At 43.7% G+C, this 72,089-nt stretch overlaps 1 protein-coding gene across 1 annotated transcript; it reads left to right on the top strand.

Moving 5' to 3' along the window:
• The first annotated feature begins 40,201 nt into the window (after positions 1-40,201).
• Positions 40,202-68,876, top strand: EREG (epiregulin). The gene is given in 6 exon segments (XM_060783163.2): positions 40,202-40,334; positions 40,337-40,417; positions 61,578-61,661; positions 64,173-64,296; positions 66,256-66,408; positions 68,405-68,876. Coding segments are annotated over 6 exon segments (669 nt in total). The 3' UTR covers positions 68,499-68,876.
• The last annotated feature ends 3,213 nt before the right edge of the window (positions 68,877-72,089 follow it).

The following is a 72,089-nucleotide window of genomic DNA, read 5'->3' as shown; positions in this document are numbered from 1 at the left end:
TCTTGTCTTCAATAAAACTAAACAAATGCTTCCAGGCTTTATGCAACTGGTGGCTTCCTAAACTTGCCCATGAAGGACAGGCAACTATCTTCAATAACATCTTTACTTTAAAGGAAAATCCCCTTTTTAACTTCTCCCAGGCTGGCTGTAATCTAACGCTTACTGATGTGGGCTCCGCTACCGGGTCGAATTGCGTCTCGAACGCCGAGTGGACCTACCAGTAAAGGCTTAGATATTCTCCAGCTGGAGTTCTTTGGTCTTTAGAGCTGTTTTCCTGGAAATCTTTGAAGACTCTTAAGACTGTATCCCCCCGGAAAGTCTTGGATGCTCTTAAGACTGTTTCCCCCCAGAAAGTCTTAAGGGTTGAAGCTTTTGTACAGGGGAAGCTTGCACACGTCCTGTACATTAGCTTTCCTTGCTGAGACTGACTAAAAATGGCTCCCTTCCCAATTGCCCTGAGCAAGGGGTGGAACCAAAACTTAACGATGATGGACAGGTGACTTGCCCTACGACTGCAACCAAAGGAAGCCACCTATCTGCAGAGTCCCTGAAACCTAGGATTGCAAACAAACATTTAATACAAAGCAAATAAAGTAGGAGCTCCTGGGACAGCCGTATCAGAACAGATACAGTTGTAATGTATTTTAAAAAGCACAAAGTTTAGAAACTTGGCATTATATTAAATGTCCTTTGACTAGTAGCTGGACATTTGGAGTGTCTATGGTGTTGCTATGGAGTGCTTCCATTGTGTATGTGGTTAGGGCTCAGGCTGCATTGTAATAGGTGGTCTGTGGTTTGCTATTCTCCACACTCACATGTCATGGACTCCACTTTGTGGCCTCCTTTCTTAAGTTTGACTCTGCATCTCATTGTGCCAGAGCACAGTCCATTCAGCACCTTCCAAGTCGCACAGTCTTCTGTGTGCCCAAGAGGGATTCTCTCATTTGGTATCAGCCATGGATTGAGGTTCTGGGTTTTAGTTTGCCACATTTGGACTCTCGCTTGCTGAGGAGTTCCAGTGAGTGTCGCTGTAGAGCTTAGAAAACTATTTCTTGATTTAAGGCGTTGGTGTGCTGGCTGATATCCGAACAAGAGATGAGCTGGAGATGTCATTGCCTTGGTCCTTTTATTATTTCATTATTGCATTAATAAAAGGTCCAAGACAAGGGCTGATGATAAAGCTTCAATGGAGACATCTTTTCTCCATGTGACGGCGCGAGTGGCGCTACCTATGTATAGAACTGTTAGTTGTTAGACTTAAACTATTGTATCATGCTTAATCCTGCCCCTTTTTACACTGCTTATGTATAATTGTATGGATTGGTTGCTTGTAGCTGTCAATCAGTACTGCTTGGCTCCACCTCTTCCAGCAAGAGGGGAGAACTTCCTTTCTCTTCATTCTGCCTTCAGAGATCATACCACATGGACGTGAGTAAAAGACTTCATTCTTAAGGACCCTGATTTAAGTTACCTCTTAGCACCAGTTCTGAGGTGTTTTTACCCTGGGGACTCATGCTTTATGTCCAGATCGTCCTGGATAACATTGAGGAGACCCCAGCGCCTTCATACCGGTTCTTTTGGCACCAGAGGAAGATTTTGAATCTTCAAGACATAGGCCATCTGAACTGGGGTTGTGGTTTGCTCCGGCATTCACAGCCATTGAGGAAAGAGGAAACTTGGTGAGGCTTCTCAGCTTCAAACCCCTTGGACCCAGGACTAATTGAGACTGTAAAGTATGTTTTTCTTCACCCCTCTAAAGTTTTCCAGCTTATTGCTTTGAAGAAATGACTTTGTGATAAATAAAACTTATTTTGAGCTATTTACAGCGTTTTGGGTTTTTGGGAGTTCCAGTTTCCTATAGGAGGGCAAGAAGCAATCCCCTGGGGGAAAGGTGCCACGTCCATCCCTCCTTTATTGAGCCCCCAAGCATGACCGCACACTCCAGGATAACTCTTTGAGCAGTGAATTTCCCTTCCTAGGGGTGGCTTTCTCTCACTTCCTGATTTTTCACTCCCGTTCTTAATTATGAATCATTTGTAAGTCAGATATTTGTAACTTAGGAACTACCTGTATATGATTTTTACCTTCCAAGAGGTGGCAGCCTTGTTATGTCAAGATACCAGCTTTTTACTTTCAAGAGATGGCAACCATGGAAACTCACTAAGTTCTACAATTCTAGAGACTAGCTTTGTTTTTGGATTTCACTTCCCAGATTCCCACAGATACCATGGCTGGGGAGTTATGAGAACAATAATCCAAAAGTTTTCTAAACTTTGGGCAATTCAACTAGTAGATGGACATGGGCACAATAAAGACACCAGCAGACATAGTGGGAAGCATTTCACTAAAAATAGCTTTAAAGCATGCCAATGTGGTGTAGTGATCTGAATGCTAGACTACATAGAGTCCTAGGATTCAACTCCCTGCTTAACCAAGTTACAGACTTAGGACCTCATCACACTGAGCGTTCCAATTTGCCGGCCTCTATGGGGAATTTGGGAGCCCCCGGTGGCGCAGTGGGTTAGAGCACTGAGCTGCTGAGCTTGTTGACCGAAAGGTCGCAGGTTCGATTCCGGGGAGCGGCGTGAGCTTCCGCTGTCAGCTCTAGCTTCTGCCAACCTAGCAGTTCGAAAACATGCAAATGTGAGTAGATCAATAGGTACCGCTCAGGCGGGAAGGTAATGGCGCTCCATGAAGTCATGCCGGCCACATGACCTTGGAGGTGTCTATGGACAACGCCAGCTCTTTGGTTTAGAAATGGAGATGAGCACCATACCCCAGAGTCAAACATCAGGGGATAACCTTTACCTTTTAATGGGGAATTGGGGAACAGTGGGGCAATCCCAGCACCCTGCACACTGCCAGCTGATGCTTCCCCATCAGACATGGAGAAGTGTTGCTACATGGCTCCCCTGCCCCAACTAGTCCCATTGTTCCAAATGGAACACGGGAGGCTCCTGTCTTGTCAACAAAGCTTCCTACAACGCTTCTGTCCCAGTTGACCTATGGAGCCCTACCAAAAGTAAGGCTAGGATGTGTGATGGGCAGCATGGGGCTCCGTGGGTCAACTGGGGCAGAACTTTCCTAGGACACTGAATTTCAGCCATTGCACTGTGGAGTCCCGCAGGGCTCAATACTGTCCCCTATGTTGTTTAACATATACATGAAGCCGTTGGGAGAGATCATCCGGAGTTCTGGGGTACGATGTCATCTTTTGGGGTACGCAGATGATGTCCAACTCTATCACTCTTTTCCACCTACACTAAGGAGGCTGTTCAGGTCATGAACCGGTGCTTGGCCGCTGTTTCGGACTGGATGAGGGACAACAGATTGAAACTAAATCCAGACAAGACAGAAGTACTCCTGGTCAGTCGTAAGACCGAACAGGGTACGGGGTTACAGCCTGTGCTAGACGGGGTCACACTCCCCCTAAAAGCTCAGGTACGCAGTCTGGGAGTTCTCCTGGATTCATCGCTGAGCCTGGAACCCCAGGTCTCAGCGGTCGTCAGGGGAGCTTTCGCACAATTAAAACTTGTGCGCCAGCTGCGTCCGTACCTTGGGAGGGCTGACTTGGCCACGGTAGTACACGCTTTGTTTACATCCCACTTAGATTACTGCAACGCTCTCTACGTGGGGTTGCCTTTGAAGACTGCCCGGAACCTGCAGCAAGTCCAACGCGCGGCAGCCAGATTACTAACGGGGGCTGGATACAGGGAGCACACCACTCCGCTGTTACGCCAGCTCCACTGGCTGCCAATTAGCTTCCGAGCACAATTCAAAGTGCTGGTGTTGACTTATAAAGCCCTAAATGACTCCGGCCCTGTTTACCTCTCCGAACGTATTCTCCCCTACGAACCATCAAGATTACTAAGATCATCTGGAGAGGCCCTGCTCTCGGTCCCACCGGCCTCGCAAGCGCGCCTGGTGGGGACAGGGCCTTCTCGGTGGTGGCCCGCGACTCTGGAACTCTCTCCCTCTGGAGGCCAGAACCGCCCCATCCATCCTAACATTTAGGAAACGGGTGAAGACGTGGCTGTGGAGTCAGGCCTTCGAAGAATGAGAGAACACCATAGGACCCTGGATGGAAGTTGATGTGGATCCATCTTAATAGGACGACTGACCACAGTAGTTTTAGACATAGTGTTATTTTAAAGTTTTTGTAATTGTGATATATGATATTTTAATGAATGTATATGTTTTTATGGCTGTAAACCGGGCTGAGTCCCTCAACGAGGTTGAGAAGCTTGGTATACAAAACTGTGAAATAAATAAATAAATAAATTTCCATCATGTGATGAGATTCTTAGAGGAGACTGATGGAAGAACTTTTTTGAATGAATCTCGCCAAGAAAACCCTATGGCAGAATTGCCATAGGTTGATGTCAAGATACATAACATAAACATTTAAAGTATCATAAGTGGGGGGAAAAGTTCTTGCAAGAGTTCAGAAGTATTATGGAGACGGTCTGGAGGTAAACAGGATGGAGAAAAACCTGAAATAGTAAAGAAAGGGGAAATGTTCATTACTGGAATAAACAGCAATCATTCTAAAAATACACATCAGGGTCACTGACTTCAGAGTTTACAAGTTCACATACAAGCTTATATGACTTCCCCAAGCATCAATGTGACCCTTAGTAAAAAAAAAAAAAAAAAAGATCAGAGAATGTTTTATTGTCACTCCTGGGGTTAATCACCTGTAGGTTTAAATAGTTTTGGCCTCTCCCTGTCTTTATTTGTGGAGGCAACTATTTTGTCATCATGCCGCTGCACTTCTGAATCTTGGCATAGGAGAGGAAAAATCAAACAAGATTTCTCTGCCTCTTGGCTTCCTGTCAGTAAAATTACATCAGAGGCCTCCTTCTCTCCTGCTGTCCCTCCCTCCCCTCTCTTTCAGATGAATTCTTTCCATTGTAAATGTTGCAAGAATCAGATTGCCAAGACTGGTAGCACAACAGTGCAGTTCTCTGCCTGGTTTGACTAGTTCAAGTTCTGGGATTCCATCACACAACCAAGAACTCATGACTGTTGGCAAGGAGGGTGAGACAGTGTTGAGTTAAAAGCCAGCCTTTTATCAAAATACCTTCAAATAAGAGCCTCTACATTAGGAACAATTCATCCCAAATTAATTTCCGTATTTTGAAATTTAGTTGCAACAACCCTGATTTAAACTTATGTGGGTTGGTGAACCCGAAGAGCATTTAGTTTGGGCATGGGCTAAGGATTTTCTCTCTCTCTCTTTAAAACAGTGTTTCTCAACCTCGACACAGTGAATTGCAGTGCTCTCTGGACCAGCACTGTGGCTCCTACATGATGACATGATGGCAACAGTCTTGGACAGCAATGGCTCCCAAAGTGACCCATTTAAGGTGGAATCAGGTGTCACACAGGGATGTGTTATTGCCCCAACTTTATTCTCCATCTTCATCGCTATGATACTTCACCTTGTTGATGGAAAGCTTCCCACCGGAGTGGAAGTCATCTATCAGACAGATGGCAAACTATTTAACCTCAGCAGACTGAAAGCTAAAACCAAGGTTACAACAACATCTGTTATAGAACTCCAGTATGCTGATGTCATCTGTGTGCATTCAGAAGAAGACCTACAAGCTACTCTAAACACCTTTGCAGAAGCATACGAGAAGCTCGGCCTGTCATTAAACTTAGAGAAAACCAAAGTCACCAGCCAATCCCTCTCCAATGCCAGAAATACAACTTAATGGTGTAACATTAGAAAATGTTGACCATTTCTGCTGCCTTGGCAGCCACCTCTCCACAAAAGTCAACATTGACACTGAAATTCAACACCGCCTGAGCTCTGCAAGTGCAACATTTTTCTGAATGAAGCAGAGAGTGTTTGAGGACCGGGATATCCACAGGGATACCTTGTTTATAAAGCGATTGTCCTTCCAACCCTGCTATACGCCTGCGAAATGTGGACTATCTACAGACGTCACATGCAACTCCTGGAACGATTCCATCAGCGCTGCCTTCGGAAAATCCTGCAAATCTCTTGGGAAGACAAGTGGACAAATGTCAGCATGGTAGAAGAAGCAAAGACCACCAGCATGAAGCGATGGTCCTCTGCCATCAACTCCATGTTGTCCGAATGCCCAACGCCCATCTCCCAAAGCAGTTGCTCTATTCTGAACTCAAGAACAGAAAATGGAATGTTGGAGGACAGGAAAAGAGATTTCAAGATGGGCTCAAAGCCAACTTTAAAAACTCTGGCATAGACACTGAGAACTGGGAAGCCCTGGCCCTTGAGTGCTCCAGTTGGAGGTCAGCTGTCACCAGCAGTGCTGTAGAATTTGAAGAGGCACAGATGGAGGGCAAAAGAGAGAAATGTGCCAAGAGAAAGGCACATCAAGCCAACCCCAACCGGGACAGCCTTCCATCTGGAAACCGATGCCCTCACTGTGGGAGAAGATGTAGATCAAGAATAGGGCTCCACAGTCACCTACGGACCCACTGCTGGAACACTACACTTGGAGGACCATCATCCTCAGATTACGAGGGATCGCCTAAGTATGTGACATGGGATGTTGGCTACTTGCTGGCATCATGACAACTTCTATTGCACAGTCATTGGTATCCTGTACCTTTGACACCTTAGCAGTGCAAAGGAGCGCTTCTGGGTTGGTGATATAACCCTGTCCTCCTGCTAGACTGCTTCACCTTCTTTGAGGTTTTTAATTTTAATTTTCCTTAAAGGCACTCGACAATTGCAAAGTGTTGGGAAAACTTTTTTGAAGGAATTTATGATGGGAGAGAACATGATGCCATCACTATATAAGGCAGATCCCAGACCTATGGTGCCATCAAGGGCTATTGACAGACTTTGCCTATCAGTAACCCCTGATCGCTTCATTGCAGCTAGGTAATGGGCCAGCACAGATAATACAGGTGTTGGTTTCTACCTCCATGTGATATAGTCCATAATTCTGCAGTGTAGATACAGCCATTATTGCTTGCAATAACCCAACCGTATTATCTTCATACTTAGAGATGTGATGCTTGGTATCCAGTTAACAACTTTGGGAAACGTAATTATCATACTATAAATGTCTTGATTTGACAGATAGTCCTGGTTAATCTCTCTGCCCTCTCCCTTTTTCCATTTTCTCCCTTCACACATTCACCCTTCATTCTGATCTTACTTCTGTGAACAGAGTTCAAAGTGCAAAAGTTGCACTCAGTTGCCTCCGAAAGGGAGGGAAGAGGTGGACTCTTACCCTTTTCCGTAGGCGTGTTTTACTATGTATTGCTTAGCTGGACTAAGGTGCTGCTGTTTGAGTAAGTAGGTGTGAATTTCCTCTTAAATGTTATCATTGGTTTTTAAAAATCTCTTTGATCCTCAGTGCCTCACCCGATCAATGTAACAATATAAGTTATGAATAAATCGCTGTTGTTATGACAGATAAACACACAGGTATAAACACATTTTACATGGAATTGTGCATAGTTCTTCCTAGATACTCTTGCCCACATCCAGTGGTTTGCCTGGTGGCTTCTGTGTCAGTGGGACAGCAGGACAGTGTAGTATCTCCCAGTTTAAATGAACTCTCCATGGTCCTGAAGTCCATCCCCCAAAACTGGTTGAGTCCCTAATACAGCTCCTTGAATAACTGCCTGCTCTTGGAAATAAAGCCTGGAGTAGATTAACCACATTACCAACGTAAGAGCCATGAATTGTCACTGCCCATTCCCTTACTTACTTACTTAATTACTTACTTAGGTGATCCCTCATTGTCCGAGTAGGATAGTCTTCCAAGATCAGTGTACTGGTGGATTCGTAGGTGACTGTGGAGCCCTATTCTTGATCTGCATTCCCAGGGCCAACCCTTTGTAGAAGTAGAAGGGCTAGTGGGTCTCAACCTGGGGTCCCCAGATGTTTTGGGTCTACAACTCCCAGAAATCCCAGCCAGTTTACCAGCTGTTAGGATTTCTGGGAGTTGCAGGCAGGGGCGGCTCGTCCATTACGCGAAGTAAGCGGTCGCAGAACACTTTTTTGGCCGGGGGCGCAGAGGCGCCTCTGTAAATGTCCCTCGACCGCCACTTGAGGAGCACCCCCTCAGCTCACAACAGCCCTAGCAGTCCGGGGGGGAGCCTCAGCTTTCTCGCCTCGCTGCCGGGCGATCCTCTTCCCAAAGGGGCCGGGCCCTTGAGCCTCGCCTCGCCCCTCTCGTTCCTGCTCCACCCAGCCACCGGGTGCGCGAGCAGAGACGGCGATCAATTGTTCTCCGCATTCGATCCCTTCCCCATGACCGGCTCCCTTTCCTGATCCCCCGGCGCTCCACCCGCCTCCTCTCCTCTCCCCAATCCGCAGGTGGGCCAAGGGGCGGAGCCGTCGCGCCTGGCCCGCTTCGGGTCCGGAGGCGTGTCTGAAGACCCCAGCGTGTGCACCAAAAGTCGCCTCTTCTCCTGACTTTCTCTTTAGCCATTGGGACCGAGAGAGAGAGAGAGAGAGAGAGAGAGAGCCCCTCCGGCTGGAGGTATCTCCCACCTCTGCTCCCTCCTTTGTTTTTGTGCCTACCTTCAGGAAAGGTGGGCATCTCCACCTCTGTCTGTCTCTGTCTCTCTCTCTCTCTCTTGGTCCCAATGGCTGAGGAGAAAGTCAGGAGAAGAGGTGACTTTTGGTGCACACGCCGGGATCTTCAGGCACGCCTCTGGACCCAAAGCAGGCCAGGCAAGGGAGCAAGTGCGGCAAGTGTAGTTACTGGGATGTATAGTTCACCTACAATCAAAGAGCATTCTGAACTCCACCAATCATGGAATTGAACCAAATATGGCACACAGAACTCCCACAATGAACAGAAAATATATATCAATGATTGGTTGGGGGGGGGGGCGCCAAAATACTGTTTGCTTACCGTTGAAAATTACCCAGGGCCGCCTCTGGTTGTAGGCCAAAAACATCTAGGGACCCCAGGTTGAGAACCACTGGGCTAGATGCAAAAGGTTAAAAACTGTATTAAACATGGCAGCTAGAACTATAGCATATAGATGGGCATCACGAGATGAACTGCCACTCCTAGTATTCTTCTCCATTGGCTATGTTGGAAAGCTGCTGGGAGTTGCAGCCGCTGTCAATCTACATCTGTGGGGCTGCATTATTTCCACTCCTATTGCAAAAAATAACACCATAAACATTGATATGGCTGTTCACGTGATTTTCACTACATTAAAATAAGCAGAACTTGGAAGTCATACATTACATAATGACTTTTAGTGATTTTTCAGTAGGTGAATGAGGACATAACAAGATCCCATTTCAAAAATAAGGTGAGTGAAAATATTCCACTGATAAATTGGCCCTCCATATCCACAGTGGAGCCCCCGGTGGCACAGTGGATTAAAGCACTGAGCTGCTAAACTTGTTGACCAAAAGGTCGCAGGTTCGAATCCGGGGAGCGGCATAAGCTTCCGCTGTCAGCCCCAGCTTCTGCCAACCTAGCAGTTCGAAAACATGCAAATGTGAGTAGATCAATAGGTACTGCTCCGGTGGGAAGGTAATGGCACTCCATGCAGTCATGCTGGCCACATGACCTTGGAGGTGTCTACGGACAACACTGGATCTTCGGCTTAGAAATGGAGATGAGCACCACACCCCAGAGTTGGACACGACTGGACTTAATGTCAGGGGAAAACCTTTACCTTTACTATCCACAGTCTCCTCGTCCATGGATTCAACCACCCATTATTTGAATATATTTTTAATCATTTGAAAAGAAAACTATGATTTTGCCATTTTATACAAGGGGCATCAATTTACTAGGACAATATATATCACTAGCTATACCCGCCACATGTTGCTGTGGCCAACCTTCCCTCCCTCTTTCTCTCCTTCTTTCTCTCCTGCCTTCCCTCCCTCTTTCCTTCCTTCCTTCCTTCCTTCCTTCCTTCCTTCCTTCCTTCCTTCCTTCCCTTCCTTCCCCTCCCTTTTTCTTTCTCTTCTTCCTTCCTTCTCTACCTATTCTTGAACTGCAGCTCCCAGCAGTCCTCCTAATTAATCCATCTACCTACTATCTATCTCTATCTAATCTATATATCTTATCTATCTGGAGGATTGCTGGGAGTTGCAGTCCAGGAATAGGAAATAGGAAATATGTACAGATTGGGATGCTCTCAAAGAAATCCAAGAAGAAGCAAGCTTGCAGCTTGGAATCAGTGCATTTGGGGCAACCTCCTCCATTAAAGGGTCTGGTCTAGGGACAGGGGTGGCTTAAGCCATTACGCAAAGTAAGCATTTGCAGTATAGTTGATTTTGCCCAGGGGCGTTCTTGAGGTGATCTTGGGGGAAAATAGACCTTGACATATGCGAGTTGGAGTTACTGGGATGTATAGTTCACCTACAATCAAAGAGCATTCTGAACTCTACCAATGATGGAATTGAACCAAATATGGCACACAGAACTCCCACGACGAACAGAAAATATATATCAGTGATTGGTTTTGGGGGGGGGGGGGGGGTGCCAAAATACTGATTGCTTACCATTGAAAATTACCTAGGGCCGCCCTTGTCTAGGGAATGCTGGGAGCCGTCGTTTTCGTTCATGCGCTGTATTGTCATTTAGCTTTTGGTGGGTTTTAAGTCCTTTCCACTGTTTTTTGAGAGGAATTTGTGAGTGATGGTCACTCGTTGGTCTGTTAGGGGTGTCCACATTTTGTGTCAATTCGTCCAGTGGTTTTTGAGTTATGTTAATCCCACAAACAAACATTGCATTTTTATTTATATAGATGGGACTTGAGCATTCACAGATTTTGGTATCCACAAAGGTCTTAAATTCAAACCTTAGCAGATATTGAAGGCCAACTGAATAAAAAATATTATTATTTATTTATTTACCATATTTATATACCGCTCCTCTCAGCCCAGAGGTGACTCAGAGCGGTTTACAAATGGCAACGATTTGATGCTTTAACAGTCATAACAATTAAGAAAATATTAAAAACATTAACATACAGTAAAAAATATAAAACCGTACAAGTCTTAAAACTCTGTTATGCGCGTCTCCATATCAAGTCATTATTCAAATTGTGTCTAGGTTCTTGTGGGTTTTTTCGGGCTAGGGGCCATGTTCTAGAGGCATTTCTCCTGACGTTTTGCCTGCATCTATGGCAAGCATCCGCAGAGGTAGTGAGGTCTGTTGGAATTAGGACAATGGGTTTATATATCTGTGGAATGGCTGGGGTGGGGCAAAGAGCTCTTCTCTGCTGGAGCTAGGTGTGAATGTTTCAACTGACCACCTTCATTAGCATTTGAAGGCCTGGCTGAGCCTGGGGGAATCTTTTGTTGAGAGGTGTTAAGATGTGCCTGGTTGTTTCCTCTCTGCTGTTTTGCTGTTGTAATTTTAGAGTTTTTTAATTAATTCGTATAACTATGCTGTATTTGGGAAGGCCTGCTTTAGAAAAATCACATTTCCAACTCAGTTACTTTCTAAGATATCTTAGAGGCAATCAGGCTTAAGGTTTTCTAGAGGCCATTCCAGATAGGCACCATATCCCAGGACCTGATCCCAGGTTTTCTGCTTTAAACTGGATTCTATGAGTCCACACTGCCAGATAATCTTGGATAAATAATGCCCCTACCTTGGGAAGTCAGATCTGGCCACGGTGGTCCACGCTCTTGTTACATCCCGGATAGATTACTGCAACGCACTCTATGTGGGGTTCCCTTTGAAGACTGTTCGGAAACTTCAATTAGTCCAGCGGGAGGCAGCCAGATTGCTCACTGGAGCATCATACAGGGAGCATACCACCCCCCTGTTGTGTTAGCTCCACTGGCTGCCGATCCAGTTCTGAGCACAATTCAAAGTGCTGGTTTTGACCTACAAAACCCTATATGGTTCCGGCCCAGCGTATCTGTTTGAACGCATCTCCCTCTACGTCCCACCTCGGAGTTTGAGATCCTCTGGGGAGGCCCTGCTCTCGGCCCCGCCTCTGTCACAAGTGAGATTGGGGGGGGGGGGACGAGGAGCAGGGCCTTCTCAGTGGTGGCCCCTCACCTATGGAATTCACTCCCCAGGGAAATTAGATCAGCGACATCCCTCCTTTCCTACAGAAAGAAATTAAAAACATGGATGTGGGACCAGGCGTTTGGGCAATCTGGCAGATAAATAAAGGACTGCGATGACGAATAGGAATAGACAATATGGAACGAAGTATGGACTCTGAGTTGGCGAACGCTGTGCTTGAGATTGGCTATTGACTGTGATATATATTGTTGTTTTAATTGTTTAACGATTACAGGAATGGAAATATGGACGACGAATTTGGATCACGACTCTAGTTATGAGATGCATTGTGTTGTTATTGTTGTGTCAATATTGTATATTGTGCTCTAATGGTTTTAAATTGTATATCGTTGATTGATCTTATCCTTGTTGTAAACCGCGTTGAGTCGCCTGTTAGGCTGAGAAAATGCGGTATACAAGTAAAGTAAATAAATAAATAAATAAATAAACCGTTTAACTGCTGTTTTTATACGTTTATTGTATTATTGTGTAGGCATCGAATTGTGCCATTTTGTAAGCCACCCTGAGTCTCCCCTCGGGGGTTGCGAAGGGTGGGGTAGAAGCATACGAAATAAATAAATAAAATACATAAATAAATACAAAACCTGGGATCAGATCCTGGGATGTATGACCTGTCTGGAAGGGTCCTAAGTTTTATTCCATTTCTTATCGTTCTTCTATTTTTTTAAAGGGAAGGCAAGGGACAGTGAGTTAATGTGTAATAGAAATGAATTATTTTGAAGAAGGAATTTTCCATGCTCTGAAAACACACATGAGGAAATTTCAGTGAATTGCTTCGATCGTGTTAGCATTCAATGAATACCAGTCCAGGGCAGTAATCAGACGTTTCTCTAGTGATCATAAACAATATGTGAGTCTAGGAGGGAACTTAATTATAGGTTAAGATGGCTTTGCAAGTGCTTGGGTTACCCTGCCCTTCAGGAAGGGTGAAAATCCCCATGTGAATAATTTCTACGGTAATAATTCCATCTCTTATTTTACACAATATGATGACACAGGCAAAAAAACCCCAACAACCTGCAGTTAGAACAATGTGAAAAGAATTAACTCTTTAGAATATATTTTAAACAATCAGGACAGATACTTGGAATCCAGATGTTTTCGGGACAACAATTCCCCAAGTCCCCTACCAGCAGGGCTGCTTTTTAGGCTTGGGTATCCACGGAAAAATTTGGTTCTAGACTCGTTTCGTTTTTAGGGGGCCCTTGTGTTTCGTTTTTTTAAAGAATTCCGAAATTTTACTTTAAAAATTTTTGAAATATTCGAAATTTCGTAAAATTACGAATCGATTCGTTAATGGCGGACGCGATTGCGCAATATGCTAAAAAAAACTCCAAACGGGACGGGGGAACTTCTGAAACTTCCCTCTCCCTCTGTTGTTGACTGTTGGTGTGATAAAACAAACAACAACTATATTATATTATATTATATTATATTATATTATATTATATTATATTATATTATATTATTATTATATGATTATATTTATTTATTTATTTATTTATTTACTTTGCTTATATACCGCTGTATCTCAAGCCCGAAGGCGACTCACAGCGGTTCACAAACAGTAAAAACAGTAGAAACAGCAGTGGTTCCATACAACATATAACAATTGACTTAACACATTATCCATAAATTACCGATAAGCAATTACAATGCACAATTATTACAAAAAACAACCGTACCCAATCTTCTCATCATCCAAGCGTAGTCCAGGTTCGTCGTCCATTGTTCCATTCCTATGTTCCATTACCAGATTGCACTAAATTACTCAAACGCCTGCACAAACATCCAGGTCTTCACCTTTTTGCGGAATACCATTAGAGATGGTGCCAGTCTAATGTCCGCAGGAAGGGCGTTCCACAGCCGAGGAGCCACCACCGAGAAGGCCCTATCTCTCGTCCCCGCCAGCCGAGCTTGAGAAGCAGGCGGGATCGAGAGCAGGGTCTCCCCGGAAGATCTCAAAGTCCTGGTGGTTTCATAGGCAGAGATGCGGTCAGATAGGTAGCTTGATTATATTATATTGTTGTATATTATATTATAATATTATTATATTATATTATTGTATATTATATTATATATTATTATATTATATTATAATTGTATATTATATTATATATATATTACATTATATTATAATATATTACATATATTATATTATAATATATAATAATAATAATATAATAATATAGTAATATAATATATAATATAATAATATAATATACAATACTATAATATAATAGTATTATAATAATATTATGTAATATAATATAATATATAATTTATATTATATTATTATTATATTATTATATTATATATTATATTATAATTGTATATTATAAAATATAATTGAGAAATTACGAAAATAATTACGAAAATTGGAAAAATTGTTTCGATTCTTAATTACTCCTCACACTATTCCTGCATGGCTCGATATTGGATCGTAAGCTAATTTAAATACGAATTAATAATGAATTACGAAATTAACGAACTGGATCGTCCAAGTGTACTGCTTTTAACAGAAGTCCTACCCTTTTATGGTAGTAAAGAAAGACACTATTCCCATAGAATCCAGAAATGACCCTAAGATTGTCAAAGACATGAACTGACAAGTGGGCTTCCGGTCGTCTAAGCCCATCATTGGAGTTACGATGCTTATCGTCTAACTTTCCCTAATATTCAAGAAAATTGTCAGCAAACAGTCCCCAGTGATATCACCAGAGCATGTAGAAACACACACCGCATTTTGTCCAGCACTATCCCAGTTGACCTTTCTTAACCTGCAGAGAAGCTGAATGAATCACCAGCAGGCAAGCTTCACTTTGTTGTTCTAGGTGTTTTGCACCAGAGTTACTAGGACATCATTCCATTTGCTTGTAAGTGACGTTACTTTAAAAAAAAAAAAAAAGACCCAGTGGCTTTTTAGAAAAATGGCATCCTAGAAAGAACCAATTAATCTAACCTCCTTCCACGCAGAATACGTGACCCGTAGCCAGGATTTTGATTCGGGGGAGGGGAGGGGGCTGAGTTTGATTCGGGGGGGGGGGGGGCTGAGTCTGAGTGAAAGAGGGTCTACCCTAGCAAACTTTTTGTATCATTACCCCAATACCCCCATGCATATGGGATATATTGAGCATGGTGATCAGATCATGATATGAATAAACATAATAGTTGAAATAATGTACCAGTAAGGCCTTCTCGTGGACCACCATGAGAATTTCGGGGGGGGGGGGTCTGAAGCCCCTCAAGCCACCCCACCCCCCACCCCACCCACCCCCCACCCCCCCGGCTACATGCCTGACTCCTGAGAAATGTTTTAAATTGATTTTAATGTTTATGTTGTGTTAATAGTTTATGCCTATGTTTTTGTTTTACGAGGGGTATTTTTTAAGTAAGGTCCGTTTTGTTGTAGACACTAGTAGTTCACGCGCATACCACAATGAGCGCGTGCGTCGTGTACCGGCATGCCTCGGGAACAACTGTGCTCAGTTTCCGCTCTGTAGCTAACCTGTACAGTTCTGTTCTGTGCTTTAAAAATGTTTAAGACTATCAACTCACCCTCCGCATGTGAGGTTCGCTCAGTGATACGGTTTTTGTCAGCAAAGAACATGCCTGCTGCAGAAATTCATCGACAGATTTGTGAAGTGAACGGTTATACTATTATGAGTGAAAGCAAAGTGCGTAAGTGGGTACGACAATTCAAAGATGGCCGTGACAACGTCCATGATGAGGACCGCTCCGGTCGCCCTTCTTTGATTACAGATGATTTGGTGGCTTCAGTTGAAGAGAGGATTCGTGAGAACAGGTGCTTCACAATAACAGGTTTCTCAAACGAATTTCCTGACGTGTCGAGATCAGTGCTTTACAACATTGTTTCTGAACACTTAAAGTTTAGGAAACTGTGCTCCCTTTGGGTCCCGAAACTCCTAACAGAGGACCAAAAAAAAAACCCAAAGATTTGAGTGTGCATCCAAATGGTCATCCAAATGTGGTTTAATATGTCTTCCTACTATCTACTAAGGAAATTCCTGAACTACTGTTCCCAGAACAACTTAAATATCAACTATGCAAAATCTAAAGTTCTGGTATTTGAAAAAAGATTTTCCCCCTGCCGCTGGTCTCTTGATGGGCATAACCTAGAACAGGTCAATATCTGGGGCATTTTTTTTTCACCACCAACTGTACTGGTCTACTCATATTGCTTCCATTACCCTCAAGGCTCAAGTAAGTAGTTCTGCCATTCTGCATTTTACTGCTACTAAAGGGGAGCAGTTCATACCTTCAGCAACTAAAGTCTTTAACACTAAGATAGCTTCACAGCTGCTGTATGCTTCCAGCATCTGGATTGGGGGGCTAACATCAAAAGCAAACACAGTTCTTGAGGGCCATTTTCCAGCTCCCCAGATGTGTACCATCCTGTGTCATACTACTTGAATCTGGTGAACACAGCCTGGTGGTGGGTACTTAAATATTGGATCATTGTCAGAGGGCATTTCAGGATTAATTTAGTTATGTATGTGTTTTAAATGTGCTTCTGTGTATTGCAAATATGGATGCCATTGTGAATTAGAAATGCTGTGCAGAATGTTCATACCATGAGGCTGTGATTATGTGACCTTGAGAAAAGTAAGATAAGGTTTGCTCTTGCTGGGAACAGAAGGGAGTAGCCAGTCTCAGCAAGAGAAGATAAGCAGATGTGAAGAGGCTTTCGTTTTGACTAGTTCCTGAATTGTAGCTCGCTGTAGTAAGACGTGTTTGTTGAATGTGCTTAGTAAACTTAGTTTCTTTTGTAACTCGAATCCTGCAGACTCCTTATTTTGCAACTCAGTGTCTGCTGATCTAGCATTCCTTTCGCTGGGCATCGTCTGACTCTGACAGATCAGAGTTTTTAGATTAGGGTCTGCTTTGATGCACCACTTAGCTTAGGATGAGTACATAAGCAGTTGGTTTAAGATCAATTCTAAGAAAGCTTCCTCCATTGGCCTTTCCACATCCCTCCTAACTCATCTGGGTTTTGACATGGCTCTCAAATCAATAAAACAGAGACTGTGGACATTGCCTTTTATGAGTTGCACTTTCGCTCTTATGTATCTTGCTCTCCTAGTGCCCTGTCCATACATTATGTTGTGCCTTTTCATGCAGCAAACTATCTAAAGAACTTGAAATCGCTGCCTATTTTTCAAAGCAAGGTGCAATGTGCTCCCGTCTGAATTGCTGCGTGGGAGATTTGCAGGTATTCCATACAATGAAAGCCTCTGCCCATGTAACAAACAGGAAGTAGACTGCATCTACCCCATCCTACTATCATGCAGTTTCTATGAACAGACCCAAGCAGACATAATCAACCCCTATTAAGGGATTTACCAGCAAGTTCAGTGAAACTATATGTGAAGTTTCTACTTAGTGACAATCTTCCCCACGTGACCTTGGCGGTTGCCAACCTTCTTTCTGAGGCAGCCAGGATTAGACAATTCCCAATTTTAGACACAGGCTAAAAGTTTTTTTCCTATGTTTTTAGCCAACTTGTGTTTTAAGCAATTTTTAACAGTTATTAATTTTACCCATCTGTGTGCCCAAGCAACTGGTTGTTCTTAATTGTCATTGCCTGTATATCTTGAGGCTGAAACACACAGGCACCTCTTGTAGCTTTTTACTCTTGTTTTTAGCCAACATGTATTTTAAGCAGCTTTTACTGTTTGCAAATTTTATCCACTAGATGTTCTTAATCTCATTACCTGTATAACTTGTATGCTACAGGGTAATAAGGGTCTCTGGACCATAATAAAATTTATCTATCTAATATGTCTTCTAGTCTCTGGAGAAGCAGAAAACAAGACTATATTTGCTGAATCATCCCTTCATGTCATCTATCCATTTTATCTTCTCCAAGCTCAAGAGACCAAGTTTTTGAATGGACATAACAGCAGCAATAAGTACAAAAATGGCTTTAATGTGCTAAAAATGCAACACACCACATATATTCTAATACTCAACTTCCCTATTTTGCACAGGGATTGTGCTTTCTTGTCTCTCCCTTTGCCTAAACAGTTGTCGTAGGTTATATGGTGTTGACATTTCATTGAAGTTCTGTTGTCTATGTGTTGCGGTCAAAGATTAAGGAGGGAAAGTGTGCATGTCAAACAACGAAAGAATGTTCCTGCCCATACTTGGAATTTATTCGATAATCTTTCATTCCTGACCAGGAGTAGCAACAAAGGGGAACCATTTTGACTGTCTTCTGAATTTCTGTCTCCTAGGCAGGCCCATAGCCAGGATTTTGATTCGGCGGGTGCTGTGTTTGATTTGGGGGAGGGGGGGGGGCTGAGGATCTACCCTAGCAAACCTTTTGTATCATTATCCCAATACCCACATGCATATGGGATATATTGAGCATGGTGATCAGATCATGATATGAATAGACATAACAGTTTAAATAATGTACCAATAAGGCCTTCTTGCGGACCACCATGAGAATTTCGGGGGGGGGGGCTGAAGCCCCTCAAGCCCCTGCTCCCCCGGCTACATGTATGTTCCTGGGTAATGCAGGTGCCACCAGTAATTCTTTCTAAAGTGAAATATCTCAAATTCCAAAAACAACTTTCCCTCGCTCTGTGTGGGGTACAAAAGGTGGTGCAAGTTTGTATTTTGGAATGCATTTCCTTCTGTTTTGAGCAGATATGCTACGTTGATAGGAAGATTAGAAATGCCTGTCTGACCACAGCATGTGGATAGCTGGGTATGTGGATAGCTGAGATTAGGCATTGCCAATCTGGCAACCATCCCCACATTCTTTTCAGAATATGCTCAATATGACAGAAAAGTCTGGGGAGGACACATGGAAGTTGGAGACGGATAGAAAACCCTCTGCAATTGGGCCTTATGATGTGACCTTCCACGCCCTGTGGGTAAATTTAGCCCACATAAAAAAGGAAGCCCTTTGCCCAGTTAACTATCAGCCAGATCTGTGATTGATGGACCGGTGAAACACTTCCTCCAAACGGCTGGTTGGTTTTACAACCAACAACAATGTTTAGAATTACTCTTAGTCAAGTAAGGGCAATGAAGATCCGATACTAGGCAACACATTTCTACTTCCAGTAGAAGAACTGTAAGGCCTAGTAAGGGATATGAGTATCACAATCATCCCCTAGATGAAGACTCTCATTGTGGAACTATTACTGAGTGAGTCATTGAACATTGAAAAAACCAAGGTTCTGTTCCAGCAGACACCAGCCAACCCCTCTCCAATGCCAGTGATACAGCTTAATGGTGTAACGTTAGAAAATGTTGATCATTTCCGCTACCTTGGCAGCCACCTCTCCACCAAAGTCAACATCGACACCGAAATACAACACCACCTGAGCTCTGCGAGTGCAGCATTTTTCCGAATGAAGCAGAGAGTGTTTGAGGGACATCCGTAGGGATACCAAGGTGCTTGTTTATAGAGCTATTGTCCTCCCAACCCTGCTATATGCCTGTGAGACGTGGACTGTCTACAGACATCACATGCAACTCCTGGAATGATTCCATCAGCACTGCCTCTGGAAAATCCTGCAAATCTCTTGGGAAGACAGGCAGACAAATGTCAGCATGCTGGAAGAAGCAAAGACCATCAGCATTGAAGCAATGGTGCTCCGCCATCAACTCCGCTGGACCGGCCACATTGTCCGGATGCCCGACCACCATCTCCCAAAGCAGTTGCTCTACTCCGAACTCAAGAACGGAATGTTGGTGGACAGGAAAAGATATTTAAAGATGGGCTCAAAGTCAACCTTAAAAACTCCAGCATAGACACTGAGAACTGGGAAGCCCTGGCCCTTGACCATTCCAGCTGGAGGTCAGCTGTGACCAGCAGTGCTGCAGAATTTGAAGAGGCATGAATGGAGGGCGAAAGGGAGAAGCATGCCAAGAGGAAGGCGCATCAAGCCAACCCCAACCGAGACTGCCTTCCACCTGGAAACCAATACCCTCACTGCGGAAGAAGATGCAGAGCAAGAATAGGGCTCCACAGCCACATACGGACCCACAAGAACACTGGAAGACAATCCTCCTTGAAAAACGAGGGATCACCTAAGTAAGTAAAGTAAGTACTGAGTTTGGCCCCTTCTACACTGCCATATAAAATCCAGATTATCTGCTATGAGCTAAATTATATGGCAGTGTATATAATTCATATAATTCAGTTCAAAGCAGATCATGTGGATTATTTGCTTTGATAATCTGGATTATATGGCAGTGTAGAAGGGGCCTTAGTTAGTTACTTTAAGGCCCCTTCCAAACAGCTGAATAAAATCCCATATTATCTGCTTTGATCCAGAATATATGGCAGTGTGGAATCAGATAAGGCAATCCAAAGCAGATATTGTGGAATATTCTGCCTTGATATTCTGGGTTATATGGCTGCATGCAAAAGAATGAGGAAGTACTCCATCAGTCACAAGTGGATGGTGAACTGACAGCTCCCCCGGTGGCCGGAATTAAAAAAAGCATACCCTCATGAAGCTAGAAAGTTAAATAGCCTCTGTGTGTCTGTCTATATATGTTGTGTGTCTATGGCATTGAAAGTTTGCCATGTATATGTGCATTGTGATCCACCCTGAGTCCCCTGCAGGGTGAGGAGGGTGGAATATAAATATTGTAAATAAATAAATAAATAAATGGCTGTATGAAAGGGCCCTAACTTATCCTAAATACAGTTGTGACATGTGCTTGGTTAAGCTATAATTCCAGAACACCAGACTGGGCCACAGCAATGCTAGTACTAAATGAAACAACATGGCTGCTTTAGCTCACCTGCAATATGCTTTGTGTGTGGAGGCCATTGGCGGAAAATAAGTCACCCTTCAAAGCATTTTCTACTGTGTTCTTTGGGTCACTTTTGATTAATCTTCATAACAGCCAAGCTCAGTAATAATAAATAAATAAATAAATAAATAAATAAGAGGAAACAACCAGGCACACCTCTCAACAAAAGATTCCCCCAGGCTCAGCCAGGCCTTCAAATGCTAATGAAGGTGGTCAGTTGAAACATTCACACCTAACTCCAGCAGAGATGAGCTCTTTGCCCCACCCCAGTCATTCCACAGATATATAAACCCATTTTCCTAACTCCAAAAGACCTCACTACCTCTGAGGATGCTTGCCATAGATGCAGGCAAAACATCAGGAGAAAATGCCTCTAAAACATGGCCATATCGCCCGAAAAACCCCACAAGAACCTAGTGATTCCAGCCATGAAAGCCTTCGACAATAAATAAGATTCCAGTTTTAACTGCAACAATTTCATAGCTCCTTCAAAACCAATCTGGGAATGGTTATTTGGTATGAATATTGAAATCTTAAACTACTTTTTCTAAAATCCTTTCTCTGTGCTAATTGGGAGCAGAAAATTAGTTGCGAATCAATATATGGTGTATATATCCTCATAATTTAACTTCCTTCCCCTTTCTATGCCTATTTCCATTGTAATGCTAAACAAATAACATCAAATTGTCTAATACGAAGAGCTGGGGGCATCCTAGCAATGAACATGAGTTTGTTTGTGGGTATAGAAGAGTGAATGCATTTCTGATTTTCCAGAGTTCTTTGCCTCTTTGCCTCGGTCTTCTCACAAAAAGAGAGTCTTCAACCTCAGCAAGATGGAGTGGATGAGGGATTGGAGGACATCCAACCCCAAATTGGGAAAGAAGTCGTCCAGGAATACCTGGCCGCTCTTAATGAGTTCAAGTCCCCAGGGCCAGATCAACTACACCCAAGAGTACTGAAGGAACTAGCGGAAGTCATTTCGGAACCATTGGCAACCATCTTTGAGAGTTCTTGGAGAACGGGAGAAGTTCCAGCAGATTGGAGGAGGGCCAATGTGGTCCCAATCTTCAAGAAGGGAAAAAAGGACGACCCAAACAACTACCGTCCGGTCAGCCTCACGTCGATACCGGGCAAGATTCTGGAAAAGATTGTTAAGGAAGCGGTCTGCAAACACTTAGAAACAAATGCAGTCATCGCTAATAGTCAACATGGATTTATCAAAAACAAGTCATGCCAGACTAATCTGATCTCTTTCTTCGATAGAGCTACAAGCTGGGTAGATGCGGGGAATGCCGTGGATGTAGCGTACCTGGATTTCAGTAAGGCCTTCGACAAGGTCCTCCATGACCTTCTGGCAAGGAAACTAGTCCAATGTGGGCTAGGCAAAACTACGGTGAGGTGGATCTGTAATTGGTTAAGTGGACGAACACAGAGAGTGCTCACTAATGCTTCCTCTTCATCTTGGAAAGAAGTGACGAGCGGAGTGCCGCAGGGTTCCTTCCTGGGCCCGGTCCTGTTCAACATCTTTATTAATGACTTAGATGAAGGGCTAGAAGGCATGATCATCAAGTTTGCAGATGACACCAAATTGGGAGGGATAGCCAATAGTCCAGAGGACAGGAGCAGAATTCAAAACGATCTTGACAGATTAGAGAGATGGGCCAAAACTAACAAAATGAAGTTCAACAGTGACAAATGCAAGATACTCCACTTTGGCAGAAAAAATGAAATGCAAAGATACAGAATGGGTGACGCCTGGCTCGAGAGCAGTACGTGTGAAAAAGATCTTGGAGTCCTCGTGGACAACAAGTTAAACATGAGCCAACAATGTGATGTGGCGGCAAAAAAAGCCAATGGGATTTTGGCCTGCATCAATAGGAGCATAGTGTTTAGATCTAAGGAAGTAATGCTACCCCTCTATTCTGCTTTGGTTAGACCACATCTGGAATATTGTGTCCAATTCTGGGCACCACAATTCAAGAGAGATATTGACAAGCTGGAATGTGTCCAGAGGAGAGCGACTAAAATGATCAAGGGTCTGGAGAACAAGCCCTATGAGGAGCGGCTTAGGGAACTGGGCATGTTTAGCCTGAAGAAGAGAAGGCTGAGAGGAGATATGATAGCCATGTATAAATATGTGAGAGGAAGCCACAGGGAGGAGGGAGCAAGCTTGTTTTCTGCTTCCTTGGAGACTAGGACGCGGAACAATGGCTTCAAACTACAAGAGAGGAGATTCCATCTGAACATTAGGAAGAACTTCCTGACTGTGAGAGCCGTTCAGCAGTGGAATTCTCTGCCCCGGAGTGTGGTGGAGGCTCCTTCTTTGGAAGCTTTTAAACAGAGGCTGGATGGCCATCTGTCAGGGGTGATTTGAATGCAATAATCTGGCTTCTTGGCAGGGGGTTGGACTGGATGGCCCATGAGGTCTCTTCCAAAAAAATTTTTTAAAAAAATAAAAAAAAATATCGATGTGAGTCTTGGAATGGATCTGCTACAGATAATTATTTATTTATTTCCAGCATTTCTACCCCTTCCTTCTCAACCCCCGAAGGGGGACTCAGGACGGCTTACATTTGGCACAATTTGATGCCATTAAATATAAAAAAGCAATATAATAACAATTAAAATAATAAATAGAACATTAATTAAAACAATAAAAACAGTATTAACCACCGTATCACCATTCCAGTCAAATTCCATATCCAAAGTGCTATTTATGCCTGCTGTCCAAAAGCCTGGTCCCAGAACCATGACTTCAATTTCTTTCTAAAAAACAAGAGGGATGAAGCCAATCTTACCTCGTTGGGAAGCAAGTTCCACAGGTGGGGGGCTACAGCCGAGAAGGCTCTGTCTCCTGTCCTCGCCAGACGTATTTGCGACACTGGATGATCTTAAACTGCAAGGTAGGATGTAGAGGGAGATGCGTTCAGACAAGTAAGCTGAGCCAGAACCGTATAGAGCAGTGGTTCTCAACCTGTGGGTCCCCAGATGTTTTGGCCTTCAACTCCCAGAAATCCTAACAGCTGGGAAACTGGCTGGGATTTCTGGGAGTTGTAGGCCAAAACACCTGGAGACCCACAGGTTGAGAACCACTGGTATAGAGCCTTATAAGTCAAAACCAGCACTTTGAATTGAGTTTGGAAGTGGATCTGCAGCCAGTGGAGGGCCGTAGCCAGAAATTTTTTTTGGGGAGGGTTGAAATTGGGGGGGGGGAGTTGAAAATGTCAGGGGGGGTTGAAACCTGCCTCTTAGCTCACTCTGAAGCAAAGAGCACAGCAGGGGGCAGAGCAGCCTTCAATAGCCTGCAGCTCCGCCCCTGTCAACCACCTCCACCAAGTCTGGCCTCCTTAATGAGAGCATTCAACACACACACCCCAACTTGGTTGCTTCGCTACATTGGCTATTGCTGCAAGTAATGACAGTGTGAATAAATTGTCAATATTTGCTTGAAATAGTGCTTGCAGTTCTGGAGGGACTTTTATTTTTTTGCGTCTTATAGACTTAGAATGGGGATTTGGTTAACCAGTAGGGCTGGGCAACCACGGAAAAATTTGTTTCTAAACTCGATTTGTTTTTAGGGGGTTTTTGCGTTTCGATTTTTAAATTAATTCCGAAATTTTCCTTAAAAAAATTCGATATTTATGAAATTTCGTAAATTATGAATCGATTTCGAAACAATTACGAATCGATTCGTTAATGGCGGGCGCGATCGCGCAATACGCTAAAAAAACCTCCAAATGGGACAGGAAGCTTCCCTCTCCCTCTGTTGTTGACTGTTGGTGTGATAATTTATTTATTTTTTCACTGAGAAAACAAACAACGACTATAAAACTTGCACCAGACATGCGGAAATAATAACAAAACGATTTCGAATCAATTACGAATCGATTTCGAAACAATTACGAAACAATTACGAAACGAATTGAAAAAATTCGTTTCGTTTTTTAGTTGCTCCTGAATGGTTCAATATCGCTTCGTTATAAAAAAAATTAATGAATTAATAACGAATTACGAAATTAACAAACGAAACCGCCCAGCCCTATTAACCAGTTAAAATTCATGAGTAAACCAGGTTTTTTTTTAACCTGAAAAATTTCGGGTGGGGGGGTTTGAACCCCTAACACCCCCCCCCCCCCACACACACACACACACACTACAGGCCTGAGTGGAGCTGACACAACAAGGGGGTGTATGTCGCTTGAGTTTGTAATCTGGCTGCAGCTCGTTGGACTAATTGAAGTTTCCCATGTAGAGTCCGTTGCAGTAATCTATTTGGGATGTAGCAAGAGTGTGGACTACTGTTGCCAGATCAGACTTCCCAAGGTACAGGCACAGCTGGTGCACAAGCTTTAACTGTGCAAAAGCTCCCCTGACCACCGCCAAAACCTGGGGTTCCAGGCTCAGCAATGAATCCAGGATCACTCCCAAGCTGCGAACCTGCGTCTTCAGGGGGAGTGTAACCCTGTCCAACACAGGCTGTAACCCTGTGCCCTGTTCAGCCTTGATATGGTTGTACTGTACTTGAAGTCCTGGGCAGGGAGTGGGACTCTGATATTTACTTTAACAATGATGCTAGGAGGATGGAATATTTTTTAAAAAATGCTTTCCTTAAACAGTGGGAGATGAAATTATGTTATTATGGATGTGGGGAAGCAGCTGGATGAAGGAGCATGATGTAGGATCCCAGCCATAATTTCAGCTGCAGACTTGCTTCTGGAACCTATATAAATAAAAATGTAATGTTCGTTTGTGGGATTAATAGAACTCAAAAACCCCTGGACGAATTGATGCCAAATTTGGACACAAGACACCTACTAACCCAAAGAGGGACCATCACTAAAAAAATTTGATTTTTTTTCATTTGAGAGTTGTAGTTGCTGGGATTTATAGTTTACCTACAATCAAAGAGAGTTCCGAACTCCACCAATCATGGAATTGAATCAATCTTGGTCTCTCAGAACTCCAATGACAAACAGAAAATACTAGAAGGGTTTGGTGGGCATGCCCATACTTTAGAGGAACTGCTCACACTACTGGAACGTAAGTTTGGGAGTTGTAGTTCACCTGCATTCAGAGAGCACTGTGGTCTCAAACAATGATGGATCTGGACCAAACTTGGCACAAATACTCCATATGGCCAAATATGAAAACAGTGTTTGGGGGAAACAGACCTTGACATTTGGGAGTTGTAGTTACTGGGATTTATCGTTCACCTACAATCAAAGAGCATTCTGAACCCCACCAACGAAAGAATTGGGGCAAACTTCCCACACAGAATCCCCATGACCAACAGAAAATATTTAAGGCCATCCAGTCCAACTCCCTTCACCAGGGCAAGAAAACGTAATCAAAGCCCTCCTGACAAAGAGCCATCCAGCCGAAGATATAGATAGATATGATTCACACACAGAGAGATATAGTATCATAGATTTGAAAGGGAACCTAAAGAAGGACAATTATACGTTGCATGTCCCAAAATATGCAAACCAGACAATCACCACATCAACACTGACAAAGAAACAAGAAATACTGTTTACCCACAAGCATAAAGAAATTACATATATATAGAAACCAACACTTTCCCATTACTTTATTTTCCAGATCACCAGACTGGGCCACAGCTATGCATGGCAGGGGATGGCTAGTATGGTATAAAAATGTGGACTATCTTCATGCAATAGCAAAGTGATAGTTTGCATGGCAAGAGGTTGGATTGAAGGCCCTTATCATCTCTTCCAATTCTATTATTCTATCTCAAGAAAGTCAGGAAAAGAAGGTGTTTTATTATTTTTAAAATACAGGATTTGAGTAAGAACAAGCGCAAACTCTTACTATCTTGTTTTTTTGATGGCAGACATACTACTGCCAGCTCACAGCTCTACTCAAATCCTGGATTTTTAGATTTTTAAAATTTGAGTTATTTATTTTATGATTAATAAAATTTCTTAGGAAGGGAATACCCAAAATGACTTTTACATGAACCAGGAAGCTTTTTTTCCAGGTAATGAGTATATCAACCATGGCTTATGACTTCATTTCTTGGCTAGTTGGGGCAAGTTGCTTGCAAATGATAGAGTGGGATAGTGGCTGCATATTTTGCCTAATATTTGGCATCTAATAAGACCAAAGGCAGACTTAAAAAAAATAAAATTGGGAATCTGGGATTTTCCAGAAGTTAACTGCACTCCATTCCAGAAGTTAAATGCTCATAGTTCTTCTGCCCACGCATAGATTAGAATAACTTTAATGTAGATTGTACAACTAAATTAAATTAGGAAGTCTGCTTGAATCACCCAGGAGCTTTTAGGCATACCATGCTCTCTTATCCTGTTATTTCATCTAGAGTATGTGGGTAATGATGCTGATCTATTTTACAACCATCTACTGTAAAAGTTCAACTAGGAAATGTGTGCCAAGTAGCATCTAATGCATCCCATGCATTAGATGCATGATCTTGGAGTCCTCATGGAAAACAAGTTAAACATGAGCCAACAATGTGATGTGGCGGCAAAAAAAGCCAATGGGATTTTGGCCTGCATCAATACGAGCATAGTGTCTAGATCTAAGGAAGTAATGCTACCCCTCTATTCTGCTTTGGTTAGACCACATCTGGAATATTGTGTCCAATTCTGGGCACCACAATTCAAGAGAGATATTGACAAGCTGGAATGTGTCCAGAGGAGGGCGACTAAAATGATCAAGGGTCTGGAGAACAAACCCTATGAGGAGCGGCTTAGGGAACTGGGCATGTTTAGCCTGAAGAAGAGAAGGCTGAGAGGAGATATGATAGCCATGTATAAATATGTGAGAGGAAGTCACAGGGAGGAGGGAGCAAGCTTGTTTTCTGCTTCCTTGGAGACTAGGACACGGAACAATGGCTTCAAACTGCAAGAGAGGAGATTCCATCTGAACATGAGGAAGAACTTCCTGACTGTGAGAGCTGTTCAGCAGTGGAACTCTCTGCCCCGGAGTGTGGTGGAGGCTCCTTCTTTGGAAGCTTTTAAGCAGAGGCTGGATGGCCATCTGTCAGGGGTGATTTGAATGCAATATTCCTGCTTCTTGGCAGGGGGTTGGACTGGATGGCCCATGAGGTCTCTTCCAACTCTTTGATTCTATGATTCTATGATTCTACCATGTCAACGTGGCATGAACCCATTCCAGATTTTAGTCCATAATTTAAAGCAGGGGTCTTCAAACTATGGCCCAGGGGCCGGATACGGCCCTCCAAGGTCATTTACCCATCCCTCGCTCAGGGTCAACCTAAGTCTGAAACAACTTGAAAGCATACAACAACAACAACAAAAACAACAACAACAACAACAACAGTTCTCTCTCATCAGCCAAAAGCAGGCCCATACTTCCCATTGAAATACTAATAAGTTTATATTTGTTAAAATTGTACTTCATTTAAGTGTGTGTGTGTGTGTTTTTTTTTTTTTTGCACTACAAATAAGATATGTGCAGTGCGCATAGGAATTCATTCATGCTTTTTTCAAATTATAATCCAGCCCTCCAACAGTTTGAGGGACCATGACCTGACCCTCCGTTTAAAAGGTTTGTGGATCCCTGCTTTAAAGGAACTGCTCACACTACTGGAACTTTTGGAGGGATGGGATTTGGTACCTTGGATAGCACTTTTAAAGTTCAGACTAAAGTTCAGACACCGCCCCACCAATACAGACATTACCAGCCATTACTGTGCATTGTAATGTATCATATATTTCAAATAAATGCTTTCAGTACAATTTATGATCATATGACTCAGGTTTTGAAAATTCACTTTTTCATTTGGAACCATAACCTGGGAAAAGGTGTTTGATAGAATGTATGATGAGGCTGAGAAATGGGTTAGATCTATGCAGAAGTGCATATCTCCACTCTTTCTTCCTCCTGGCCCTTTCAATCTCCTGGAAATGCTAGACAGATAGCATGCCAATGGATACTCCACCTCAGACATCAGAAGAGCTGCAAGACCGAGAATAAGCCATGAGAATAAAGACGAAGATCCACCCAGAGGAAAAGTGTTCTTGCCATACATCAAGGGAACCACTGACCACATAGGGAAGCAGGTGAGGAAACACAACATACAAACTATCTACAGAGCCACCAAAAAAAATCCAACAAATGCTACGTTCAGCAAAGGACAAGAGGCATCCTCTCACTTCTGCAGGAGTCTACCGTGTACAATGCAGCTGTGGACAAGTCTACATAGGGACCACCAAACGCAGCATTGCCCAAACACAAATCAAGGAACATGAAAGGCACTGCAGACTACTCCAACCAGAGAAATTAGCCATAGCAGAGCACCTGATGAACCAACCTGGACACAGCATTTTATTTGAGAACACAGAAATGCTGGACCACTCTCACAACCACCATGTCAGACTACACAGAGAAGCTTTTGAAACACACAAGCATGTGGACAATTTCAACAGAAAGGAGGAAACCATGAAAATGAACAAAATCTGGCTACCAGTATTAAAAAAAACTCTAAAATTACAACAGCACAACAACAGAGAGGAAACAAACAAGGACATCTAATCACCCCTCAACAAAAGTTTGCTCTAGGCACTGTCAGGCCATCAAATACTAACCAAGGTGGTCAGTTGAAACATTCACACCTAGCTCCAGCAGACAAGAGTCCTTTGTCTCACCCTGGTCATTCCACAGATATATAAACCCTTTTTCCTAGTTCCAACAGACCTCACTACCTCCGAGGATGCAGGCGAAACATCAGGAGAAAATGCCTCTAGAACATGGCCCGGACCACCCTGGCCAGATCAGCCTTTACGAGGTATGGTCACAGTTGGCGCACAAGTCTCAATTGTGCAAAAGCCCTCCTGGCCACCGCTGACGCCTGAGCCTCAAGCGTAAGTGATGAATCCAAGAGGACACCCAAACTGCAGACCTGTGACTTCAGGGGGAGTGTAACCCTGTCCAGCACAGGTTGCCACCCTATACCCCGATCCGGTTTGCGATCGACCAGGACCTCTGTCTTGTCGGGATTGACTTAGATGAAGGTTTAGAAGGCATGAACATCAAGTTTACTGACAATGTCAAATTGGGAGGGATAGCCAATACTCCAGAAGACAGGAGCAGAATTCAAAAGGATCTTATCAGATTAGAGAGATGGACCAAAACTAACAAAATGAAGTTCAACAGGGACAAATGCAAGATACTCCACTTAGACAGAAAAAAGGAAATGACAGATACAGAAGGTGGGACGCATGGTTTGAAAGCAGCATGTGTGAAAAAGGCATGGCTCGACTCACCGAGCCTGGGAAGTTGCGGTGCGGGGCGTCCCCTGCCGCCATTCCCGCCTGAGGGGGCTTCTTCCTCCCAGAAGCCCCCTTGTTCGGCGGGAAGGTTTCCCACCGTCAAACAGGGTGGCCCAATCAGCGGCTAGCCATGCCTCCAGGCGAGAGAGGCTAGAGCTGACCTCCCTCCCTCCTGGGCAGCCTACTTAAGGCTGCCCCATACTCTCTAGCAGGCACTGGGCTTGCAACAGCTGATCCACCCCACCCACCCTGCATGCTGTTCAAGTATTTGTTTACGGTTAGCTTGTTTTGTTAAGTTGTTACAGTTACCTGTTCTTGCTTGTTTTTGATGCTTCCTGTCACAACTCCTGGTTGGCGTGGGGCATGGGCCCTGGATCTGGTCTGGTATCCCCCCTAGCGGTAAGGGGAAACGCCTGGTGGTCGCAGGGGTGCCGAGTTTTCATTGGGCCCGATATTGTGCCGGTGGCACCCTGGCGTGTCTCGCGGCATCGGACAGCAGTGGGCTGCCCGATCCTGATCCAGGACCCATGCATGGCTGCCAACCCTTGTTCCTGTTATCAATAAATGAGTTGTGGCCATTGTTTATCCCAACACCCTTGTGTGAGTGGTTTTTCTCGGGCCAGCGGAGGAAGGTGTATCGCCCGTGCACACGCAAAAGATCTTGGAGTCCTTGTGGACAAGTTAAACGTGAGCCAACAATGTCATGCAGCTGATAAAAAAGCTGATGGGATTTTGACCTGCATAAAGAGGAGTATAGTGTCTAGATCCAGGGAAGTCACGCTATTCCTCTATTCTGCCTTGGTCAGACCACACCTGGAATACTGTGTCCAATTCTGGGCACCACAATTTAAAGGAGATGTTTACAGGTGAGAATGTGTCCAGAGAAGAGCAACTAAAATGATCACAGGTCTGGAGAACATGCCCTATAAGGAGTGGCTTAAAGAACTGTGCATGTTTAACCTATTGAAGAGAAGGAGAGGAGACATGATGGCCATGTACAAGCCCATATCCAGGATTTTGTTTCGAGGGGGGCTGAGTTTGGTTCGGGGGGGGGGGGGGCTGAGTCTGAGTGAAAGAGGGTCTACCCTAGCAAACCTTTTGTATCATTACCCCAATACCCCCATGCATATGGGATATATTGAGCATGGTGATCAGATCATGATATGAATAAACATAACAGTTTAAATAATGTACCAGTAAGGGCTTCTCGCGGACCACCATGAGAATTTCGGGGGCTCATGCCTGGCCATGTATAAATATGTGAGGGGAAGTCATAGGGAGGAGGGAGCAAGCTTGTTTTCTACTGCCCTGGAGACTAGGATGCGGAGCAATGGCTTCAAATTACAGGAAAGGGGATTCCACCTGAACATTAGGAAAACTTCCTGACTGTGAAAGCTGTTCAGCAGTGGAACTCTCTGCCCTGGAGTATGGTGGAGGCTCCTTCTCTGGAGACTTTTAAACAGAGGCTGGATGGCCATCTGTTGGGGGGTGCTTTGAAAGCGTTTTCCTGCTTCTTGGCAGGGGGTTGGACTGGATGGCCCACCGCTTCCAACTCTATGATTCTATTAGTCTAAACCACACTATTATTAGACAAAAACATCTCCAGGACCGAGGACTGCAATATCATAAATTAATCTTGCCTTGATTTTCATTGCTGTCAGATCAAAAACAAACACTTTTTGACACCTTGTGAGTAACCACAGGATTAGTGTCAGCCAAGAGAGAGAAAAACATTTCCAGAACCGTGTTGGATTGCAGAAGATAGGCCCCAGGATTTTAGTTCTTGGCTCAGAATACAAAGAGCAGGAAAACAAATAATGGGACGAATCCTCAGTTTCCGGAAGTATTGTATTGCTCCACTCTAAAGATTGAATGAAAAAGCCACAATGATTATCAGATCTGCAGAACAGCTTTTTGTGTGTTCTTTTCTTACATGAACTAAATGCCAGTGTTCCCCACCAATAGCAATTAAAACCATGTTCATGGGTATTTGAAAAACTACTTGATTATTTGTGGATTTACCAAGGTTTCATACTATATGATCTTTATGCCTTTCTTTTGCTGGTCAACTGCAAAATCATAAAAGAGAAAGAACCTCACCTTTCCTAAATTCATTCCTGCTGTTGTTGTATGTTTGTAAACCTGAAAAAGTATCTAATAATTTTTTTTATACTAAAAAAGAAAGAGAAAGATGGTAAATCCGTTAGGTAACTTCCTGTAGGAGAATTACCTGTAAAACTGGTCCTCTGTGTGTGCCAGACTGTGGTTTCTGTGTGGTGAAAAGAACTGTTCACTGCTTAGACTAAGAAAAAACCATATTATTATTATTTATTTATTTCCCACCTTTCCTTGCAGCTTGAGACAGTGTACAACATAGTTAAAACAGTGAATTTTGTAAAGCAGTATTAAAATATATATAACAAATACAAGTAAAATGCAGATTAATTTTTACAATTAAAATTCACAACTTAAAACTGACTGTAGGCTGATCTAGTTGACCTAGTTGGCAGGTCATTCCACAATCTTGGGGCGGAATATGAAAAGGTATGAATGTAAGATTATGGCAACAAGAATGATTGACAACTGGAAAATAGAGGGAGAAACAGTGGAGGCCGTGACAGACTTTGTATTTCTAGGTGCAAAGATTACTGAAGATGCAGACTGTAGCCAGGAAATCAGAAGACGCTTACTTCTTGGGAGGAGAGCAATGTCCAATCTCGATAAAATAGTAAAGAGTAGAGACATCAGACTGGCAACAAAGATCCGCCTAGTCAAAGCCATGGTATTCCCTGTAGTAACCTACGGATGTGAGAGCTGGACCTTAGGGAAGGCTGAGCGAAGGAAGATCGATGCTTTTGAGCTGTGGTGCTGGAGGAAAGTTCTGAGAGTGCCTTGGACTGCGAGAAGATCCAACCAGTCCATCCTCCAGGAAATAAAGCCCGACTGCTCACTGGAGGGAAAGATACTAGAGACAAAGCTGAAGTACTTTGGCCACATCATGAGGAGACAGGAAAGCCTAGAGAAGACAATTATGCTGGGGAAAGTGGAAGGCAAAAGGAAGAGGGGCCGACCAAGGGCAAGATGGATGGATGGCATCCTTGAAGTGACCGGACTGACCTTGAGGGAGCTGGGGGTGGTAACGGCCGACAGGGAGCTCTGGCGTGGGCTGGTCCATGAGGTCACGAAGAGTCGGAGACGACTGAACGAATGAACAACAAATGAATGTAAGCCAGTTGCTAATCGGCTTACATTCAAAGCATTTCAATTCAATTCAAAATCTGCAAATATACAAACATTATGTGGTTTTTAGTTCTGATTGGATGGAGTAGACACCCCCCCCCACCCACCCACCCCCCACCCCAAGGACCTGAGTGACATAAGGAGCCATGGATTGAGTGGGAGAAGATGATCTTGTAGATAATCTAGACTCGCACCACGTTGGGCTTTAAAGATTAAAACCAACACTTTGTACTTTGCCCAGAAACTAATTGGCAGCTAGTGTATTGGTTATATTATAGTAGTAATATACTCATTCCTGGATGTTCCCATAACTAGCCTGGCTGTCATGTTTTGAACTAATTGGAGTTGCCAAACTTGGTACAAACGTAGCTGAACATAAAGCACATTATAGAACTACAGGGTGCAGCAGCATAATTTCCTTTTTTCAAAACTTAATAAAACTCATTGTATGAATCAGAAAAACAATTATAATGTAGACACATACCTAAAGTTTTGTTTTACGTAATTTTGAAGATCAAATTAGGTAGGTGACGTCCCCCATTCTCCATACACTGAGTAAACTGATTTCTGGCGTTTGTCATGACTCTTGCCAGCATAGCAGGCATTATGTTGGCAATTTCTTCCTGGATGTTGGTCTTCAAATCTTGTAGGGTCCTTGGACGGTTCACTTAAACACAGGATTTCAAAAAACCCCATAGAAAAAAATCACAAGGGGCCAAATCTGGAGAGCAGGCTAGCCACTCCAAATCCCCCCTAATTGAGATGAGGTGATCTGGGAAGTGTTCCCTCAAAACAGCCATCGATGCTCTTGAAGTGTGTGCAGTTGCACCATCTTGTTGGAACCAAATATCCCCTAAGTCCAACCCATCTAGCCTTGGGAAAAGAAATTCCTGTAACATGTTTACATACCGGTCCGAATTCACTGTCACTGCAACTTCATTTTCCTCAAAGAACCAGGGACCAATAATTCCAGCTGAGGAAATTGCACACCACACTGTGATTTTAGGTGAATGTAAAGGCCTTTGATGCAATTCTCGAGGATTGTTGTCAGCCCAGTAGCACATGTTTTGTTTGTTGACGCATCCACACAAATGAAAATGGGCTTCATCACTAAAAGAAAAATAGCCGTCCTCAGGAACGACTTCAAGAAGAACCTCACACGTGTTCCTCTAAGAATTGAAAGTTCCTGCACAATCAGAAAGTTCAGAAAGTTCCTGCACAATCGCCATCTTGTAAGGATGGAAATGAAGATCATCATGAAGAATTCTCCTCACAGAATGATCAGAAAGTCCAAGGGCAGACGCATGTTTGCACTCAGAACGCCGTGGTGATTGCAGCATTGAAGCTCTCACTGCCTCAATGTTCTCAAGTGATCTAATGGGCCGAGGGACTCCAATTCTTCGTCTTGTCGCACTTGCAGTTTGTCTGAATGTAGTGACCCACGTCACAATTGATTTCCGGTCCAGGACAGGGGCCAATGGGGCTAAATTAAAGCGATTCCGAAAGGCACGCTGGGTTGCGATCACAGAACATCTGCTCGAAAAGTAGGCCTCAACAGCAATAGCACACTCCTCACTGTTCCAACGCATGATGGCAACTGAACTGTGTCAGGACAAAACTTTATACTCCCGCCTCTTGAATGAGACCACTAGCGCTCCGCTACGATTTCAACCGACTGAATGGTGCGCATTTTAAAAAAGGAAGTTATGCTTCCGCACCCTGTACAACCTTGAGGTTAGATTTTCCAATTCTAGGAATGGACGTAACTGATGTATCAGCCAAAGCTTAAAGTAAGCATTGGTAGATATCCGTTATTTTCAAGACATGGAGCTTTAAGCAGCAGCATTTGGTAGTTGCCATGTCAGCAGGGTAGTGGAGCCACAACAATCTGAAATTGAAATGAGCTGTCCAAGGTCCTGAACCCCAAATAGGCCCAACCCTTGGGTCTTATTTAGATTGCAAACATGTCAAATGAATAATTTGTAATATGCTTTGTGACCGAAGAGCAGTGTATAAATTTTCTAAGAAATAAATGCTCCTTTAAAATTCAGACTAAAATACAGAGTGTATTTACTGCCCTCTTGACATGAAAGGGAGCAAAGCATTCACAGGGAGCAAAGCATTTAATACATTTTCTGGGGCTGAACCATATCTGAAAACACCATATCTGACCAAATGCCAGCTGAGATCTTTTGGCACGGCACCCAGTGTGCCAATGACCACTGGGATCACCTGTACTGGTTTATGCCAGAGCCTTTGCAGTTCGATTTTAAGGTCTTGATAGTGGCTGAGTTTTTCCTGTTGCTTTTCCTCAATGTGACTGTCACCTGGTATGGCGACATCAATAATCCAGACTTTTTAATCCAATAAACATCGACAAAATCACAATCTGTCAACTGCAAAAAGTCACCTTACTTGGATCTGCGCACATCATTCGAAAATACATCACACAGTCCTAGACGCTTGGGAAGTGCTCGACTTGTGATTTTGTGATACGAAATCCAGCATATAGATCTCGTTTGTTGTGACATGCTGTGCTTTTGTGTCAGTAAAATAATAATAATAATAATTGCCTGGATGTGGTTGAGACCGTTTGGCCCCTTTTCTCAGGCCTGAAAAAAAAGGTGAATTTTTTCGTCCATCATTTTTCAGCTGGATAATAATAAAGCCGCAAGGCTGAACAGGATATAGGGTTACAGCCTGTGCTGGATGGGGTTACACTCCCCTTGAAAGCACAGGTTTGGACTCATCGCTGAGCCTGGAATCTCAGCTTGCAGCAGTGGCTAGGGGGGCTTTTGCACAATTAAAACTTGTGCGCCAGTTGCACCCATACCTTGGAAAGTCAGACTTGGCCACAGTGGTTCATGTTCTCGTTACATCTAGGATAGACTACTGCAACTCACTCTATGTGGAGTTGCCTTTGAAGACTACTTGGAAGCTTCAAATATTCCAGCAAGAGGCAACTAGGTTAATAACTGGAGCGGCGTACAGGGAGCATACAACTCCCATGTTACGCCAGCTCCACTGGCTGCCAGTTTGCTACTGAGCACAATTCAAAGTGCTGGCTTTAGCCTATAAAGCCCTAAACGGCCGTAGCCCAATTTACCTGTCTGAATGCATCTCCTCCTATGAACCACCATGGAAATTAAGATCTTCTGGGGAGGCCCTGGTCTCAGTCCCACCACCATCACAGGCGCGTTTGGCAGGAATGAGAGACAGGGCCTTCTCAGTGATGGTCCCTTGTCTATGTAACTCCCTTCCTAATGAGATCAGGTCAGCCCTCTCCCTCTTGTCCTTTAGAAGGATGATAAAAACGTGGCTGTGAGACCGAGCCTTTGGGACTGTGCAATGAGGCAGCGATAGGAACCCTTAGTATGCCAACCAAATTCAATATGGTTGTTGAGACAATTTTAACTAGTGGATTTTAACGTCAAGATAAGTGATTTTAATGCTTTTGTATGTGTATGTTCTAATATGTTTTGGCATTGAATGTTTGCCGTTTATATGTTGTGCTCCACCCTGAGTCCCCTTCGGGGTGAGAAGGGCAGAATATAAATACTTTAAATAAATAAATAAATAAATAAATCTATATAAATAAAAATGTAATGTTTGTTTGTGGGATAAACATAATTCAAAAACTACTGGATGAATTGCCGCCAAATTTGGCAACAAGACACCTACTAACCCAAGGAGCGACCATCACTCAAAAAACTGATTTTGTCATTTGGGAATTGTAGTTGTTGGGATTTTTAGTTAACCCCCAATCAAAGAGCATTCCGAACTCCACCAATGATGGATGTTGTTGTTGTTCATTCGTTCAGTCGCCTCTGACTCTTCGTGACCTCATGGACCAGCCCACACCAGAGCTCCCTGTCGGCCGTCACCACCCCCAGCTCCTTCAAGGTCAGTCCAGTCACTTCAAGGATGCCATCCATCCATCTTGCCCTTGGTCGGCCCCTCTTCCTTTTGCCTTCCACTTTCCCCAGCATAATTGTCTTCTCCAGGCTTTGCTGTCTCCTCATGATGTGGCCAAAGTACTTCAACTTTGTCTCTAGTATCCTTCCCTTCAATGAGCAGTCGGGCTTTATTTCCTGGAGGATGGACTGGTTGGATCTTCTCGCAGTCCAAGGCACTCTCAGAACTTTTCCCCAACACCACAGCTCAAAAGCATCGATCTTCCTTCGCTCAGCCTTCCCTAAGGTCCAGCTCTCACATCCGTAGGTTACTACAGGGAATATCATGGCTTTGACTAGGCGGATCTTTGTTGCCAGTCTGATGTCTCTACTCTTTATTATTTTATCGAGACTGGACATTGCTCTCCTCCCAAGAAGTAAGCGTCTTCTTATTTCCTGGCCACAGTCTGGTCTGCAGTAATCTTTGCGCCTAGAAATACAAAGTCTGTCACGGCCTTCACGTTTTCTCCCTCTATTTCCCAGTTGTCAATCATTCTTGTTGCCATAATCTTGGTTTTTTTGACATTTAGCTGCAACCCAGCTTTTGCGCTTTCTTCTTTCACCTTGATTAGAAGGCTCCTCAGCTCCTCCTCGCTTTCGGCCATCAGAGTGGTGTCATCTGCATATCTGAGGTTGTTGATGTTTCTTCCAGCAATTTTCACCCCAGCTTTGCATTCCTCAAGCCCCGCACATCGCATGATGTGTTCTGCATACAAGTTAAAAAGGTTGGGTGAGAGTATGCAGTCTTGCCGTACGCCTTTCCCAATCTTGAACCAGTCTGTTGTTCCGTGGTCAGTTCTGACTGTTGCGACTTGGTCCTTGTACAGATTCCTCAGGAGAGAGACAAGGTGGCTTGGGATGCCCATCCCACCAAGAACTTGCCACAATTTATTATGATCCACACAGTCAAAGGCTTTAGAATAGTCAATGAAGCAGAAATAGATGTTTTTCTGAAACTCCCTGCCTTTCTCCATTATCCAGCGGAAGATGGTAGCAGGGTACAAATAAAGTGTAGCAAGCTTGTTTTCTGCTTCCCTGGACCCTTGGACGCGGAACAATGGCTTCAAACTAGAAGAAAGGAGATTACATCTGAACATGAGGAAGAACTTCCTGACTGTGAGAGCTGTTCAGCAGTGGAACACTCTGCCCCGGAGTGTGGTGGAAGCTCCTTCTTTGGAGGTTTTTAAGCAGAGGCTAGATGGCCATCTGTCAGGGGCACTTTGAATGCAATATTCCTGCTTCTTGGCAGGGGGTTGGACTGGATGGCCCATGAGGTTTCTTCCAACTCTATGATTCTATGTGTGTGCCACGTTGAGCCCAGATCCTAACTGTGTAGGAGCCTTTGTGGGACAAAAGCACAAGCCAAAAAGCATGCTTTGACTCTGAGGAGTGGTTACAGTAGTGTCTCAGTGCATTCCTCCTACAGTGGAGCTGTACCCCTCTCTCCTGCTTCTTGGCAGGAGGTTGGACTGGATGGCCCATGAGGTCTCTTCCAATTCTAGGATTCTATGATTCTATGTGTGTGCCACGTTGAGTCCAGATCCTAATTGTGTAGGAGCCTTTGTGGGACAAAGGGACAAGCCAACAAGCATGCTTTGACTCTGAGAAGTGGTTACAGTGGTGTCACAGTGCCTTCCTCCTACAGTTGAGCTGTACCCCTCTCTCCTGCTTCTTGGCAGGGGGTTGGACTGGATGGCCCATGAGGTCTCTTCCAACTCTAGGATTCTATGATTCTATGTGTGTGCCACGCTGAGTCCAGATCCTGACTGTGTAGGAGCCTTTGTGGGACAAAGGCACAAGCCAAAAAGCATGCTTTGACTCTGAGAAGTGGTTACAGTGGTGTCACAGTGCCTTCCTCCTACAGTTGAGCTGTACCCCTCTCTCCTGCTTCTTGGCAGGGGGTTGGACTGGATGGCCCATGAGGTCTCTTCCAACTCTAGAATTCTATGATTCTATGTGTGTGCCACGTTGAGTCCAGATCCTAACTGTGTAGGAGCCTTTGTGAGACAAAGGCACAAGCCAACAAGCATACTTTGACTCTGAGAAGTGGTTACAGTAGTGTCACAGTGCATTCCTCCTACAGTGGAGCTGTACCCCTCTCTCCTGCTTCTTGGCAGGGGGTTGGACTGGATGGCTCATGAGGTCTCTTCCAACTCTAGGATTCTATGTGTGTGCCACGTTGAGTCCAGATCCTAACTGTGTAGGAGCCTTTGTGGGACAAAGGCACAAGCCAACAAGCATACTTTGATTCTGAGAAGTGGTTACAGTAGTGTCACAGTGCATTCCTCCTACAGTGGATCTGTACCCCTCTCTCCTGCTTCTTGGCAGGGGTTGGACTGGATGGCTCATGAGGTCTCTTCCAACTCTAAGATTCTATGATTCTATGTGTGTGCCACGTTGAGTCCAGATCCTAACTGTGTAGGAGCCTTTGTGAGACAAAGGCACAAGCCAACAAGCATACTTTGACTCTGAGAAGTGGTTACAGTAGTGTCACAGTGCATTCCTCCTACAGTGGAGCTGTACCCCTCTCTCCTGCTTCTTGGCAGGGGGTTGGACTGGATGGCTCATGAGGTCTCTTCCAACTCTAGGATTCTATGTGTGTGCCACGTTGAGTCCAGATCCTAACTGTGTTGAAGCCTTTGTGGGACAAAGGCACAAGCCAACAAGTATACTTTGACTCTGAGAAGTGGTTACAGTGGTGTCACAGTGCATTCCTCCTACAGTGGAGCTGTACCCCTCTCTCCTTGCACCTTGGAGAAGGAGAAAGGAGGAGGAGGAGGAGAAAGGAGGAGGTGGCGCCTCCAGATCCGAGAGGCGTGGGGCCCTCCGCCTCGGGGCCCCGGCTTGCGTCACCGGGGAAATCCGAGCCCCATTGCATGTCAAAGCAATGGGCTCGACTTCCGCCACGGTTCTCCCAGCCCATCGCCCGCCCCCGTCGGGAGGAGACGCTATAAACCCCGGGGAGCGCCGGCTGGGAAGGGAAACGGGCGAGAAGGCGCTCCCAAGCTCCAGCTCTCTCTCCTTCCGAAGACAAGGCTGCCCCGACTTCCGACGATGGCCGGCTGGATCTCTCCGAGGCTTGAAGGCGCCTGCCTCTTCCTAGGTAAGGAGGACTCCTGGTTTCTTTGTGCTGTCCCTCCCCAGCCTTCTAGCCAAGGATCTCCCAAGGCTTTTCTCCTTCCACCTCTTCCATGGCTTGCCACCCTTTCAAGTCTTCATTTGCCTGGATTGATGGGTGTCCTTCTGCACTGGATTCCTTGGAAGTAGATGAGCTAGAGAATTCCCTAGCTGAGAATCCTCTGTGTCCCTCTCCAGTGGAACTTTAAAGGTAAAGGTAAAGGTAGTCCCCTGACCTTAAGTCCAGTCATGTCTGACTCTGGGGTGTGGTGCTCATCTCCATTTCTAAGCCGAAGAGCCAGCGTTGTCCGTAGATACCTCCAAGGTCATGTGGCCGGCATGACACATGGAGCGCCGTTACCTTCCCGCCGTAGCGGTACCTATTGATCTACTCACATTTGCATGTTTTCGAACTGCTAGGTTGGCAGAAGCTAGGGCTGACAGCGGAAGCTCACGCCGCTCCCCGGAATCGAAACTGCGACCTTTCGATCAACAAGCTCAGCAGCTCAGTGCTTTAACCCACTGCGCCACCGGGAACTTTAGTCCTGCTCTAATTGAGTACAGGCAGTTCCCGAGTTACAGACATCCAACTTGCAAACGACTCATAATTAAGTACGGGGTGAGAGGACTGGAAGAGAGAGAAATCTACCCCTAGGAAGGGAAAGTCACTTCTGGAAGAGTTATTCTGCTAACCCTTTCCTATGCAAATCCCAAGTGTGCATGTGTGTGTATATATAAAGTTGAATTTGTATGGAAGCCAGAAGAGATATATTTTAAGTGTAACTCCAGCCATATATATATACATATACATATACATATACATATACATATACATATATATATATATATATATATTAGCCATCCCCTGCCATGCATTGCTGTGGCCCAGTCTGTGTATATATGTGTATATGTGTGTATATTTATTTATTTATTTATTTGCTTTGCTTGTATACCGCAGTTTCTCAGCCCATAGGCGACTCAACGCGGTTCACAACAAGAGCACAAAGACAGTCATAACACTATAACAATATACAATTTAAAACCATTAAGAGCATAATATACAAAGTAATGGCACATCAGTAACAACACATTAACGTCTCGTAACTAGAATCGTGATCCAATTCGTCGTCTATAATTCCGTTCCTATATCCATCGTATTCATTTCACTGTTTATCCGAATGCCTGTTCAAACAGCCAGGTTTTTAGTTTTCTTCGAAACACCATTAACGTAGGAGCTGATCTAATGTCCATGGGAAGGGCGTTCCACAGCTGAGGGGCCACCACAGAGAAGGCCCTGTCCCTCGTCCCCGCCAGCCGTGCTTGTGATGCAGGCGGGATCGAGAGCAGGGCCTCCCCAGAAGATCTTAGAGTCCTGGTGGGTTCATAGGCAGAGATACGTTCGGATAGGTAGCTTGGGCCAGAACCGTTTAGGGCTTTATAGGCCAATGCCAGCACTTTGAATTGAGCCTGGTAGCAAATCGGCAGCCAGTGGAGCTGGTGCAGCAGAGGAGTTGTATGCTATATGTGGTTTTATGCATGCGTTGTAAATGTAATTTTTATTTTTTGGCTTTTTAAGTCCCTTCCGCTGTGTTTTTCAGTGTTTTTATGAGTGATGGTCACTCGTTGGCCTGATAGGTGTATTGTGTTCAAATTTAGTGTCAATTCCTCCAGTGGTTTTTGAGTTATGTTAATCCCACAAACGAACATTACATTTTTACTTATATAAATATATATATGTATAAGGTAAAGGTAAAGGTTTTCCCCTGACATTAAGTCCAGTCATGTCCAATTCTCCATTTCTAAGCCAAAGAGCCAGCATTGTCCGTAGACATCTCCAAGGTCATGTGTCCAGCATGACTGCCTGGAGCACCGTTACCGTACCTATTGATCTATTCACATTTGCATGTTTTCGAACTGCTAGATTAGCAGAAGCTGGGGATGACAGCGGAAGCTCACGCCGCTCCCTGCATTTGAACCTGTGACCTTTCGGTCAACAAGTTTAGCATCTCAGTGATTTAACTCACTGTGTCATCAGGGGCCCCTATATATATGTGTGTGTGTGTGTGTGTGTGTGTGCAACACAACACAATACAATACAATACATATACATATACATATATATATATATATATAAGAATATATTATATTATAATAAAATAAGATAAAATAATATATATTATTTTATTATAATATAATATTTATTTTTATATCTACATTATTATATCTTTTATTATAATATATATAATTTTATTGTATTGTGCATATATATATATATATATATATATATATGGAGTTACACTTTTAAAATGTATCTGTTCCGACTTACAAACAAATTCTACTTAAGAACAAACCTACTGATCCTACCTTGTTTGTAACTTGGGAATTGCCTATGGTAATTGACTGTGTCCATCAAGACACATTTTGAAGGAATCTTAGGATGTCCAGGACAATTGATTTGACCACGCAGGGCTCTTTTGCAGTACACAGTTATAGCACTATGATCTCACTTATACTGCCTTGACTATCCACTATAGGATCCCTGGGGAGGTGCTAGAGGAGTTCTCTGGCTAGGAATTGCACCTAACTCTCTCTATTTCCAAGATTTCTGTTGGAGGTAACCATGACAGCTAGGGTGAAATCATGGTGTTCTATGCTAATCATATGCTAATCAAGCCAAATGTAGGAGGAACATTAAAGTGTCCAATCAGAAGTTCCACTGAGTTCTACCAGGCTCATTTCAAAGGAGAGCAAACATAGTATAATGCTATGTAACAAAATCTGAAAAATGTTCTGTTCCTGGTTTGAAAGTGTGATTTTCTGTTTAATTGTGGGCTACTTTGAAAGTAGTTGTTCTACTCCAAAAACTTCATTTTTGTAGCTGCCACAAACTATGTTGAATTGGTTGAAACTCGATGAGATATTCATTAGAAAGCAAGCAAAATGTGCTGCAGGATGTCCCACAAAAAACAAAGTTGTGCAGTTTGACAAATGTTTTCCATGTTTTTATGATGGAACCAATTAGGAAATGACAAATGACACTTATAACCCAGGAACAAAAACAGTGTTACAAAGTATAATGGTTTGAGTGTTGGACTAAGACCCTGGAGACTATGGTTCAAATCCCTGTTCAGATATGAAAAAAAAACCTACTGGGTGACCCTGGGCAGGTCAGACACTCACAACCACACAAAATCCTGTGATAGAATCATAGAATCAAAGAGTTGGAAGAGACCTCATGGGCCATCCAGTCCAACCCCCTGCCAAGAAGCAGGAATATTGCATTCAAATCACCCCTGACAGATGGCCGCCCAGCCTCTGTTTAAAAGCTTCCAAAGAAGGAGCCTCTACCACACTCCGGGGCAGAGAGTTCCACTGCTGAACAGCTCTCACAGTCAGGAAGTTCTTCCTCATGTTCAGATGGAATCTTCTCTCTTTTAGTTTGAAGCCACGTCCTAGTCTCCAAAGAAGCAGAAAACAAGCTTGCTCCCTCCTCCCTGTGGCTTCCTCTCACATATTTATACATGGCTATCATATCTCCTCTCAGCCTTATCTTCTTCAGGCTAAACATGCCCAGCTCCTTAAGCCGCTCCTCATAGGGCTTGTTCTCCAGACCTTTGATCATTTTAGTCGCCCTCCTCTGGACACATTCCAGCTTGTCAATATCTCTCTTGAATTGTGGTGCCCAGAATTGGACACAATATTCCAGGTGTGGTCTAACCAAAGCGGAATAGAGGGGTAGCATTACTTCCCTAGGAGTTGCAGTTTCAAGGAAATTCTGCTTCAAGACTAAGGAAGAAATTGGTATCTTTTGGCTGGGAACAGGAACAGATAAGTCTAGGGTCTCAGAGGAATACGTGTTTTGCACCACAAGTGAGATCCCATACATGATGCCATTTAAAAACAATTTAAAAAATTAATGCTTCCTTCTTTCTGTGTTCCCCTGCATTTTTGGAACACGTTATTCCTTTATTGATTGAACGTAGTCAGTAATAACTTTTCACCATTTCCTGATGCCTTGGAGAATGCAATATATTTCAGAAGGTTGTAAAAAAAACATTTTTTGACATATGAAAGCAGTCACCACATCTCAACGAAAACTGTAATAATTTTTTTGACAGAAAAGCTATTGTTTCAAGTAGCAATTTTGCCTTGATATCTAGATGACTTTTAATTAAAATAGACCATTTTAAGGACCACCTAGGAAGAAAACCTATCACATTTCCTGTGGGAGAGACCTCCCTGCATACTGTGTAGCCACCACTGAGAAGACCTTGGTTTTTGTAATGCTTGCATTCTAACTATCTCTCCTGCGGGGTCACACAAACAAGGCTGTAGTGGTCAAACAGGTTCGTAGGAGTTATATGATTCTGTAGCAACTTAGCTCCAAACTATTAACAGTTGTAAAGGTCACAGTTGGCTGATCCAGAATTGGTGTGATATATGACCCAAAGAAGAGCTCCCGGTGGCGCAGTGGGTTAAAGCACTGAGCTGCTGAGCTTGTTGATCGAAAGGTTGCAGGTTCGATTCCGGGGAGAGGCGTGAGCTTCCGCTGTCAGCCCTAGCTTCTGCCAACCTAGCAGTTCGAAAACATGCAAATGTGAGTAGATCAATAGGTACCACTCCGGTGGGAAGGTAACGGCGCTCCATGCAGTCATGCCGGCCACATGACCTTGGAGGTGTCTACGCTGGCTCTTCGGCTTAGAAATGGAGATGAGCACCCCACCCCAGAGTCAGACATGACTGGACTTAATGTCAGGGGACTACCTTTACCTATGACCCAAAGATTAGGCACCATCAATATCTGGGCAGTTACATCTTGTGCCCACTGGAGCACCCAAACTATTTAAATAAATGTACACTGCTTTAGTCTAGTTTGGAATTAACCAGAGCAGAAAGTGTTAGGGGACAATCAGTATGATCTAGATGACGTTGTAGTAGATGTATGACCCCATTTGATGAAAGATATTCCCAGCCATTGGTGCCACCCACGCTGCCCAAGGCAGTGCCATCATAATTGCCCACTCTTGGCTAAGCCTTTGCTACCGACTGGTTTGGGTATTTAAATTCATATTATGCTGAATCACGTCCACTGGAATTCTTCAGCTCAAAGGTACTGAGATTTTGTAACCATTATTGTGCTGGTAATCTTTGACCCTGAGGGTTAGGTTATGTAAGCAGAAAGGGATAAAGGGGCAATGGCTTCCTAGAAAAAGAAGCGGCTACATATCAGGTTCTCTCACTTGTTTCTTGCAACTTAGAATTTGTTATCTGAAAGTGGACAAACAAATTCTGCCTCTAGTGAATTTTCATGCATGCCATTCCCAAATCTGTCTCTACTCGCAGTAACTACGTCATGGATTTGGTTAAGCATGAATGCACATGAGCAATGCTCTTGTGGGCTTCCCAGTGAGGCTTGTCCAGGATTACAATCTGCTGGATTGCTACATTTTGCTCTATACTCATAATATTGCAAGGACCCCAAGATGAGCAGAAGGTGTTGTAACTCTGAACAACGACTTTGTAGATAGAATCATAGAACCATAGAGTTGGAAGAGACCTCATGGGCCATCCAGTCCAAACCCCTGCCAAGAAGCAGGAATATTGCATTCAAAGCACCCCTGAAAGATGGCCATCCAGCCTCTGTTTAAAAGCTTCCAAAGAAGGAGCCTCCACCACACTCTGCCTCCACCGGGCAGAGGCGGCCCTAGGTAATTTTCAATGGTAAGCAAGCAGTATTTTGGCGCCCCCCCCCCCCCAACCAATCACTGATATTTATTTTCTGTTCGTCATGGGAGTTCTGTGTGCCATTTTTGGTTCAATTCCATCATTGGTGGAGTTCAGAATGCTCTAGGTAATTTTCAACAGTAAGCAAAGAGTATTCCCCCCGCCAACCAATCACTGATATATATTTTCTGTTCATTGTGGGAGTTCTGTGTGCCATATTTGGTTCAATTCCATCATTGGTGGAGTTCAGAATGCTCATTGATTTTAGGTGAACTATACATCCCAGTAACTACAACCAGAGGCGGCCCTAGGTAATTTTCAACAGTAAGCAAAGAGTATTTTGTCCCCCCCCCCCCAACCAATCACTGATATATATTTTCTGTTCGTTGTGGGATTTCTGTGTGCCATATTTGGTTCAATTCCATCATTGGTGGAGTTCAGAATGCTCTTTGATTGTAGGTGAACTATACATCCCAGTAACTACAACCAGAGGCGGCCCTAGGTAATTTTCAACAGTAAGCAAAGAGTATTTTGGCACACCCCCCCCCCCCAACCAATCACTGATATATATTTTCTGTTCGTCGTGGGAGTTCTGTGTGCCATATTTGGTTCAATTCCATCACTGGTGGAGTTCAGAATGCTCTTTGATTGTAGGTGAACTATACATCCCAGTAACTACAACCAGAGGCGGCCCTAGGTAATTTTCAACAGTAAGCAAAGAGTATTTTGGCGCCCCCGCCCCCGCCCCCCAACCAATCACTGATATATATTTTCTGTTCGTTGTGGGAGTTCTGTGTGCCATATTTGGTTCAATTCCATCATTGGTGGAGTTCAGAATGCTCTTTGATTGTAGGTGAACTATACATCCCAGTAACTACAACTCGCATATGTCAAGGTCTATTTTCCCCCAAGAGCGCCTCAAGAGCGCCCCTGGGCAAAATCAACTATACTGCGAATGCTTACTTTGCGTAATGGGTTGAGCCGCCCCTGACTGCAACTTGCATATGTCTATTTTCCCCCAAGAGCACCTAAAGAGCGCCCCTGGGCAAAGTCAAGTATACTGCAAATGCTTTCTTTACGTAATGGGTTGAGCCGCCCCTGCCACCGGGGCAGAGTGTTCCACTGCTGAATGGCTCTCACAGTCAGGAAGTTCTTCCTCATGTTCAGATGGAATCTCCTTTCTTGTAGTTTGGAGCCATTGTTACGTGTCTTCATCTCCAAGGAAGCAGAAAACAAGCTTGCTCCCTCCTCCCTATGACTTCCTCTCACGTATTTATATATGGCTATCATGTGTCCTCTCAGCCTTCTCTTCTTCAGGCTAAACATGCCCAGCTCTTTAAGCCACTCTTCATAGGGCTTGTTCTCCAGACCCTTGATCATTTTAGTCGCCCTCCTCTAGACACATTCCAGCTTGTCAATATCTCTCTTCAATTGTAGTGCTCAGAATTGGACACAATATTTCAGGTGTGGTCTAACCAAGGCAGAATAGAGGAGTAGCATGACTTCCCTAGATCTAGACAGATGCGTACATCTGGGCTAGTGCTGCTTGAGGATAAAAACAAGATGGAGGCCATTCCCCATCCATGCCAATAAGCAAAATGGATGAAAAATTGAATCTTTCAACAGTGCTGATGATAGAACATCTCCTACCACATTTGAAAGTACCAGATGTAAACATTGGGAAGGTAACACATTATCAGCACATCAAGGTTGGTGCCAACTTTGCTTGCTCTGTGAGCTGTTGTGTTGTTGGATGATGGATCAATCTCTCAAGACAGAGCTCTCCCCTCTAACTTCTTTCCATTTCCTACCAACATCTGTCTGATGACTAGCGGACCAGTTATGGGATAGACCAGGGGTCTTCAAACGTTTTAAACAGAGGGCCATGTCACATTCCCTCAAACTGTTGGAGGGCTGGATTATAATTTGAAAAAAACATGAATGAATTCCTATGCACACTGCACATATCTTATTTGTAGTGCAAAAAAAAAAACACTTAAAAACAATACAGAACAATACAGAACAATTTCAACAGAATGGAGGAAACCATGAAAATGAACAAAATCTGGCTACCAGTATTAAAAAACTCTAAAATTGCAACAGCACAACAACAGAGAGGGAGCAGGCAGGGATATCTAATTACCTCTCAACAAAAGTTTGCTCCAAGCACAGTCAGCCCAGTGTATGCTAATCAAGGTGGTCAGTTGAAACATTCACACCTAGCTCCAGCAGACAAAAGTCCTTTGTCCCACCCTGGTCATTCTACAGATATATAAACCCTTTTTCCTAGTTCCAACAGACCTCACTACCTCTGAGGATGCTTGCCATAGATGCAGGCGAAATGTCAGGAGAGAATGCCTTTAGACCATGGCCAAACAGCCCGAAAAAACCTACAACAACCCAGTGATTCCGGCCATGAAAGCCTTCGACAATACATTAAACAATACAATAATTAAAATGAAGAACAATTTTAACAAATATAAACTTATTAGCATTCCAGTGGGAAGTGTGGGCCTGCTTTTGACCGATGAGATAGGAATGTTGTTGTTGTCGTGTGCTTTCAAGTCATTTCAGACTTAGGTTGACCCTGAGCAAGGGTTGGGTAAATGACCTTGGAGGGCCGCATCTGGCCCTCGGGCCTTAGTTTGGGGACCCCTGGGATAGACAAATATTCAGTCCTCACCAGAGTGATTCCAACTGCAATAAATTCCACCACCACCCCCTCTTTTGGAGTGAATGGCAAAATGGGAGAAAATGACTGATTACCACCAAAAGTGTATCTTAAAGTGGCTCCCTGTGATTTAGTGAGACTCTTCCTTAAGAGTCATGTTAACCTCTTCCCTCACAGTCCCAGTCCTTTTATTTTCTTTTGCAGAGCTTTAGAAATCATAGAATCAAAGAGTTGGAAGAGCCAGCTCATGGGCCATCCAGTCCAACCCCCTGCAAAGAAGCAGGAATATTGCATTCAAATTACCCCTGACAGATGGCCATTTGGGGGTTTTTTTTGGACCAGAGTACGAGGAGTACGAGGGCTGTAAACTGCACCAGGACACACCACCAAAAGGGATAACACCCAAATGACTGTCTATAAATTTTTAAGGAGTGTTTCAGCAGAAAAGTATATTTTTTATTTTTATTTATTTATTTATTTCTGCCCCGCCTTTCTCAACCCCCAAGGGGGACTCAGGGCGGCTTACAACCAGCACAATTAGTTGCCAACAATTCAACAGATAAATTACATAACAGTAATAACCACAACAGTTAAAACAATCAATTAAAACAGTAACAATGAAAAGCCAATCTAGCGGCCAGCGTTCACCGAGTTCTAATATCCATAAGTCCATTCAGCGTTACCATAGTCCTTTCCAATTTCTGGTCGTCATTACCTTGTCAGTCTGCCAGATTACTCGAAGGCCTGGTCCCATATCCATGTTTTCAGCTTCCTTCTGAAGGAGAGGAGGGATGTTGATGACCTAATTTCCCCGGGGAGTGAATTCCACAGGCGAGGGGCCACCACCGAGAAGGCCCTGTCCCTCGTCCCCACCAGCCTCACTTGTGATAGAGGTGGGGCCGAGAGCAGAGCCTCCCCCGAAGATCTTAAACTCCGAGGTGGGACATAGAAGGAGATACGTTCGGACAGATATGCTGGGCCGGAGCCGTATAGGGTTTTATAGGTCAAAACCAGCACTTTTAATACAAATATAAACATATAGAAAACAGTAAAAACATTTTTTCATGATCCCAAGTTTCATGTATAGACTTCAAGCTAAAACTATGCTAATTTACTTTTTGAATCCTCTAATGTGCATATACTCTTGTCAGTGTTGTCATCATTATCCACTGACAATGACATTTTGAATCACGTGTTGTCATCTGCATATCCTAGGTACTGTTTTCATTTCTGCTGGCTTTTAAAAAAAACTAGTTGTTGATTTTGCCATATTTTCTTATATTGGTGGTATGATCTGATGCGAGAGGTCCATGAGTTACTGACACCAACCATAATGACACTACAGGTCCTGTTAATGAGGTTCAAGCCCAATGTTGTAATCTGACTGGAGTTGGTAGAGGTCCATGGGTGGTATGATCTGATGCGAGAGGTCCATGAGTTACTGACACCAACCATAATGACACTACAGGTCCTGTTAATGAGGTTCAAGCCCAATGTTGTAATCTGACTGGAGTTGGTAGAGGTCCATGGGTGGTATGATCTGATGCTAGAGGTCCATGAGTTACTGACACCAACCATGATGACACTACAGGTCCTGTTAATGAGGTTCAAGCCCAATGTTGTAATCTGACTGGAGTTGGTAGAGGTCCATGGGTGGTATGATCTGATGCGTGAGGTCCATGAGTTACTGACACCAACCGCAATGACACTACAGGTCCTGTTAATGAGGTTCAAGCCCAATGTTGTAAGCTGACTGGAGTTGGTAGAGGTCCATGGGTGGTATGATCTGATGTGAGAGGTCCATGAGTTACTGACACCAACCATAATGACACTACAGGTCCTGATAATGGGGTTCAAGCCCAATGTTGTAAGCTGACTGGAGTTGGTAGAGGTCCATGGGTGGTATGATCTGATGTGAGAGGTCCATGAGTTACTGACACCAACCATGATGACACTACAGGTCCTGTTAATGAGGTTCAAGCCCAATGTTGTAATCTGACTGGAGTTGGTAGAGGTCCATGGGTGGTATGATCTGATGCGTGAGGTCCATGAGTTACTGACACCAACCGCAATGACACTACAGGTCCTGTTAATGAGGTTCAAGCCCAATGTTGTAAGCTGACTGGAGTTGGTAGAGGTCCATGGGTGGTATGATCTGATGTGAGAGGTCCATGAGTTACTGACACCAACCATAATGACACTACAGGTCCTGTTAATGAGGTTCAAGCCCAATGTTGTAAGCTGACTGGAGTTGGTAAAGGTCCATGAGAGGTATGATCTGATGTGAGAGGTCCATGAGTTACTGACACCAACCATAATGACACTACAGGTCCTGTTAATGAGGTTCAAGCCCAATGTTGTAATCTGACTGGAGTTGGTAGAGGTCCATGGGTGGTATGATCTGATGCTAGAGGTCCATGAGTTACTGACACCAACCATAATGACACTACAGGTCCTGTTAATGAGGTTCAAGCCCAATGTTGTAAACTGACTGGAGTTGGTAGACACAGTATAAATTGGGGAATTAATGAGCATCTTGACATTTGCAACAATGTACAAGAAATAGGTGTTGACATTGAGCTACACCTCTTTCCTGATTTTTTTGTTGTGTTTTGTTTTTGCAAAGGATTTCCCAATTGAGTTGTTCAATGGCCCAAGAGTTGCCTTCACCCGTCACCCTCTGCCTAGTGATTCTGCACTTTTCTCAAGGAAACTCAGTCAGTTGGTTGCACCTTCTAATTACAGGGCAGGTGTTTCTTCACCTGCCAAACCCATTTCAACATGAGCTTCTCGGTTTCTGTTGTTTCTCTTTTTTTAAAAAAATGCCATGCAGGTAATTCCCCTGCTTGACATTCCAGCCTTCATAGAACATTCTGGGCCAACATATGAAAATAGGAAGGTGTGGGGAAGGGACGTTTGATGACACCAGGATATGCTGAACATGTTGTACAGCTCATAGGAATATTTTGGACACATGGTCTAAAATATCACAGTCACATGCACAGGAATGTGGATCATCTTGCATAAATTGGGAGAACCGTGCCTGTGTTGTTTACTTGTGGAGGAAGTTCTCTTAGGCAAGCATCTCTCCCTGATGTGTAAAGTCTTATTTTATGGCTAACGTTCTCAAACAACTTTAGTAGCCAATGAATGTCTGACAGAAGCCAATGAGAGAGATCCAGTTCAAGAGGGCAAGTGCACTAGTAAATGACACAATCAGAGAGAGAGAGAGAGAGAGAGAGAGAGAGAGAGAGAGGAAATTACTGTTTTGAACTAACTCTCAGAATCCCCCAACCAACATGTCTAGGCATGTTTGTTGGGGTATTCTGAGAATTATTGCCTGAAGAATTTGAAGATTGGTTGTCCAAAAAAGCTAACTTTTCCTAGTTCAGCCCATCATGAGGAAGTGTGATGTCCACTGGGTTTCGAAAAGGCAGAGGAATGAGAGACCAAATTGCCAATGACCACTGGATAATGGAGAAAGGCAGGGAGTTTCAGAAAAACGTCTATTTCTGTTTTATTGACTATTCTAAAGCCTTTGACTGTGTGGATCATAATAAATTGTGGCAAGTTCTTGGTGGTATGGGCATATCAAATCACCTTGTCTCTGTATAAGGACCAAGTAGCAACAGTAAGAACTGACCATGGAACAACAGACTGGTTCAAGATTGGGAAAGGCGTACGGCAGGGTTGTATCCTCTCACCCAACCTATTCAAAGTGTATGCAGAACACATCATGTGATGTGCGGAGCTTGATGAATGCAAGGTTGGGGTGAAAATTGCTGGAAGAAACATTAACAACCTTAGATATGCAGATGGAGAGAGGAGCTGAGGAGTCTTCTAACCAAGGTGAAAGAAGAAAGCGCAAAAGCTGGGTTGCAGTTAAACATCAAAAAACCAAGACTATGACAACAAGAATGATTGACTGGGAAATAAAGGGAGAAAACGTGGAGGCAGAGGAGGGCGACTAAAACAATCAAGGGTCTGTAGAACAAGCCCTATGAGGAGTGGCTTAAAGAGTTGGGCATGTTTAGCCTGAAGTAGAGAAGGCTGAGAGGAGATATGATAGACAAGACATGTATAAATATGTGAGAGGAAGTCATAGGGAGGAGGGAGCAAGCTTGTTTTCTGCTTCCCTGGAGTCTAGGATGCAGAACAATGCCTTCAAAGTACAAGAAAGGAGATTCCACCTGAACATGAGGAAGAACTTCCTGACTGTGAGAATTGTTTAACAGTGGAACTCTCTGCCCCGGAGTGAGGTAGAGGCTCCTTCTTTGGAAGCTTTTAAACAGAGGCTAGATGGCCATCTGTCGGGGGTGCTTTGAATGTGATTTTCCTGCTTCTTGGAAGGAGGTTGGACTGGATGGCTCATGAGGTCTCTTCCAACTCTATGATTCAAAGCCATGAAGTGAGATTCGTTCATTCAGAACTCAGGGAACATTTCTCATGACTGACAAACCTAGCTAAACGACCATGGGAGGTTTGGAGTGCATCTACACTGTAGAGTGAATATAGTTTGACACCACTTCAACTTCCATGGAAATTGCAGTTTCAGCCTTCTCTGCCAAAGAGTGTTAGTGCCTTACCAAGCTACAACTCCCATGATTCCATAGCAATCATTTAGGGCAGTTAAAGTAGTGGTTAAAGTGGTGTCAAACTGCATTCGTTCTATGCTTTCTTGGAGTTGAAACTCCTTCTGGCAGGCATGTAGCTGGGGGCGGGGGGAGCTTGGGGGGCTTCAGCCTCCCCCCCCCCCAAATTCTCATGGTGGTCCGCGAGAAGGTGTTACTGGTACATTATTTGAACTGTTATGTTTATTTATATTATGATCTGATCACCATACTCAATATATCCCATATGCATGGGGCTATTGGGATAATGATACAAAAGGTTTGCTAAGGTAGACCCTCTTTCATAGAATCATAGAATCAAAGAGTTGGAAGAGACCTCATGGGCCATCCAGTCCAACCCCCTGCCAAGAAGCAGGAATATTGCATTCAAATCACCCCTGACAGATGGCCATCCAGCCTCTGTTTAAAAGCTTCCAAAGAAGGTGCCTCCACCACACTCCGGGGCAGAGAGTTCCACTGCTGAACAGCTCTCACAGTCAGGAAGTTCTTCCTCATGTTCAGATGGAATCTCCTCTCTTGTAGTTTCACTCAGACTCAGCCCCCCCCCCCCCCCCCCAATCAAACTCAGTTCCCCCCGAAACAAAATCCTGGCTATGGGCCTGCCTACTGGTGGAAAAAATCACAGTATTTTTTGTTTGTAGGCTCCTTTTTTGACATATCCTCTGTCCAATAACTTTGAGTGGTAGAGAACATTGGCTGGAGCTGAACTCTCTTAGCCTAAGTTCTCCTTAATGCACTTCTTTCAAATGGCTCGTTCTCCCTTAAAAACATGAACGAACAATGTTGATTGCATCCCAAGAAGGGTAGGTTCTTTGCAATAATGAAAAATGCTAACTTTCCTGTAGAGCCAGAATATGTATTGCACTTGCATTTCACCAGCACGGCAATAACCATAACCATAACATTCCACTAAGGCTATAATAAGTAGCCATCGTCTTGCTTGTAAAGGATAAGATAACAGTATTTGTTTAATGACCCAGAGAGTCATATTAATGCAAATACAGCCCCACCTTTGTCGGTTAATCCATTCGATGCACTTGGGAGCAAGGAGAGACAGGTGTGTTAGACTCTCTAACAGGTAATGATTAAAGATTGGACTATCCCTTCTACTCCACGGAGTACAGATACCTTATCCATACTTGGGATATCCTTTGCCCTCTTACCAACGTCATTGGCAAATTAGGAGTAGCAGTGTGATTTAGGAAAGCAACTTTGATGCAGAAGTGGAAAATGTCTGAAGGAGAATTTGGGAAAGTATTGATCGAAAGCGAGGAGGAGCTGAGGAGCCTTCTAATCAAGGTGAAAGAAGAAAGCGCAAAAGCTGGGTTGCAGTTAAATATAAAAAAAATAACCAAGATTATGGTAACAAGAATGATTGACAACTGGGAAATAGAGGGAGAAAATATAGAGGCAGTGACAGACTTTGTATTTCTAGCTGCAAAGATTAGTGCACACGCAGATTGCAGCCAGGAAATCAGGAGACACTTCTTGGGAGGAGAGCAATGTCCAATCTCGATAAAATAGTGAAGAGTAGAGACATCACACTGGCAACCAAGATCCGCATAGTTAAAGCAATGGTATTCCCCATAGTCACCCCCAGGGTGTGAGAGCTAGACATAAGGAAGGCTGAGCGAAGGAAGGTAAATGCTTTCGAACTGTGGTGTTGGAGGAAAGTTATGAGAGTGCCTTGGACTGCGAGAAGATCCAACTAGTCCATACTTCAGGAAATAAAGCTCGACTGCTCATTGGAGGGAAGAATAGTAGAGGCCAAGATGAAGTAATTTGGCCACACCATGAGAAGAAAGGAAAGCTTAGAGAAGACAATGATGCTGGGGGAAATGGAAGGAAAAAGGAAGAGGGGCCGACCAAGGGCAAGATGGATGGATGGCATCCTTGAAGTGACTGGATTGACCTTGAAGGAGCTGGGGGTGGTGATGGCCAACAGGGAGCTCTGGTGTGGGGTGGTCCATGAGGTCATGAAGAGTCGGAAATGGCTGAACTTGGAGTCCTCATGGACAGCAAGTTAAACATGAGCCAACAATGTGATGTGGCGGCAAAAAAAGCCAATGGGATTTTGGCATGCATCAATAGAAGCATAGTGCCTAGAGCTAGGGAAGTAATGCTACCCCTCTATTCTGCTTTGGTTAGACCACACCTGGAATATTGCGTCCAATTCTGGGCACCACAGTTCAAGAGAGAGATTGACAAGCTGGAATGTGTCCAGAGGAGGGCGACTAAATTGATCAAGGGTCTGGAGAACAAGCCGTATGAGGAGCAGCTTAAGGAACTGGGCATGTTTAGCCTGAAGAAGAGAAGGCTGAGAGGAGATATGATAGCCATGTATAAATATGTGAGAGGAAGCCAGAGGGAGGAGAGAGCAAGCTTGTTTTCTGCTTCCTTGGAGACTAGGACGCGGAACAATGACTTCAAACTACAAGAGAAGAGATTCCATCTGAACATGAGGAAGAACTTCCTGACTGTGAGAGCCATTCAGCAGTGGAACTCTCTGCCCCAGAGTGTGGTGGAGGCTCCTTCTTTGGAAGCTTTTAAACAGAGGCTGGATGGTCATCTGTCAGGGGTGATTTGAATGCAATATTCCTGCTTCTTGGCAGGGGATTGGACTGGATGGCCCATGAGGTCTCTTCCAACTCTTTGATTTTATTCTATTCTATGAACAAATGAACAACAACATTGATCCCTAGGTTCTTGTGGGTTTTTTCGGGCTATAGAGCCATGTTCTAGAGGCATTTCTCCTGACGTTTCGCCTGCATCTATGGCAAGCATCCTCAGAGGTAGTGAGGTCTGTTGGAATTAGGACAATGGGTTTATATATCTGTGGAATGGCTGGGGTGGGGCAAGGAGCTCTTCTCTGCTGCAGTTAGGTGTGAATGTTTCAGCTGATCACCTTCATTAGCATTTGAAGGCCTGCCTGAGCCTGGGAAAATCTCTTGCTGTGAGGTGTTAATCTGTGCCTGGTTGTTTCCTCTCTGTTGTTTTGCTGTTGTAATTTTAGAGTTTTTTTAATACTAGTAGCCAGATTTTGTTCATTTTCATGGTCTCTTCCTTTCTGTTGAAATTGTCCATATGCTTGTGGATTTCAATGGCTTCTCTGTGTAGTCTGACATGGTGGTTGTTGGTGTGGAGATTTTCCCAGGCTCAGGCAGGCCTTCAAATGCTAATGAAGGTGATCAGCTGAAACATTCACACCTAACTGCAGCAGGGAAGAGCTCCTTGCCCCACCCCAGCCATTCCACAGATATATAAACCCATTGTCCTAATTCCAACAGACCTCACTACCTCTGAGGATGCTTGCCACAGATGCAGGCGAAACGTCAGGAGAAATGCCTCTAGAACATGGCCCTATAGCCCGAAAAAACCCACAAGAACCTAGTGATTCCAGCCATGAAAGCCTTCGACAATACATTGAACATTGATCCCCATCAAGCCATTCTTTCTCCGCCTTCCCCAGCCATACCTTCGAACCCCACCATCCCCACCCCTGTTGTCATGTTTACACCAACCTAAAAGCCAGCAGTGAATTCCATTCTTTTGCAGCCTGATCCATCATCTGAACAAGTAGGCTCAGCTTGTGCAAATAGGCTGTCACCGAGCAGATATCACAGATAACATTTCAATAAACTATGGAATACTTATTGGTTTCCGCAGAAGTCAATTCATAGGATCTTTTTTCAGTTACAAGACAGCAGAGAATGCAAACAGTGTGCAAACTTGTCCTCAGTTCTCTTTTGTCAATAAAGAACAGTTTCACACTACATTCACTTACTGGGTACCTGCTGTTGTTTGCAGCCATTAATCTCCACAAAAACCACAGTCGGTACCGTATGGTATTTATTTAATACATTTGCAGGGTGGTGGCCCGTGTTGAGTCAGCAGAAAGCATTCCGGCTGCTGAGTCATTATTTCCGTCGTGGACTTGGCTTCTCTTGAGAGATTTGCATTCACCTCATTGCAAGTGTTGCTCCTGCCTCTGCCTCATTTGGTGACATTCCTCTAAAGTCTTGAACTGTGCCAGTTCAGCTATGGAACTAGGTCAATGTCCAGTCCATAGACTCATGCAATCATTAAGCATACAGATAACAGCTAACTGACATCAATGGAAGGTTTTATTTCTCACTAGCCATCCCCTGCCATGCGTTGCTGTGGCCCACATGGGGGTTCAGTGTGGGAGGTTTGGCCCAGTTCTATCATTGGTGGTATTCAGAATGCTCTGTGATTGTAGGTGAACTATCAATCCCAGCAACTACAACTCCCAAGTGTCAAGATTCTATTTTCCCCAAACTCCACCAGTGTTCACATTTGGGCATATTGAGTATTCTTGTAGAGTTTGGTCCAGATCCATCATTGTTTGAGTCCACAGTGATCTTTGGATGTAGGTGAACTACAACTTCAAAACCAAAGGACACTGCCCACCAAACCCTTCCAGTATTTTTTGTTGGTCATGGGAGAACTGTGTGCCAAGTTTGGTTCAATTCCACCATTGGTGGGGTTCAGAATGCTCTGTGATTGTAGGTGAACTATAAATCCCAGCAACTACAACTCCCAAATGTCAAGATTCTATTTTCCCCAAACTCCACCAGTGTTCACATTTGGGCATATTGAGTCTTCATGCCAAGTTTGGTCCAGATCCATCACTGTTTGAGTCCACAGTGCTCTCTGGATGTAGGTGAACTACAACTTCAAAACCAAAGGACACTGCCCACCAAACCCTTCCAGTATTTTCTGTTGGTCATGGAAGAACTGTGTTCCAAGTTTGGTTCAATTCCATCATTGATGGGGTTCAGAATGTACTTTGATTGTAGGTGAATTACAAATCCCAGCAACTACAACTCCCAAATGACAAAATCATTTTTTTTAGTGGAGAACATACATTGGGTTGTTAGGTGTATCATGTCCAAGTTTGGTGCCAATTGCCCCAGTGATTTTTGAGTTCTGTGAATAGCGCAAACGAACATTACATTTTTATTTATATAGATTAATTAATAATAATACCATAACATAGCATTGATACAAGAGCTTGTCATGACATAATTCCCACGCTCAATCCACCTTCAATTGGATTGATATGGAAATTCCCAAACTGAACCTGAGGTTCTGCAAATGTGTTGGGAGTCCCATGTGAACTGATTTGTTGTTGTTGTTGTTGTTGTTGTTGTTGTTGATGTTGTTGTTGTGTGTTCCGAGTCTTTTCTGCCTTATGGGAACCCTAAGGTGAACCTGTAACAGGGTTTTCTGGGATGAAAAGTGTGTGAATTACCATGGTCAGTGGGTTGTCATAGTGGAGTGAGAAGTTGAATCTTGGTCTCCTGAACCTTAGGACCTCATCACATGAATGAGGTCCAGCAGAATGATTTGCCAGCCTCCATGGCAAATCATGGTGGTGGTGGGCAGAGGCGGCCATAGGTAATTTTCAACAGTAAGCAAACAGTATTTTGGTGCCCCCCCCCCCCCCCCAACCAATCTCTGATATATATTTTCTGTTCATCGTGGGAATTCTGTGTGCCATATTTGGTTCAATTCCATCATTGGTGGAGTTCAGAATGCTCTTTGATTGTGTAAGTGAACTATACATCCCAGTAACTACAACTCGCACATGTCAAGGTCTATTTTTCCCCCAAGAGTGCCTCAAGAGCGCCCCTGGACAAAATCAACTACACTGCGAATGCTTACTTTGCGTAATGGGTTGAGCCGCCCCTGGCGGTGGGGCAAGCCTGGCACCCTGGATGCCAGCTAATGCTTCTCCATCTTATGTGGGGAAGTGTCACTACTGTGCAAAAGCCCCATTGTTCCTTATGAAACATAGGGCAGCTTCTGTGTTGGTAAATCACACCATGGAGCCTGGAAGTCAGCGTATGTCATTTGATGGGTGGCATCGAGTTCTATGAGCAAACCAGGGCAGAAGCATCCTAGGATACTTTGGTTGCCCCATGTGATGAGGCCTCGAACCACTCTACCACACTTGAACCACTCTACCACACTGGTATTGATTTACTGGAGACTATTTCTGAAAACAGTTCCTTTCAGCAGGGACTGTATCTGTACTTCCCAAAAGAGCCTGGAATAGAGTCTAGATTCTGTGTCTTGGATAGGGAACTTTCCTGGCATCAGGGGCCATAGACTACCCAAAATTAAAATGGCTAAAAGTCCACTTCTGGTTTGATGGCCCCTGTGCTGTCGCACGCTGGGCCTGTGCATAAGACTGTAGACAGGACATAGTTTCTGTGTGCCCAACGGGACACCGGGGCTGCCTCAGATTAAAGGCCCTTGGATTTCCTTAAAACAGAGTATCTAGATTGCTTAAAATTTCAATAAAGTTCTTTACTAATGAAAACAAACAGGTACTTTAAGGCTTTCTTAACAGTCTATTGGCTCTCTCTCAATCTTGTCCACAGGGAACAGGCACTATCTTCATAACTGTATACTAACTAATGGGGAAATCCTTAACTACTAATCTGGGCAGTCTGTCTTTGCCTCTGTTGGCGTGGAGCCCCTGCACCCGGTACCAACTGCTTCTGGCTTCTGCGAGTGACCCTTACCAAGCAGAGCTTTGTAGACTTCCAGGGGAAAAGGAATTCAGGTTTCCGTGATGGTTGACTGAAGTTCTTCAGCAAAGGAGCTGTAGAGCTGTGTAACCCCGGCCAAGCTGTGGGCTGTATATCTCCCCAGCCAAGCCGTAGAAGACGAAGCTTTCTACAGGAGCTCTTGGTATTATGTCCTGCATGAAAGGCTTCTCTGTGTGGACTGAACCCAAATTGGCTCCTATTCCCTCCAAAACCCAAAAAGGGGGCGGGACCAGGGAACCTAACTATAATTGACAGGTGGCTTGCCCTATGATTGCAGCCAAAAGAAGCCACCTATCTGCAGAGTCCCTGAAACTTAGGGCTACAACAAACATTCAATGCAAAGCAAACAAAATTGGAGCTCCTGGTACAGTTGTACCTGCATAGCCCCCCACGAGGGTCTTCCTCCAGGGGCATATCAAGAATGGGCAACCTGGAAGTCCTTGAATAGACTCAGAAGCGGAGTGGGCAGACCAAAAGACAACCTGGCAAAATGGCACTACTTAAAAGAATCCCATACCTTGTGACTGTGGAGCAGAACAGACAACTCCGCATCTGTATGCTTGTCCCTTGTGCCCTGCCTCATGTACAGAGGAGGAATTGTTGGAGGCTACAGACAATGCCGTTGCTGTTGCCCGTTATTGGTCAAAAGATATTTAGCCACCTGCACACCTTCTATTTTCTAAGTTTTATACTAATTTGTGCAATGCTTTTGATATGAAATAAATAAGCACCTAAGCCACTAACAGTGGTTCTCAACCTGGGGTCCCCAGATGTTTTTGGCCTTCAACTCCCAGAAATCCCAGCCAGTTTACCAGCTGTTAGGATTTCTGGGAGTTGTAGGTCAAAACCATCTGGGGTCCTAAGGTTGAGAACCACGGCACTAGAAAGTTCACACTCACCCATCTCGGTCCTACTTGGATTTGTGGATTTAATCCTATTGTGACCTTGGAGGTGATGAAAGAATGCCATCCATGCAGTCTGTAATTCCTACCTCCTCAGTAATAATCATGTCCATGCTAAAATCAGTTCTGTGTATTTCTCTAAGACCTGTGCAAGTAAGGGTACCCACTGCTCCAAACGCATGTGTGTAAAGAGGAATACAGTGAAAATGCATGTTTACAAACCTGTGCGGAGTTTCAATTGGTAAACCCCAAGGAATCCTGCTTGGCTCTGGTTTCCTGGGCCAAGTCCATGGTATGACCCCCCCCCCCCCCCCACACACACACACACACACTTTGCACACACCCACACATTTCTGTTTTGCACTTTCACCTCACCCACCCACCCAGAGTAAACAACAGACAGATGAATCAGCTTTCGATCAGGGTTGATTGAAGCAGTGTTAGCATTTGAAGGGCCAACAGGAGTGGCATTGACACAGGTGGAACATCCTGTTGTGCCTACTTTCAGCTGGAGCAGAATGGTACAAAACCACTGACTGGGCAGAATGACTGGATTATTCAATGCTGGGAAGGTTTTAGGAATTTGCCTCCTTTCCTTGTGATTTTATTTTAAATAGACACTTTTTCTCCTCTTCAGGTTTGCACCTGCTCCAATCTGTGCTCAGTACAACCGTGATCCCAATATGTGGAGTCAATGGGACTAACTGTACAACTGCTTGGGGTGAGTTTGAATGATTTCTAACAGTCAATAAAGGATGCATAATATTAGCAGAATTTTCCTGGCCTTCTCTCAGTACGTTTATGGCTACAATTAATTAAATACATGTAAAGACATTAGCATTCCCTCTTGCCTCCCCACCCCTTACTCTGTCTTCTTTTTCCTCAAGATATGAACTGTATTTTCCTTGAGGAAAGGACTCTTTTTGATAAAGCTACTCTGCAGTATGGTGTCAACTTTGGTGACATTACAGTGGGTCCTCCGAATTCACTGGGTTTAGGAGTACAGGAACCCTAGGAAAGTGGGGAAAAAAACATTAATAAAAATACAAACTTTTGTACCTCAAAGAAACCTCTCAAGGAATCCCTAGAGATTTCATGTTGGAGGTACTTATTTTATATATTTATCTTTTTGCGATACAGTCATTCAGTGTTACGAGCAAAGTGGAGGTTAAACCATCCCCCATAAGAGATGCAGACATGTACATACATTGTAATAACAATGACAAAACATACCATATCTCATCAAAACATACCATATCTTTATTTCATACCATATTTCATATATATATATATATATATTTAATTTATTTATTGCTTATTTTACATAGATTTGGAGGTTTGTATATAATAGTATAAAGGTAAAGGTTGTCCCCTGACATTAAGTCCAGTCATGTCTGACTCTGGGGTGTGGTGCTCATCTCCATTTCTAAGCCGAAGAGCCAGCATTGTCCATAGACACCTCCAAGGTCATGTGGCCAGCATGACTGCATGGAGCGCCGTTACCTTCCCGCCGGAGCGGTACCTATTGATCTACTCACATTTGCATGTTTTCGAACTGCTAGGTTGGCAGAAGCTAGGGCTGACAGCGGAAGCTTACGCCGCTCCCTGGAATCGAACCTGCGACCTTTTGGTCAAGCTCAGCAGCTCAGTGCTTTAACCCACTGCGCCACCGGGGGCCCAATATATAGTATATAATATTTATATATATATACATATAATATTTATAGTATTATAATGTAATACAATATTACTACTACTAATAATAATACAATATTATAATTATATATTTATATTACATGTAGTATTACTAATAATATTACAATATAATGGTGTAGTACAATATAGCCTATATAAATAACAATGTAATGTTCGTTTGTGGGATTAACAGAACTCAAAAACCACTGGGGGAATTGACACCAAATTTGGACATAATACACCTAACATCCCAATGTATGTCCTTCACTCATAAAAACACAGCAGAAGGGACTTTAAAGTCCCCAAAAATCTAAATGATGAAAAGTTAAATGACAATACAGAAAAAAAGGAAGAAAGAGGGAGGGAACGGGAGAGAAAAAAGAAAGAAAGAAAGAAAGAAAGAAAGAAAGAAAGAAAGGAAAGAGGGAGGGAGGGAAGGAAAGAAAGAAAGAAGGAAAGGGAGAAAGAAGCATGGAAGCAAAGAGACAGAAGGAAGGAAAGAGGTAGAGAAGGAAAGAGGGAGGGAAAGAAAAAGGGGGAAGGAAGGAAAGTTAGAAAAGGAAGGAAGGAGGGAAGGAAGGAGAGAAGGAAAGGAAAAGGGAAAAGAAGAAAGGAAAGAGGGAGTGAAGGAAGGGGGGAGATGTAGAGAAAGAGGGAGGAAAGGAAAGAAGGAAAGAGAGAAGGAAGAAAAGAGAGACACTAGAAGAGAAAGAAAAAGGGAAAAGGAAGGAAAGAGATAGAGAAGGAAGGAAGAAGAGAAGGAAAGATAGGAAGGAAGGAAAGAGGGAGTGAAGGAAGGAGGGAAAGACGGAGAGAAAGAGGGAAGGTTGGCCACAGCAACGCGTGGCGGGTACAGCGAGTAATATATAATACTGCAATTGTACTATGCTAATAATAATATCTTGTATGTGTATATATTTTGTAAGCCGCTCTGAGTCCCCTTTGGGGTGAGAAGAGTGGCATATAAATGTTGTAAATAAATAACTAAATTTCACATTATGTTTGTGTGACACACTTACACATTACGAAGCCAACACACTCTTTTTTTTTTAGTGTCAGGAGGGACTTGAGAAACTGCAAGTCGCTTCTGGTGTGAGAGAATTGGCCGTCTGCAAGGACGTTGCCCAGGGGACCTCAGGATGTTTGATGTTTTGCCATCCTTGTGGGAGGCTTCTTTGTGTCCCTGCATGAGGAGCTGGAGCTGACAGAGGGAGCTCATCCGTGCTCTCCCCAGATTTGAACCACTGACTTATCAGTCATCAGTCATGCTGGCACAACCCATTGCACCACCAGGGGCTCCAGCCAACAGACTAATATGCCACAACACACCATTTAGAAAGCTCTCCTCTAGGCTATCCAAAGGCCTAGAGAAGTGTTCTTTCCAGGAATCTTTAGATCCTTCACTGCAATTCCATAGATAACCTCCCCACACCAGTTTCCCCACCAAGACCCAAAACTGCTCTTAATAGATCTGATTGTAATCTGTTATGTAAGGAGGGAAACTTTGACCATAATTAACTCTTATTTCTTCCTTTAGTTCGAACAGAAAAAAGTCCCCGTGTAGCTCAAGTTCGGATCACAGGGTGCAAATCTGATATGAACAATTACTGCTTCAATGGAGATTGCATGTACCTTGTGGAGTTGAATGAGCATTCCTGCAGGTAAAAGGAAATGTTTCCAAATCGTAACATTATTTATTTCACTTCACAATGTTTGACAATTTTCCAAAGGGTTCTAATTTTTTCCCCATCCATACTTTCTTATCATACATTAAGTTGTTCGCTCTCTGCAAATTTGAAACTAGTTTGATATACAGCATATGAAAAGCCCCTGCTGTTTGCAAAATGCAAATCTAAATGGCTGTTATGTGAAACTAGAGGTTTGTGCACTCCAAGAGTGGTTACACATGTAATAAGTGGCCTACTCCATAAGCAAGTAGCTTATGCATTAGTGTTTTTGTTAAACTAGCTATACCTGCCACGCGTTACTGTGGCCAACCTTCCCTCCCTCTTTCTCTCCCTTCCTTCCTTGCCTTTTCTTCTTTCCTTCTCTCCTTCCGTCCTTCTCTACTTCTTTCCTTCCTCCCATTTTCTTTTCCTTCCCTTTCCTTCCTTTCTTCGCTTTTTGCTTCCATCCTTTCATCTTTACTTCCCTCCCTCTTTCTCTCCTTTCTTCCTTCTCTGCCTCTTTCCCTCCTTCCTTCGCTCCCTCTTTCCTTCCTTTCCTTTTTTCCTTCCTTCTCTCCTTCCTTCCTTCTTTACCTTTCTTTCCTTCCCCCTTTTTCTTTTCTTTTTTCTCTTTCCTTCTCTACCTCTTTCCTTCCTTCCTTTGCTTTTTGCTTCCATCCTTCCTTCTGTCTTTCCTTCTCTCCCTCTTTCTCTCCTTTCCTTCCTTCCCTTTTCTTCTTTCCGTCTCTCCTTCCTTCCTTCTCTACCTCTTTCCTTCCTCCCATTTTCTTTTCCTTCCCTTTCCTTCCTTCCTTTGATTTTTGCTTCCATCCTTCCTTCTGTCTTTCCTTCCCTCCCTCTTTCTCTCCTTTCTTCCTTCTCTACCTCTTTCCCTCCTTCCTTCGCTCCCTCTTTCCTTTCTTTCCTTTTTTCTTTCCTTCTCTCCTTCCTTCCTTCTCAACCTTTCTTTCCTTCCCCCTTTTTCTTTTCCTCTTTCTCTTTCCTTCTCTACCTCTTTCCTTCCTTCCTTTGCTTTTTGCTTCCATCCTTCCTTCTGTCTTTCCTTCCCTCCCTCTATCTCTTCTTTCTTCCTTCTCTACCTCTTTCCCTCCTTCCTTCACTCCCTTTTCTTACTTTCCTTTTTTTCTTTCCTTCTCGCATTCCTTCTTTCCTACCCCTTTCTTTTCATCCCCCTTTTCTTTTCCTCTTTTTCTCCTTTCTTCCTTCTCTACCTCTTTCCCTCCTTCCTTCACTCCCTTTTCTTCCTTTCCTTTTTTCTTTCCTTCTCTCATTCCTTCTTTCCTACCCCTTTCTTTCCATCCCCCTTTTCTTTTCCTCTTTCTCTCCTTTCTTCCTTCTCTACCTCTTTCCTTCCCTCCTTCGCTCTTTGCTTCCATGCTTCCTTCTCTCCTTCCTTCCTTCCTTCCTTCCTTCCTTCCTTCCTTCCTTTCTTTTTTCTTTCTCCTCTTACTTCCCTCCCTCTTCCTTCCCTTTTTTCTGTATCTTCATTTAGCTTTTCGTCATTTAGTTTTTGGGAGGTTTATCTTTTGGGGGGGGGAGTTATGAGTGATGGTCACTCATTGGTCTTTTAGAGGTGCAGTGTCCAAATTTTGTGTCATTTCATCCAGTACTTTTTGAGTTATGTTAATCCCACAAGCGAACATTACGTTTTATTTATATAAATTGTCATGGTGTCTCCGTAAAGCTTCCTCAAAATTACAGTTTACAGAGGAAACTGAAGATTCTATAAAATATATTTCTAATCCCTAAACCGATTTACAGTTCTCAGGATTTCTTGGGGCGAGGTTATGGTCCTAAAGTGTAAAACTTAATTCCACAATATATTGTTCTTCTTCTAGTAAAGTATGTTCTCATTTTGCAATATGTGTCTAAGACCAGGAAGTCATCCAATTGTCTAATATTTATTTAAATATGTCTTTTCACTCTCCTCAGGTGTTATACAGGTTATGTTGGTGTCCGATGTGGCCATTCCAATTTTGAGCTCGTCCAGCAGCCCCTCAGCAATGAATACTTGGCACTCACTATTCTCTTGGTTCTTCTTTTCTTCATTGCAATTTCAGTGGTGATCTACTACTTCTACACATGGTGAGCATCTTCTCCATTCATTTTATTTTATGGGCTAGGCACGATAGGGGAATATAATAATAATAATAATAATAATAATAATAACACTTTATTTGTACCCCGCTACCATCTCCCCAAGGGACTCGGTGCAGCTTACATGAGGCCGAGCCCAAACACAACAATACAAGCAATAATAACAACAATACAAGCAATTAAAAACACATAGAAAATAAAAAACAACATTATTAATTAGACAACACATAATTAAAACAGTGGGAAGGCCAAATGTTAGGTTAAAATTGGAAATAACGCTGGGACATGAACAGAAGGTGATGCTGGTGTTTATGGAAGGGCATACGAGCAGACCTAAAGAAATGTAAAGTGCTTTGGAGGACAAAGTGCTATGGGTCATTATTCCGGGAAGGCACACTGGAACAGTTCCTCCTGAAGACTGCCAAAGTTGGAGCCTGTCTGATGTCTTTAGGGAGTGAGTTCCAGAGTCGAGGGGCCACCATCGAAAAGGCCCTCTCTCTTGTCCCCACCAATCGCGCCTGCGATGCTGGTGGGATCGAGAGCAGGGCCTCCCCGGATGATCGAAGGGATCGTGTGGGTTCATATACAGAGATGTGGTCACGCAGGTAGGCGGGACCCAAACCGTTCAGGGCTTTGTAGGTAAGAACCTGCACCTTGAATTGGGTCCGGTAAATGAATGGTAGCCAGTGGAGCTCCTTGAACATTAAAACTCAATGGTAATTCAGATAGAAAAGTCTCCCCTCCCCTATATATATTACAGTTTTGCAAACCCAACATGGCTTTATTTATTTATTTATTTATTTATTTATTTATTTATTTGACTTGTATACCGCTACTCCCAATTTGGCTCGGAGCTGTTTACAGCAGTAGATTAAAACAATACAATTAACTTTAAAATACAATAAAACAAGAACAGACATAGTCCCGAGTTATTCACCCATCAAAAGCTTGTCGGAAGAGAAAGGTTTTACAGGCTTTCCAAAAAGCAAGTAGATCTCGGATAGTTCGGGTTTCAACTGGCAAGGCATTCCATAAATAAGGGGCTACAATCGAGAAGGCCCTCTGCCTAGTAGAGGACAGATGATAAGTCCGGATGTTGGGGACTTTTGGTCAAATTTTGGTCTTCGGATCGAAGTAATCTCTGGGGTTAGTACGGGGAAAAGCGGACCCTCAGGTACGCCAGCCCCAGACCATATAAGGCCTTAAAGGTTAGTATCAGCACCTTGAAAGTAATCGGTAGCCTTCGCAGCTGTTGTAGAATTGGGGTGATACGACACCTCGCCGGCACCCATTAAAGAACCAGAAGAGCAATACTGAAACAATTTCACAATTAGAAACCACATTGTGTTTTGTCCTTCCTTTTATCACTGGGCATGTCTACAAGCTCAAGGTCACTTCAGAGTTTCTAGAAAACACCAGACTTTTCTCCAACTTTGCTTAGTTCAGAGCAAAGGTAAGGCCAAAACAAGACTTATCCTCCCATGAAATAGCTGTAGATTGTTTGGACAGCCAGCAACGGCTTCTGGTAGGAGCCCCCCGTGGCGCAGTGGTTAAACCCCTGTGCCGGCAGGACTGAAGACCAACAGGTCATAGGTTCGAATCTGGGGAGAGGCGGATGAGCTCCCTCTATCAACTCCAGCTCCTCCTGTGGGGACATGAGAGAAGCCTCCCACAAGGATGATAAAAACATCAAATCATCCGGGCGTCCCCTGGGCAACTTCCTTGCAGACGGCCAGTTCTTTCATACCAGAAGCGACTTGCAGTTTCTCAAGTCGCTCCTGATACGACAAAAAAAAACGGCTTTTGGTTGGGTCTGCCTTGTTTTGCCCATTTACTCATGGCCTTTTTTGCACGTATTGACTTGAAGTTGCAAAATATAGAATGTTTAATAAACACTGTAATAGCTTTCATTGCTTTTCAATTTCTTTGTCTGTAATATATTTCAGTCTTTTTAAAGTGGCCCTTCTCTCTTTACTGTTCACAGGTACCAGAACAAGAAGCGAAGACTTGCTACAAACACAAATTACAAAGAAGTTGCCACAAATAGCGAAAAAGATAATAAGCTGCTTCATGTGTGAAATATGAGACTTGTGCAAACCATTTATTTAATATCATTAAATACTTATTTTATTAATAATATTTATGCTCTAAGCAAAAGAATTTCAAAAAGAATGCAGGTCAAAAGGGTTATTTTTGTAATAATAAATTATATTTGTATTTGTATCTTGTTTTTTTATTCTGTTTTATTTTTGTGCAACATTTTGATAATGCAATGTAGATGTGCCTTGCCTTCATCCTCAATGTAAAAAGTTGTTTATGAGGGTGCCGAAATACGTATGACAGAATGTAATCTTCTTACTGCTTGCACTTAATGCACTGTGAAATACATAATTTTGTATTGTGTTCACTTTAAGAAACTCCTACTGTTGAGGATTAAATCTATCTAAATGTTCTAATTTTGTTGTTTTCTTTTAAAAGTGGTTTTAGTAAGTGACAGATGACTAACCCACCAGTCATTACTGCAGTGGTTCACTAAACAGTGCAGGCAACAGTGGAGTAGAAGAACCTTTTCTTACTAAATAATTACGATAGCACAATAATTCCATTTTATTTGCCCTGGTTGCATCCCATTGAATTCTAGTTTGGCAAGACACTAAATTCTCTGGCTGAGAATTTTAAATAGTCATCCTAAACTGCAAAGCAAAGTATTATGTAGGATGTTGCCATCACAAAATGGAATCCTAAAAGTTGTAATTGTGTAGTGTTCACCCTTTGAGCCTAGCTGCAATCCTTTCAGCAGCAGCACAGGGAACAAAACATTTTCTCTGATGGTCAGTAGTGACTTCCATGTTTTTTGTCATTGGAGTACATTCCCCCCTTGTGGGAAAGCTTGGTTCCGCGACCTTCAAGCTTTCCCACAAAGGGGGAATGTACTCCAATGACAAAAAACGTTGAGGCTAAACACTAGTGTGAGGATGTAAATCTATTCATCAAATGCGCAGCAGAAGAGCCAGGTTTTGAGGTTCTTTTTAAAGGTTTCTAGGGTAGGGGCTTTCCTAATCTCTCCAGGTAATGAGTTCCAGAGTTGGGGAGCCACAGAGGAAAAAGCTCTCTCCCTTGTACTCACCAGGCGAGTCTGTGAGACTGGCAGGGGCGAAAGAAGGGCCTCCCCAGAAGAACGGAGGGCCCGAGTTGGTTCATGGAGGGAGATACAATCATGAAGGTAGACGGGTCCCAAACTGTTTAGGGCTTTATAGGTGATAACCTGCACCTTGAATTGGGACCGGAAAATAAATAGCAGCCATTGGAGCTCCTTGAAAAGGAGGGTTGACTGCTCCCTGTAAGTTGCCCCAGTTATTAATCTGGCTGGTGAACGTTGGACAAGTTGTAATTTCCGGGCTGTCTTCAAGGATAGCCCCATGTAGAGAGCATTACAGTAATCCAGTCTAGAGGTAACTAAGGCATGGACCACCATGGTCAGGTCAGACTTCACGAGGTAAAGTCGCAGTTGGCGCACAAGTTTTAATTGCGCGAATAATAATAATAATAATACTTTATTTGTACCCCCCCTACCATCTCCGCAAGGGACTCGGTGCGACTTACATGAGGCCGAGCCCAAACACAATACAAGCAATAATAACAACAATACAAGCAATTAAAACACATAGACAATAAAATACACAACATTATCAATAAAACAACACATAATTAAAAACAGTGGTAAGGCCAAATGTAGAGTTAAAATTGGAAATAATGCTGGGACATGAACGAAAGGTGAAACTGTTGTTTGTGGAGGGGCATACGAGCAGACTTAAAAAATGTAAAGTGCTTTGGAGGACAAAGTGCTATGGGATCATTATTCCGGGGAGGCACACTGGAACAGCCACGTCTTCAAGCTCCTTCTGAAGACTGCCAGAGTTGGGGCCTGTCTGATGTCTTTAGGGAGTGAGTTCCAGAGTCGAGGGGCCACCAGCGAAAAGGCCCTCTCTCTCGTCCCCACCAATCGCGCCTGCGATGCTGGTGGGATCGAGAGCAGGGCCTCTCCGGATGATCGAAGGGATCGTGTGGGTTCATATACAGAGATGCGATCACGCAGGTAGGCGGGTCCCAAACTGTTCAGGGCTTTGTAGGTAAGAACCTGCACCTTGAATTGGGTCCGGTAGATGAATGGCAGCCAGTGGAGCTCCTTGAACAGGAGGGATGACCGCGAAGGCCCTCCCAGCCACCGCCGACACCTGCGCATCAAACGTCAGCGCTGAGTCCAGGAGGACCCCCAAACTGCGGACTTGTGATTTCAGGCTATGGCCTGGCACTATGAGATGCAGAACTAACCTTAAGAAATTGGGCTACAAATTGGAGTCTATGACATGTGAGTGTGGAGAAGAGCAAACCACAGACTACCTATTACAATGCAGCCTGAGCCCTGCCACATACACCATGGTGGACCTTCTTATAGGAACACCAGAGGTACTCCAAGTGGTCTGCTATTGGTTAAAGGACATTTAATAGAATGCCAAGTTTTTAAACTTTGTGTTTTCTCAAATACATGGGTTCACTCCTGATACGATAGATAGATGATAGATAGATAGATAGATAGATAGATAGATAGATAGAGAGATAGAGAGATAGAGAGATAGAGAGATAGAGAGATAGAGATAGAGATAGAGATAGAGATAGATAAATATTAGAAAGTGGATATCCCCGAGACCAAGGATGTAAACGGAGTCATGCCAGAAAGAGCATAAATCTCTATGTCAGTGGTTCTCAACCTTCCCAATGCTGCAACCCCTTAATACAGTTCCTCATGTTGTGGTGACCCCCAACCATAACCCTAACATTATGAATCACCATGCAAATAATGATCTGCAAGATGTATTTTCATTCACTGGAGCAAATTTGGCAGAAATACCCGATATGCCCAAATTTGAATACTGGTGGGGTTGGCGGGGGGATTTATTTTGCCATTTGGGAGTTGTAGTTGCTGGGATTTATAGTTAACCTGTAAAAGAAGAGCATTTTGAACCCCACCAACAATGGAATTGAACCAAAGTTGGCACACAGAACTCACATGACCAACATAAAATACTGGAAGGGTTTGGTGGGCACTGACCTTGAGTTTGAGAGTTGAAGTTCGCCTATATCCAGAGAGCACTCTAGACTCCAACAATGATGGATCTGGAACAAACTTGGCATGAATACTCAATATGTTCAAATGTGAACACTTGTGGGGTTTTGGGGAAATAGACCTTGAGATTTGGGAGCTGTACTTGCTGGGATTTATAGTTCACCTACAATCAAGGCGTGTTCTGAACCCCAACAATGATAGAATTGGGCCAAACTTCCCACACAGAGACCCCCCATGACCAACAGAAAAGACTGTGTTTTCTGATGGTCTTTGGCGACCCCTCTGAAACCCCTTTGCGACCCCTCCAGGGGTCCCGACCCCCAGGTTGAGAAACACTGCTCTATGTCCTATTATATTCACATAGGCAATACAGGTTGCAGCCCTGTACTCGTTTCCCTGGGACTAAGGTCAATTGAATTCAACAGAACGCACTTCTAACTTGATCAGTAGAGGAATATGTTATGGGGGCATAATTGATGATACAATACTGCAGTCTACATCAATGAAGAATGATTATACCATTATTGCAATCCTGTCTCCCACA

This window comes from Anolis sagrei, chromosome 6 (genome assembly GCF_037176765.1).
Source record: "Anolis sagrei isolate rAnoSag1 chromosome 6, rAnoSag1.mat, whole genome shotgun sequence".
Classification (NCBI taxonomy): Eukaryota; Metazoa; Chordata; class Lepidosauria; order Squamata; family Dactyloidae; genus Anolis; species Anolis sagrei.
Note: the sequence above shows the minus strand (reverse complement) of the source record. Positions and strands in the feature narration are given on the sequence as shown.